At 44.7% G+C, this 72,089-nt stretch overlaps 3 protein-coding genes across 4 annotated transcripts; 1 reads left to right on the top strand and 2 right to left on the bottom strand.

The window, feature by feature from the left end:
• Positions 1-9,134: 9,134 nt before the first annotated feature.
• Positions 9,135-9,450, top strand: LOC149767790 (uncharacterized). Its single transcript, XM_089930386.1, has one exon. It carries the CDS (start codon positions 9,205-9,207, stop codon positions 9,448-9,450), a length of 246 nt encoding a protein of 81 aa, XP_089786512.1. The 5' UTR covers positions 9,135-9,204.
• Positions 9,451-21,878: 12,428 nt separating this feature from the next.
• On the bottom strand, positions 21,879-23,548 carry LOC148699681 (uncharacterized). Its single transcript, XM_089930119.1, has 2 exons — positions 22,503-23,548; positions 21,879-22,430 (listed from the first exon to the last, which is right to left on the bottom strand). Exons 1-2 carry the CDS (start codon positions 23,121-23,123, stop codon positions 21,882-21,884), a joined length of 1,170 nt encoding a protein of 389 aa, XP_089786245.1. The 5' UTR covers positions 23,124-23,548; the 3' UTR covers positions 21,879-21,881.
• Positions 23,549-27,852: 4,304 nt separating this feature from the next.
• LOC103695946 (uncharacterized) lies at positions 27,853-30,929 on the bottom strand. Of its 2 annotated transcripts, none has more exons than XM_008777401.6 (2): positions 30,100-30,929; positions 27,853-29,455 (listed from the first exon to the last, which is right to left on the bottom strand). In XM_008777401.6, the coding sequence occupies exons 1-2, from the start codon at positions 30,163-30,165 to the stop codon at positions 28,355-28,357; spliced, it is 1,167 nt and encodes a 388-aa protein (XP_008775623.4). In that variant the 5' UTR covers positions 30,166-30,929; the 3' UTR covers positions 27,853-28,354. The 2 variants fall into 2 exon arrangements, with proteins under 2 accessions (XP_008775623.4, XP_008775625.4); XM_008777403.6 differs by having other exon boundaries at positions 27,853-29,452; positions 30,100-30,898.
• Positions 30,930-72,089: the final 41,160 nt, after the last annotated feature.

A 72,089-nucleotide genomic window follows, 5' to 3' on the forward strand; every position in this document is an offset into this window, starting at 1 on the left:
CGAGACCACTCCCTCGTGGTCAACGGTGGCACAGGCTCCACCCTGGCAGCCGGCGTGGACCAACTACCGGATTTCGGAGGAGGAGCTCAAGATCCTCCTCCAATACCACTTCACAGAGGTGCTTGAGTTACCCTTAGAATGGGTGGAGAAGTCCAGGAGGGCATGGTTGACTATTGCGGTGATCGTCTGCAGCCTAGGATAGCAAGTCCCAACAAAGTGGGTGGCCCAGGAGCTACGGCTTAAGGGCAAGCTGGACTATGAGGTAGAGAAGCACCATATGTTTCATTTCAAGATCAAAGGTCACCGGAATTTCTGCGCTAGCCAATGGGCCATGGCTGGTGGCCAGCTAGTTACTTGCCATGAAAAGTAGATGCCAGTTTTGTTCTAGGCATCAACTCGGTAAATCGAGTGGTAGTATGGATTCGGCTCTCATGTCTCCCTCTAGAGTATTGGGAGCGGGACTCCATCCTCAACATTGTGGCAGTGGTTGGCCACCCGTTGGCCCTAAATGGCTTCATCGACCAGCTCCAGAAGCTGGGCTACGCCAGGGTCAAGGTGGAGATTAGCGCCCTCAAACCCCTCAAGCTTGGCATCTTTATCAAGGGGCAGATGTAGAGATTCTGGTAGGCCTTTGTCTATGAGAACCTGCCAGCTTTCTACTTTATTTGTGCCCGGATAGGCCATGTGGAGAGTGAGTGTCAGCACTCCCTCCCCCATGTCGGCTCCAAAGAAGGAAACAGGATCTAGGATTTCTCCGATGCCCATGGTCATGGAGACCCCCATAGAGTCACTGGTCAACCGAAGATGGAAGGGGCAGACCGGGACCATCGCCTAGTCTTCGATCTCTAGCTGGCCACTAACTGTATACAACAGCTGAGGGCTGCCGGCGCTGGGGTCAGGCCAAGGAAGACGATGACTTCCACCCTCGAGTCGGCCTCGAGGCCGGCCTCCTCTTAATCGGGGTCGAGCTCCCTTAGGAACAAATTGAACTCGCTTGAGTCGTCACCAAACTCCGACGGGTGGCAAAAGCCAACTAAGGTTGCTCAAAGAAGATCGTCGGAGAAGGGGGTCCTGGCCGGCGACTCAAGGACCTCATCCAATAAGGTGAGCCAGCTCCACCCAGACTTTGAGTCCAACTCAAGTCGTTTGAGTTTGGGCTGCAGTGTGGGCCAAGCCCAAAGGGAGATCCTGCAGGGTCGGGCTGAGAAGAGTTGAGCTGATACCATCATGGCGGAGGCCGGGTCCAGACTTGGCCCATTAAAGCGGGCCAAGAGCCCACCTAGCAGCCGAATGGAGAGCAAGCTGGCGGAGTTTGGGTCGGGCCTTCAGCGGCCTGTGTCCCCTGCTTCGAGCGAGGTGCGTCAAGCTCATAGGGGTGACTGCAATCACCAGCGGAGTAGAAGCCCCCTCCCTCTCCTCAAACGGCGGTCGCATGGACCTCCGAGGTTAAGGCAATGAGTGGTGGCGAGGCCAAGTAAGGCAGGGTCGGCTGCTCTACCCCATGGCCACCGAAGGCAGGTCCAGCGGCAGTGCATGACTGACGTCTCTTAGCTCTGGCCGATGGCATCGCCATTGCCATCATAGAGGGCCCGACGGCACCTTCTCTAGGCAGGGAAGGGGTGGATAGGAAGGTTTTCGGCCTTGGGGGGGGAGTCGGAAGTCGGGATGGCTTCGGTCGAGCGGGAGGGCAAGGATGAGGGCACAGTACCCTCTCAGGATGGATTGGGCCCAAACTGGGCTGACCATTGACAGGTGGTCCATCAGTTGAAGCGGGCATTACAAGGGCCTGACCGAAAGTGTGGATCAAAAGATGGAGAGGCTGAGGATGTGGTAGGGGTGAGGCTTTAGGAAGAGGGCCGGTGTCCCCCGCCAACCTATTGAATGAAGATCCAATTGTGGAAGTGTCGAGGGAACGGGAAGCCTTCCTTTAGCCTGCCTGGCCTTCCGTAGACTAGTGCACTTGCATGACCCAGAGTTTTGTGTGTTGTTTGAAACCCGGCTGTCGGAAAGAAGTCTCCAGCACGCGAGGCGGTCCCTACCTAGCTCCTAGGGGTTAATGAAGTAGAATCTCAAGGGTTGTCGTGTGGAATTATGGTGACTTGGAGACTAGAGAGTTGTAATTTTGACATTTTTCATAAGTATAACCAACAGGTTATTATGGTGCTTTCAGAAGGAAATGGGCTTCCATGGGTCATATTTGCAATCTATGCTAGCACGAACTAAAGAGAAAGGATGGTGCTATGGTGCGAGGTAGCCAATCTGATTCAGCAGGAATATTCAATAGTGGTCATCAGGGATTTTAATTGTATTGATGGCCTTTAGGAGAAGCAAGGGGGAAAGGCCTTCACGAACAAGATTAAAGTCAGAAAATTTTAGGATTTCATCATGGCCAATGGCTTGGTTGACCTTGTGTTCACGGGGCTGAGATTTACTTGGTGCAACAACAGGTTGGGCCGAGCGAGAGTATGAGAAAGGATTGATAAAGTGTTCTCCACAACTAGCTAGATTTAGAGATGCCCAGACTATCGGGTAAGCCATTTGCCCTGGATTGCATTGGATCACTTTTCTATCCTGGTCAGTACCTAGTCTTTTACCCCTTACCACAGTCCATTTTGATTTAAGATGATTTAGCTTTCATATCCTCAATCGTGGGATGTTGTGCAGGAGGCATTGCGGACGTCAGCGCGAGGGGATGAAATGTATATGGTGACCTGCAAACTGGAGATGACCAAGCGCCGACTGCGCAGGTGGAAACAGAAAGAGGTGGGGGACATATTTAGAAGGGTGGAGGCAGAAGCCTGTATAGCCAACTTCCAATCTTAAGAGGAGTAGAAGGGGCCTGACGAAAGAAGAATAGGGAGAGATCAAGGCGCAATTATCGATGCATCACTCGTTCCTCTGGTAGCAACAGATCCTATAGAGACAGAAATCAAGAATACAGTATGATGAGATCGGAGGGTATCCCCCCGAACCCCAGAGCTCAGTCCCTACGGAGCTCAGACAGCGGAAGTAACTGCTTCTCCTCAGAGGTATTGTCTGCTTTGAAGGAGGTTTCATAGTCTCTTCCCGACGCATAGTTTTACTCCACAAAAGGCGCGTCTGCAGTTAGAGATACATGCTGGCTTTCGTAGCTCAGTCGGTAGAGCTCGTTCCTGCTTTGGTATTGTCCGCATTGGGGGAGCACGCACGTGATTAACACTATGTGTGGTTCGTACACGACAATTTTTTCCTCATAGCTTTGTCCCTCCTCAGAGGGTACATCTGAAGAGAAAGGGATAGCCTCCCTCCATTTAAGGAACATACCTCTTCACTTTCTAGTCGATGTGGGACTAAGTTCGGACTTTTTATTCCCACAACATAGCCCCCCCAGCAGAGGGGTCTGTGCCGGGGTCAAAGACTCTCAACGAAAGCACCATTGATAAGGTCGGAGGGTATCCCCAGAACCCCAGAGCTCAGTCTCCACCGGGCTCAGACAGCGGAAGTGACTGCTTCTCCTCAGAGGTATTGTCCGCTTTGAAGTGGGTCTCATAGCCTCTTCCTGACACACGATTTTTCCCCACAAAAGGTGCCTCTGCAGTCAGAGATACACGCTGGCTTTCGTAGCTCAGTCGGTAGAGCTCGTCTCTGCTTTGGTATTGTCCACTTTGGGGGAGCACCCACGTGCTTAATACTATGCGCGGTTCATACACGATAATTTCTCTCTCACAGCTTTGTCCCTCCTCAGAGGGCGCCTCTGAAGAGAAAGGGGTACCTTCCTTCCATTTAAGGAACAAACCTTTCCGCTATCTAGTCGATGTGGGACTAAGTTCGGACCCTTTATTCCCATAGCTCAGTAAATTTTGGAGGAAGATACGGAATACCAGATTCTTCTACTAGTCAACAATCATTTGGAGACAGAGGAATAGAATCAGCAGTATCAGAAATAGCAGTGGGCAATGATAGATGACTCTGATACCATCAGGAGGGTGTTGAAGCAGTTCTTCATATACAAGTGGAGGGATCAGTCGGGCAGCAAAGGGTTGTCTAATGAGCCTGCACCATCGATGAGGGTCTTGGAGGAGGAAAATGCAGCTCTAGTTAGCTTGATCTTGGCCATGGAAGTCCAGGAGGCTCTCTAGTCTCTAGTCTAGGATAAGGCCCCAGGGCCGGATGGTTTCTCTCTAGTCTTCTTTAGGAGGTACTGGTATATCATTAGGCAGGATATGACCACGATTATCCAACAATTTTTCACAACTACAATGATACCTCGAGACTGGAAGCGGACCTTCGTCACTTTAATTTCAAAGAGGATGCCACAGAGCCGAGCCACTACCAACCGATTTGCCTATGCACTACCTTATATAAAGCCATTACGAAGATCCTGGTAAATAGGTTGCAGGGCATCTTGCCCAGGCTCATCAATCTTGAGTAGGGGGCCTTTGTTGGTGGACACAACATCATGTTCTTATAGCCCACGAGTTCATGTTCAACCTCCAGAGAGCTTCGGGTCAGAAGAGTCTGATGGGTGTCAAGCTTAACATAGAAAAGGCCTACGATAGAATAAGTTGGAGCTTTTTGACTCCCTTGTTAGAGAGTTTTGATTTTCATGAGATATGAATTAAAGAGATTTTGGGAGGCATTCGGACTCCTTCCTTTGCCATTCTAGTGAATAGTACTCCCATATAGTTTTTCGAGTCTTCCATCGGACTGTGGCAAGGCTGCTTTCGCCTCTACTCTTCATCATCTATGCGAACGCATTGCCTAGAGTACTTCGGTATGCTTCTAAGACTCAAATTGTGGAGGCCTATAGGCTAATATTGGATTCTATTCATATCTCGTATTTGTTATTTGTCGATGATTACATACTTCTGGCCCAAGCGATGAGGTAGTCTGCGCATGGGATTTGGAGGATCTTAGAGGAGTACTGTATGACTTTCGAGCAACAAGTAATATGGCCAAGTCAATTATTTGCTTTAACATGAGGATCAAGCCACGGTTGAAGGCCACCTCTAAGGAGATTCTAGGAGTGGGTGAGCAAAGGCACCATGAGATATCTTCGGATTTCTATCACTGGTCGTCACCTTCATAGAGGGGTGTGCTCCACTATTGAGCAAAGCATCAGGCATACGCTTGAGGATTGGCAGGCAAGCGCTCTATCTATGATGGGTAAAGTCATTTTTGTTCAATCAGTACTCAGCTCAATCCTGATTTATCTTATCCAACACCATCGTGCCTCTAGCATCGTTGAGGACTCTAGACCAAATGTTTCGAAGTTTTATCTGGGGCAGGTGAGAGGGAAGGTGTAGCATTTCACTTGTTGGCATGAAATGTGATCTATCAACCAACTAGCAGCGGCGGGCCAGGCGTTCACTCCTTGATTGCGAGGTGAGAGATTCTTGCAGCCAGGTACCTCCTAGAACCTGAGAGGTTGTAGTGCATTTTGATGAGGGCCAAGTATGGGACTCTGCCCCCTGTACCCGACTTCTACACTAGGCGCACAGTTCTTTCATCTGGAGGGAGATCTATGCTCGCGCCTTGACAGTGCTTCCTTCGATCAAATGGGTAATTGGGGATGGGCAGGCTATTGATGTGCTAGAGAACATATGGCTGATTGAGCAGCCACTCGATTGGTGGCCTACCATAATCGACCCGATGTGTCTAGCAGGATGCAGAGTCTGTGATCTGATCATACTAGAGGAGAGAAGATGGAATGAGGGCCTTATTTGAAGTGCCTTTGGGGAGCAGCTGGCCGAGAAAGTTCTGGAACTACTGATCCCCACAGGAGAGTCTAGAGAGTGACTAAGAGGTTAAAGATAACCACCCGAGACCTACATGATCTAGTTAGTGGGAGGACGACTCGACAGATTGGTGGAGGTTGGATCTAGAGGATGTGTATCCACCCCCATGTTGCCTTGTTCATCTGAAAGGTGACATGAGGATATTTGCCAAATAGGAGTGTGCTGGCCAGAAAGGGAGTGAGAGTCACTTCAGTTTGCGAGGGATGTCCTGACGTGGAGGAGTCTATCAGTCATGTTCTTTTTGGATGCCCATAGACAGCCTAGATCTGGAGGTGTACTATGGCTTCATCCAGTACGCAACAATTTATGTCATCGATAGAGGACTTCTTAGACCATAGGAGTTCTTGCGGAGATCTTGCACTGCGCAGTGGGGTTTCAAATATGCCTAAATGGCTTAGTATTTGCTTGAAAAAAATGCTTGGATCTTTGAGGACAGAATGGTGCATCCGAGGACAGTGGTGGATAGAGCATTAGTTCATGTTGCTGAGATCACTAGCACTACTACGATAATTTTACCTGGGATGGCTAGAGATATCTAGGACTCCCATTCAGCTTTTGCAGCGACCAGGATTGCTTTTATCTCCTGAGAGCCCCCACCTCCTAACTTTCTTAAGGTAAACTTTGCGTAGTATTTCTGAGGGTGGAGGTAGTGAAGGAGTGGGCTTTATGATCAAAGATCATGACTACAGACTCGTCGCAGCTGGAGGTCGTCGTATATTCGATGTGATTGTCATCGGAGTAGAGCTGAGAGCTGAAGGGGGGATCACCTATGCGAGGCTAATTTTGGGTGTAGACAACATTTACTTTGAAGAGAACTTGGCTATCGTAATTGAGTGGATTCAAGGCCAGCACAGCTATGGCGAGGGCAACTGCCGCTTTGAGATATACACATGCTCTCGAAAGGGTGTGGTTTCTTCCTGACCACTCATGTCTATCGGAAGGCAAATAGTGTTGTTGACTAGGATACCTCCTATGTTGCGCATCATTCAGGATGATTTCTTTGGAAGAATCACGAGTCTGTTCCTTTCTCTCTCTGTCAACTTCTTTTTTTTTTATCTTAATGGCTGTACTCATGCACGATCAGTGTGAGTCGCCATTGTATCAAAAAAAAGGATGACATATTTAGATGTATATCTCTGAATCCATGAAATATCTTTGTGTGTGTGGGAGTTTTTAAGTGGAGAGGGGTGGGAAAAATTAGCATAAGCTGTTGCTTCCTAAATTCCTAGTCCTTTAGGACAGTGAAATCCACCTAAAAAGGTAAATTTGTGGTATCCTAAAAAATTTGGATTGCAGGGAATATCATGGATTCACACAATACCTCAGACTTTTCCCATACTTCCATCACATCTTTTCACATCTTCACACTTGCATGGAAGATATCATGTGATTGAGCTGTTTGGTGTGCATAAAGACCCCTATAGAATTATTATTATAAGGTGTGCGAGCGAACACACATAATCTAAGATGTGGTAATCTTAATGATGACAGTGTAGGGGAATGCTTGAGTATTTTGGAATGAGAGAGGTATTAGTGATCTCATTGGATCTGTCAACAGAACTCATTCTACTAATGTGGTAGCCTACATTTCTCTTTAAGGACCAAAGTATTCTTCTTATTTTCAAAAATGCAAATTAATTTCAGAGGCAATCCATTCTGGTCAGTTTTATTGCATAAATTTTCTTGATTTATAGCTTACAAAAATACCAAAAAGCTGTCAGTGGACATCATCTGCAATCTCCTTATTTTAACATTTTTAGTTGAACCTTACATCACTTATTGAGATAGGAAACCATGATAAAGAGAAGGAATGTGGATTCTCATGCTGATAGCTGCCATATTGAATATTCACCTGGCTAATGCCATCAAGAAATCACGAAATCCTCAACTTTCTGGAGTGAAGCTGAAGGAAGCTAGATATAATTATGGCCTTTCTAATCATCCATCCTATACTTACCAATTTATTTATAAATTCCTTTGTATCCTCTTGCATGGAATATTAGAGATACTTATACCAGCTTTCTTTTTGCATGCATTAGTTAAATAGGAAAGCTCAAGGTGCCTTTTCTTGAGAACTTTAAGCAGCAAGTGTAAATAATCCATGCAACTTTCTTTTTGCATGCCTCTTCATGTATTTGATAGAAGCAAGCAATGGTAGTCGGTATAACTGTGCAATATACTTCATGCTTAGTTTTTAGCAGTAGACTTTGAGGTATGCACATGAAGAGGCATTTGTCTGCCAAGTTAATGTCTATTCAGCATGGAAGCATAGAACATGATATTCCAACAAACCAAAAAGCTTGGATGACTCTGGCATGATTGTGAACAAAAACTACTATGAAGATAATTATAGAACCAGAAGTTTTAAGGGACCAGATCACGAGCATAGCACATGTAATATACTAGTTCACGAACATGTAATATACTAGTTCACTATGTCATTAGGGTAGAAACATTGTAGCATCAAGGATAACTTCTTCGCATCTTATAGTATTGTCTAGCCTGGTATACTCACATGATTGTTTTGCATTTAAACATTGTCGTCGGTAACGAAGATCGAACATGCTAGGCACATTATTTTCATGCACAAATTAATCTTTCTATTATAGATATGACAACAAAAACCTAAAAGATAAAAAGAAGTGGTATAGATCAAATGAGATTCTTGCAAGATGAACTTTATTAAGTAATCTGACCATATGTCATGGTTTCATATTTATCATATTAGGGGTATATATTTGTATCGGTCTGAGAAGATCACACTGGTAGCAAGGTTAAATCAAGGTAAAGGGAAATTTAGAGGAAGAAGGAGGGAATTGTGGTTTCCTTTGAGGGGAAATGACCTTCAAATTCAAATTGAGTTCGATTTCCTAGATGCCTCCATTGCACCAGCCCTATTTATATATTCCTGGTTACCCAATTAAGATACACTAGTCATGGACCTCATAGGTTGAGCCTGGCCTAATAAATCTCCCAAGATATTATAATGAAATTCCCTTCCAAATATAGCCCAATCAAAAATCTCCTTAGTATTGTTAAGCATTCATAATACACCATAATCTCACTATAGTAAATGTAATAACTTCCTACTGAACTGAACTCAAGCAATAACTACCTACTGAGCTGAACTCAACTCAATTAAGCCTTAATACCAAAATAGTTGAGGTTAGCTAAGGCTTAGGCTGACAAGTGCAACAGTCTAAAGGCAGCTACTTTGTTGCGAAAAAAAAAAAAAAAAAAAACAAAGATTATGTTTGTCCCCAGCTTGTCCCTCTCAGGACACTGGATTGCCCGGACCATAACTAGATAATAGCATTCCATCAAAACAATGCAAGCATCCTAAGTTAACTAGAAAAATGTTCTTCACTGATTTTCTTCTAAAATAGGCGTATTAAGGTCAACGATAGAAGCAGGATAATCAATATTTATGTTTCTGGATGATTGCAGTGCACTTGGTACATGGTTCTTCTCAGTGGCTGGGGCTTTAATTGCCATCCCTGTGGGGATGCGGAAGAAGTCCTTAGCACCCTTGGTCTTTTCTGGTACGACTGGCACTATGCTTGATATTATCATGGGAATCAACCAGTGTGAACGAGAACATGAAGAATGCCAAATGAAGCTTTTGGAAGTGCAAAACCTTGCAGCAAATTCTTCAGTGGGTGCTGAATGCTAATTTTAAGCAAATTCCTTGCTTCACATCCATGCATCTTTACGCTTCTTTTGTTGAATAAGCTTTATATGATATTGGGGGGCTTTTATTTGAAGTGCTTATGCACTTTTTGTCTTGATTTATCTTTCCCCTTGCATAACTTGATCTTCGCCATGAGGCTGAGAAAGCTATCTTTTCCCTTGCTAACATAGTGAGAATGGGCATGGTACTTCATGTTCTTATAGATTTTAGGTGTTGTGTATCTCATACACCTGGTTTGGTGTTTCTCTTATCTAGTTCGCACTTCCCCAGCATTGGCTTGTTTCTCATCAGGTGCCTGCAGGGACAAGTAGGCTGGCATGATTTTAGCTCTCTGCTATAGTGGGGTTTTTTTTTTTTCCCTGAACGTAACCAGTTTTTGCTATGAAATTTAGGCATGTCATAAGCAATCATGTTCATTGTTTTCTTTGAACTTTCTGTATATCTGGGTTCACTTAGATCTACATGAAGAGCTCAATGCACCATGAAGTGAAGGAATGAGGAACAGCAGTTTCTACAGTTCTCTTGGAAGATAGAGGGATATTACATAATTAAATATTCTTTTGAGTAAAAAGAGGTAGTGCCATGTTGACTTATAACTGGAGCTCTGAGCCAAATAGGTCTCTCTCCTTTAAGCAGAAGCTAACCAGGGGTATGCATAGAACAGCTCATTGATAAATAGGTGGCAGAGTAAAATGGTGAATGGGCTACATCTTGCCATTTGGTTTTGAGAACTTTGCTTCAACCATGAAGTTCTTCCTGAAAAAACAGAATATCAGAAGTTATGTATGTATATCTTACATTATGCATTAGATGTCATCTCTTGAATTCTTCTTGAATATTGAAACTAGGATCCATTGGCCTTCATGAAAATCCCTGCATTGCCCTATTTAGACGAGGATCGGTCAATAAGAAAGTAGAAAACCATGTCTTTACAAGAATGATGATCTGGATTCTAACGGGTGCCCCAGTATTATCATCTGACCAACAGGATAGAGACATGATTCATGTTCATTTTCTATGCACTCATGCTTCTTTATTCATGTGGACCATTCCTTAATCCTTCTCCCCCCTTCCTTCTAGGTTTTAAAATGGGGATCACAGAAATAACGATCCTTTTCATAGAACCATTGGAAGAGTTACCCATGTCAAACAAACAGGAAAACACCTGTATGTAAACAGATGCTCCTAGTGAAAGTGGGTAGGACTATTACCTACCTTCATAAAAAACTAAAATACCATTGGACAACACTTTCACTTTTTTTATTTTCAAAGATAAAAATAAAATTTTATTTATTTATTTAAAATATCAATATCATTGATATAGTTAATTATTTTTAAAAATATAAATATGATGATGGCCAAAAATAGTGGTAGTGGTGGTGAAGATAATAGAGATGCCAATGGTAGCAATGAGAGTGTTATCAATGCAGTGGCAACAAATGGCTGTTTCGCGGAAGTAATAGTGGTGGTAGGGCATTGACAATATAGCGGTGGCAGCTATAATGGTGATGGTTGCGTAACAGAGGTAGTGGCAATGATCATGCTAGCATTTGATATACGGCGAAGGTGGTAGAAGTGGCAACTGCAGCAATTTTGACAGTGGTGACGGTGGCGTCGATGATAATGGTGAAAGCGATTTGCAGCAATGGTAGTGGTGATAGTGGTGGCGGAAAGATGGTGACAACAAATGCAATGATGACAACAAAAGCGGAAATGGTGGTGGCAAAAAATACAAGTTTCTAGTTTTTAAAAAGCATAAAAATAAACATTTTTTACTTTCCTTTTCTAGAAATAATAAAAATAATTTTCAAAAATAGAAATATAAATAATTGTATAAAATATATTTTTTGTCTCAATTTCTGTGATTTTGTTCTAAAAATAAAAAGAAGAAATAGAAGTGATTGTCAGGGGGGTTATCATGAAAACTCACCAAAACATCTTTTGATGCTAGAAAGCTTGGAATAAAGGCTGATCATTGCAAGTGACTTATGCTACCCTCATCCCAGCAAGCACATTTCTTATCTAACACAATGGGCAATCAAATGACAAGGATTAAACAAATGTGTGAGCACAGTCCCCATACCCTGTTTCAAATGTTCCTGGTTGTTCTTCAGACATTACTAGATCAAGACCAAGAAAATGATCTTCCAGGGAAAGGCATAGGACAGACAGCACCAGTTATCACACTACACCACACGTATCAACCAGAAAGAAACCAGGTATCTTGTCACTGGCAGAAGAGGGGGAAACAGGAAATTCCAGTACTAGCTTCTCTGCTTTCTCAGCGCATGCTTGAGCTTTCTAAGACACTTTTGTTTGGCCAATGCCACCAAGAAAGCAAGAAAGTGAAAGGTGGGGCATCCACCATTTTGTGGAACACTTTTTACCATTGGCATCTGACTCTCGCTCTGATGATATGTCCATGCCTTGACCTGCTCTCTTAATAAAGAGAGCATGCCACTGCCAATCAGATCAATTTAAAAGTTATGTGTTTACTAGAAAATTGTGACTATAGCTTTGCAAAGATAACAAATCAGATCGATTCTTTAGTCTAATTCTTCTTGCAGAGAAACTCAGGATCAGGCATCTTTAGCCCTCATTTTGATTGAAGCTGCCATGGAAAGGAATTCTACTCTCTCTATCAAAAAAAAAAAAAAAAAGAGAAAGAAAAGAAAAGAAAGAAATACTACTATAACTTTTTTCAAGGGCAACTCTCTCCTGTAATGACAGTGTCAATGTTAGCCCGTCTCATCTTTGTGTGAGGCTGGGGAGCTCATTTCATTCTGTTCGGGCCACTCAAAACCTAACAAAATTGAAGCCCCATTCTCACAACTAGCAGCAGCAGTAGCTATCCCTTTTTTTTTGCAGTAATAGTAAGTGTCCCAATAAATAACAGCTACCATTTCTTTAAAAAAGGAATAAATTGGATCATTAGATCTAGTCTTCGGGCATATAAAAGTATCTCTTAATGAACCTTATTCAGAGGAAATCCATTCCATTTTGATACACATACAAGTTGCATAACATGCAGTTTCTCCTTAAATTACAGAACTCATGCAGGCTAATTCAGAGACAAATGGAACTTAAGCAACCAAGGTGAGGACTAATTTCTCTAATTCTAATGACAAAAACCCAAAGTTATTTTTTCTGAATTGATGAGAGTAGCTGCAATCTGTTGGCAATATGGCAGGAATAAACCATGATGACTCTATAGAGATGACTGCTTGCATTTAAGCTTGAGGAACACAAGAATGGTTTCAGTCCAGAAGAGGTCAATGATTTAAAGCAGGCTCTAAACTTGTTAAAAACCCTCCATGCTCACAAACAGATCAGTGAAAAAAAACAAGCTCTTATGCCTAGCATTCTCCAGAGATATACTCCCTCAAAGTTCAACCCACTAAAAAGTTCTGAAAGTAATAACCACCACCACATGCTCACAAAAACCAAAAAAAGGAAATAGAAAAAACAAACAAAACAGAAAGATGTTTATTGCCATCTGTTGGGGGAAAAACCCCAAGTCATACCGCCACGGAGGCGCTCGGCTAGAGAGCGCCGACCGGAAAGGCGCTCGGCCAAACAGCGCCGACCAGAAAGCTGCTCGGCCAAAGGATGCCGACCAGGAAGGCGCTCGACTAGAAGGCGCCGACCAGAGTGCGCGCCAAGAGGTGCCCAACCAAAATAAGCTGCTCAGTTAGAAAGTGCCGACCAAAGACAGCGCCGAGGCGCTCTGCTAGAAGGTGCTCGCCTAAAGGGCGCCGACCAGGAATACTCAAAGCAGCCCCGCCACAGGGCGCCCCATTGGGCGATCAGCTCGGCTCGGCACCCTCGCCGAGCCGATGCCTTAACCAAATGTTCAACCTCCGCCTAAAGTCCAAGGGACTTGACAACTCCTACGGCTTGCGACCTGCCACTATCTCCAAGCCATCAAGGCATAAGATCTCCTTAGGCGTTCGGCACGACCTGCCATTAATGCATGAGACTCCCTCAAGTCTCCGATGCACTCAGGCATTTAATGAACACGGCCCAAGACGATCTCCGGATCACTGAATCATCAGAACGTATGGCTCTCCCTGACCGCCGGTTCATTCGGTAATAAATGCACTTACCATCTACGGACCCCAGGCCCACCGCAGCCGGCGGTTCAACCACTCCAACAGGTCCGATCGACCGTGACAACTCCCTGATTCCGGTCTGATCCGGTCCCATTCTCCATTACGCCATTAATGGGCCACATGGTGCCCAATTATTACAAAACAGGACAAACCTCCTGTCACCTCCCAGGTAACAAAAATCCTCCTATAAAAGGAAACCTGGAGGGAAAAGGGAGAGGGGACCAAAACGGGAGGAAAAACCCGAAGCTCTCTCTGTCTTCTCCACATACTCTCCTCCCTGCTCTCTCCACATACTTGCCCCCTCTGACTTAGGCTTCGGAGGGCCGGCGCCGGGGAGCCCGGCCACCGGCTTTTTTGCAGGACAGGACAGGACTGGACGCCCACCCCTCTTCGGACTCGCACACCCCCCGCGGCGGAGGACGCAGCCGGCCGGCGCACCGCCGTCCGCCCCCTGCAGCAGCGGAGCTCCTCCTTCCCCGGCTTCGCGGCGGCCCCCGGGTCCAATTTCCAGCAACAGTTGGCGCTAGAGGAAGGGCCCGAGTTCGCTACCATGAAGCTAAGAAGCAAAGGGGCTTCCAACGCCTCTCGACGTCCTCCACCAAGCCCAGAATGTTCCGTTCGGAACTCACCACCCCCGGTTGAGCCAGCACCTCAAGTTCAACCGGAACAATTTGATGCCCTGGTGCAGCAAGTGCAGGCGTTGGCTACCGCCGTCCAAAGTTTGCAACCCAGGGGCATCCCAGCAGCACCGCCTCCCCCGGCTCCAGTTCAACCGGAGCCCCCTACAAGCGGGCTTCCTCTTCGAGGTCAGGACTTTCAAGTCCAGGCCTCCCTCTGGAGAGAGCACCCAGTCAGAAATCACGGAGGCTGGCCACAGCCTTCAGAAGCTGAGTCGGTTCCAGGGCAACCTGCACCCGGAGGAACCGCTGTAGCGATCCTCCAGAATGATGAACTCGACAAGAAGGTCGAAAAGCTGGAGCGCCAAATCCAGGCACTCCACGGGAGAAAATCGGGACGTAACGGCGACTTCGAGTTCAATACGAAGTCGTCCTTCTCCCAGAAGATTGAAGATGAACCGGTTCCCCTCCGGTTCAAGATGCCCCAGGTGGAGCCTTACAACGGCAAGGCAGATCCCTTTGACCACCTGGAGAGTTACCGGGTCTTAATGGCCCTACAAGGAGCCTCGGAAGCCATGATGTGCAAGGCTTTCCCGGCGACACTCCGAGGACCAGCCCGGCTTTGGTTTACCGGGCTGAAGCCGAGTACTGTCTCTTCCTTTGAGCAGCTCAGCAGACAATTTGCTGGCAACTTTGCCGCCAGCCAGCCCCAGCGGCGGACATCTGACTCCCTCCTTGACATCAAACAAAAGGAGGGAGAATCCTTCAAGGAGTACTTGGACCGGTTCACCGCCGCAACATGAGAAGTCCGGGAGCTTGACCAGTCAATCGCCATGTCGGCGCTGAAGACTGGAGCCCGGTCCTACAGATTCCTCTTCTCGATTGAGAAGAATTTCCCAGCGGACCTTACAGAAATGTTCGCTCGAGCCCGGAAATATGCCAAGGCTGAGGAAGCCGTGGCCGTCAGGCGGGGCGGGACCGAGCAGAACCCCAAGAAGAGGCGCCGTGAGGAACGCAGCCGACCCAGAAGCCCGTCTCCACGACGAGCTAAGAATCCGCCCCGCCCGAAAAGTCCACCCCGGTTGAGAGGACCGCCGCAGCAGAGGTCACTCCGCCCGAGGTTCCCACTGCAGGCCCGTGCACCTGAAGGGAGGTATGAAGAGTATACTCCCCTCAATGCTCCTCGGGCTGAAATCCTCATGGAGATTGAGAGTCGGGATTGCATCCGGCTCCCCCCTCCAAAGCCAGACACCAGAATCCGGCGTGATCTCCGGAAGTATTGCCGTTTTCACCGGGATCACGGCCATGATACCGAGGATTGTTATCAGCTCCGAAATGAGATCGAAGCACTCATTCGCCGAGGGGTGCTCGATCGGTTTGTACAAGGCCGGCGTGAAGGAAAGAAGCCAGCCGAAGGAGCAGCACAGCCTGAAGGTTCTAATGCCAACAGGCCCATCGCCGGCGTCATCAACACTATCCGAGGAGGGACCTCGGCTGGGGAAGCCTCAGGGGAAGGAGCCTCCTCGAAGCGCCCGCGCACCTCTGAAGCCATCTCCTTCTCAGATGACGATCTAGAGGGAGTCGAAACTCCCCATGATGATGCCATGGTCATCTCCATGATCATAAATAAATTTGATGTAAAACGCATCCTGGTTGATAATGGAAGCTCGGCGAATGTTTTGTATTTTGATGCTTATTGTAAAATGGGGATGACAAAAGAACAGCTACGGAGGATGAATGCTCCGCTAGTTGGATTCACTGGGGATTCAGTCCCAGTAGAGGGCGAGATCGACCTTCTGGTCACAGCCGGGCTCGCCCCTCGTGAAAGTACCGTGGGTATGAGCTTCCTTGTGATACGCCTGCCCTCGGTTTACAACGCCATCCTTGGAAGGCCAGGACTCAACGCCCTCCGAGCAGCGGTCTCAACTCACCACCTGCTGATGCGATTCCCCACCAGCCAGGGAGTCGGTGAAGTCCGAGGGGACCAAATGGTGGCAAGGCGATGCTACCTAGCGACCCACGAGGCAAGACGACCAGCCGAGGTGCCCGCCCCAACGACTGACCAGCCCTCAACTGAAGTTATGGAGGCACGGGTCAACCCCCAGAAAGAGCGGGTAGAGCCTGGTGAGTTGTTAATTCAAGTTCCCTTACGAGAGAACTTTCCCGAGCTAACCGTGCAGATCGGCTCTGGCCTTGGCGAAAACGAGAGGAGTCGCCTCGTCGACTTCCTACGGGACAATATGGATGTCTTCGCCTGGTCGCCTGTAGATATGCCGGGGATAGACCCGGAGGTCATGGTCCACCGGCTTCAGGTGAAGCCGACCTGCAAGCCCGTGCGGCAAAAGAAGCGAGGCGCCGCCCCTGAACGACAACGAGCAGCAGCCGAGGAGGTCGGCAAGCTCCTTGAAGCCGGTTTCATCCGGGAGATATCCTACCCGGAATGGCTCGCCAATGTAGTCCTCGTCAAAAAAGCTAGCGGAAAGTGGCGTATGTGCGTGGACTACACCGACCTGAATAAAGCCTGCCCGAAGGACAGCTTTCCACTTCCCAGCATTGACCAGCTCGTGGACTCCACCTCGGGTCACGAGCTGCTGGCATTCATGGACGCCTTTTCCGGATATAACCAGATCCGCATGGCGCCAGAAGACGAGGAAAAAACAGCCTTCATCACCGACGGGGGAACCTACTGCTACAAAGTGATGCCATTCGGTCTAAAAAATGCCGGGGCGACTTATCAAAGGCTGGTCAGCCGGATCTTCAAAGACCAAATAGGCCGAAACATGGAGGTCTACGTGGATGATATGCTGGTGAAAAGCAAGGCGGCGCAAGACCACATAGCCGACCTCAATGAAGCATTCTCCACACTCCGAAAGTACCAGATGAAGCTCAACCCAGCTAAATGTGCATTCGGGGTCGCCTCCGGCAAATTCCTCGGCTTCATCATTACACAACGAGGAATCGAGGCCAATCCAGAGAAGATCCGAGCCCTCCAAAGGATGACGCCTCCCAGGACGGTCAAGGAGGTACAGCGGCTCACGGGCCGAGTGGCAGCCCTCGGGAGGTTTATCTCCCGCTCAGCCGAGCGCTGCCTTCCATTCTTTGCAGCCCTCAAGAAGCCGAAGAACTTTTTGTGGTCGGACGAGTGCCAGCAATCTTTTGAAGAGCTCAAGCACTTGCTGGCTTCCCCTCCCCTACTCACGAAGCCTCAACAGGGTGAGCTCCTCTACTTGTATTTAGCTGTCTCCCCTGTAGCAGTAAGCTCGGTCCTGGTCCGAGAGGAGGGGAAACTTCAGAAACCGGTGTACTACACCAGCCGGGTCTTAAGGGATGCTGAGACCCGATACTCCAAGCTTGAGAAGACCGCCTACACTTTGGTCATCTCAGCTCGGAGGCTCCGACCCTACTTCCAAGCTCACACAGTAGCTGTGCTGACTGACCAGCCGATCAAGCAGATCCTGCAGAGATCAGATCGTGCGGGTCGGATCACTAAATGGGCCATTGAGCTTGGGGAATTCGACATTGAGTACCGGCCCAGACCGGCGATCAAAGCACAAGCACTCGCAGACTTTATAGCCGAGTGCACCATACCAGACGAGGTCGAGCCTGAACCTGAGCCACCGTTGGAATAGACCCCAAGTTTGACATGGACTCTACATATCGATGGCTCTTCAAACTCGGGGGGTAGTGGAGCAGGATTTATTCTCACCAGCCCGGAGGGGGTGGTCGCCGAGCAGGCCCTGCGCCTCGAGTTTTCTGCTTCCAATAATATGGCGGAGTATGAAGCGCTCGTCGCCGGGCTTAAGCTAGCCAAAGAGCTAGGAGTGAAGGACTTGAAGGCCTTCAGTGATTCTCAGCTCGTCGTCAACCAAATTGTGGGCGACTTCGAAGCTAGAGACCCGACCATGCAGAAGTATCTCCAGAAGGTACGGGATCTCGCCTCGACCTTGGACTCTTTCCACATTCAACATATTGCCAGGTCGGAGAATCTCAGGGCCGACCAGCTATCAAAGCTGGCGTCCTCTCGCATGAGCGAGCTTCCCAAAGAGGCAGTCCTGGAATATCTCCAAAAGCCCAGCACAGACGAGCCCGAGCAGACCCTCTGCACCGAGCTCGAGCCAAGCTGGATGGATGAACTCATCAGCTATCTGCAAGACGAAACCCTCCCTGCTGATGTACGAGAGGCTCACCGAATCAAGCGCCTCGCCACCCGATACATACTATACGAGGAAAAGCTCTATCGGAAATCCTTCACCTCTCCCTTTCTCAGATGCCTTCGCCCAACGGAAGCTAATTATGCCCTGCGCGAAGTCCACGAAGGAATTTGTGGAAACCATCTGGGAGGACGAGCCTTGGCCCATAAAATTCTGCGCCAAGGATATTATTGGCCGACACTCCAGAAGGATGCTATGGATTTCGTCCAAAGATGCGACCGGTGCCAAAGGAACGCCAATGTTCAGCGCCGGCCCTCGGCTCCTTTGACTTCTATCAGCTCCCCTTGGCCTTTTGCCCAGTGGGGAATTGACATCCTTGGGCCATTTCCTCTGGCCACCGGGCAAAGGAAGTTCCTGGTCGTCTCCATCGACTACTTCACTAAGTGGGTGGAAGCTGAGCCCCTCGCCCGGATCACCGAGCAGAAGATGCGGGATTTCGTTTGGAAATCCATCATTTGCAGATTTGGGCTCCCCCGCATCCTTATCTCTGACAACGGTCGCCAGTTCGACAACATCCATTTCAGAGAGTTCTGCTCCGAGCTTGGCATTGACCACCGCTTCACCTCGGTCGCGCATCCTCAGACGAACGGAGAAACCGAGGTAACAAATCGTACTATTTTGCAGGGTCTCAAAACCAGGCTCGACAAATCCAAAGGACAATGGGTCGAAGACCTATACAATGTCCTGTGGGCTTACCGGACTACGTTCCGCGTCCCCACCGGCGAGACTCCCTTCAACCTGACATATGGGACGGAGGCCGTCATTCCACTAGAGATTGGGCTCCCCTCTCCAAGAGTCGAGCACCACGATGCTAGCTCCAACTCTTCGCAGCTCAGAGGCAACCTCGACCTGATCGAGGAAACAAGGGAGGTCGCCCGAGTGCGTATGGCGAGGTACCAACAAAAGACAGCTCAGTACTACAACGCCAGGGTCAAAGTCAAATCTTTCAGACCAGGGGACCTTGTCCTAAGAAGAGCTGAAACCTCCCGACCAACTGAGCGAGGGAAGCTGGCCCCGAATTGGGAGGGACCATACCGAGTCACGCGCATTCGCCGACCCGGAACTTATCAATTGGAGTCTCTAAATGGGACTCCCATTCCGCGGAGCTGGAGCTCTGAAAATCTCCGCGTGTACCACCAGTAGAACCCTAAGGGGTCCCTCATTATTCAACCATTAAATTCCATTCTATGAATTTCACTCTATGAATTTCATTTCACGATAAACTGATGGTTTGCGGACTTATTCCGAGCTCACCAATTTTCTTGATTATCCCATGGCATCAGGTTTATTCTTCTTCCCTAACCACGATTGGGATGCCCTGATACCTCGGGATGGAGTACCTGCGTGGACTCCCTGAAGATGTCCATGAGTTTATGGTGCGCTCTCCATCAGCGAGCTCGGCTCGTTCTCCTACCCTGGCCACGGTCAGGATGCCCCGAGACGTCGGGACGCCCCGGTTACCGGGAAGCTCGAGGCGTCGAGACATGAGTAGCGGTCCTCTCTGACCGGACGAGCTCGGCTCGTGCTCCATCGACTATTGAGTAGCGGTCCTCTCTGACCGGACGAGCTCGGCTCGTGCTCCATGGACTATTGAGTAGCGGCCCTCTCTGACCGGACGAGCTCGGCTCGTGCTCCATCGACTATTGAGTAGCGGTCCTCTCTGACCGGACGAGCTCGGCTCGTGCTCCATCGACTATTGAGTAGCGGTCCTCTCTGACCGGACGAGCTCGGCTCGTGCTCCATCGATTATTGAGTAGCGGTCCTCTCTGACCGGACGAGCTCGGCTCGTGCTCCATCGATTATTGAGTAGCGGTCCTCTCTGACCGGACGAGCTCGGCTCGTGCTCCATCGACTATTGAGTAGCGGTCCTCTCTGACCGGACGAGCTCGGCTCGTGCTCCATCGATTGTTGAGCTCGGCTCGTGCTCCTACCCCGACCTCGGCCGGGATGCCTCGAGACGTCGAGACGCCCCGGTTCATCGGGATGCCCCGATATGTTGGGATGTTGTCTTTATTGGCCAAACGAGCACGGCTCATTCTTTACCAGCTTCAACCAATGAGCTCGGCTCGTCCCTTCATCGATGGATTTCTCTGTCGACGACCTCCAAAAACGGAGTCCGAGCAGAGAAGCGTCTTCAGTCGCCTCGGCGCAAGGACGCATACGGTACAAGGTACCCATTTATTTAATGTTTTTACATTACGCATTATTGGATTTCTCTGCTGACGTCCTCGAAGAACGGAGTCCGAGCAGAGAAGCGTCTTCAGTCGCCTCGGCGCAAGGACGCATATGGTACAAGGTACCCATTTATTTAATGTTTTTACATTACGCATTATTGGATTTCTCTGCCGACGTCCTCGAAGAACGGAGTCCGAGCAGAGAAGCGTCTTCAGTCGCCTCGGCGCAAGGACGCATACGGTACAAGGTACCCATTTATTTAATGTTTTTACATTACCCATTATTGGATTTCTCTGCCGACGTCCTCGAAGAACAGAGTCCGAGCAGAGAAGCGTCTTCAGTCGCCTCGGCGCAAGGACGCATGCGGTACAAGGTACCCATTTATTTAATGTTTTTACATTACCCATTATTGGATTTCTCTGCCGACGTCCTCGAAGAACGGAGTCCGAGCAGAGAAGCGTCTTCAGTCGCCTCGACGCAAGGACGCATACGGTACAAGGTACCCATTTATTTAATGTTTTTACATTACCCATTATTGGATGCTCATGACACCGACACATTGTTGCAAGTCCGGTGAATCCCCGTCACGGGCTGACGGGTATGCAGTCCATTTGTAAGAAAAGAATCCGGTTCGCCCCGGCAACCCGAGGCTCGGATTCGAAATTCGTCGCATTAAGAAGTCCCAAGTCCTAACGACCGCCCTAAGGCTTAGTCGAATTCTGGACTAGGCTCGGAAAAACGTTCCGAGCCCAAACCCTTGGTATAAGCACAAGCGTTGCTACACCATTAGTCGAAGAACCGAGCAATGGAGCTCGGCAAGCCAAACTCTAACTCAAAACCCTGTGGCGGGAAAAGCTCAGGCCCTAGAGCCCATATCCTCGGAACCTAAAACAGATCCGAGCAGAGAAACTTGTTTAAACTATAATAGACGAATTTCCACACAAATGAATATTCATTTCAAAAAGCCCGGAGGCCTAGTACAAGAGCTCGGACCCGGCCTTAACAAAGTATAGAGGCCGCTCCGGCTTACAAAAAAGAAAAAGAAGATAGGAAAAAGGGGAAAACTACACCAAGGGCTCAGGCCCGGCGACTTCAGGAATAGTTGGCTCTTCTGCGGCCGAGGCCCCCACGGTGGCTTTGGGAGCTGCCTCGGTGACCTCGAGAGCGATCTCGCCTTCTTCAGCTTGACCCTCCTGGTCGGTCCCGCCAGAGGTTGGAACCTCTACCTCCGCCTCCGCTTCTGGGTTTTCGACCCCAGCGCCTGGTTGAAGCAGGCTAAGGTCGAAATCTGGGAGAAGTCACCGCAACTGATTACGGAAGTCCTTGAAGCCCTGGATGAGACCATTGACGCCTTCCTCTTCCATCAAGTCGCGAAACTCTTCCGATTCGCGGAAGAGCTTGACGGCGTCCTGGGCCTGCTCCCGGGCCTCCTTCTCTCGAACCTCGTGGTAGGCGGCCTTCCGCTCCAAAATCTTTATTTCTCTCTCGCGATCCGCGAGCAGAGATTGCACGTCAAGTAGACGGATCTCGAGATCTCGGACCTTTATTCGAGCCTCCCCCACCTCCTGCTCGCGTATAGCGAGCGACGATTCGGCCTCCGTCTGGCGGGCCTCCGCGGCGCGCACTTCAGACATAGTCAAAGAGTGCGCGCCCTTCTCCTCTTCAAGTTCGGCGACCAGAGTCCGAACCTCGTCTTCGGCCGCCCCTAGCTTCGCTTGAAGCACTTTCTGCTCGGCCTCAGACGCGAGGAACTTTGTTTCGGCCTCCTCGCGCCCCCTTTGATGCCTTCGGGCCCGGTCCCGATAGTCCTGGATGATGTGAATCATCGTCTCGGTCTCGTGGAGGCGCTGCAAGAGGGACATGTGAGAAACAGTTTTAAGCCGAAACACAAATTTGCACAGAGATAAAAGCTGACTTACTCGGATGGAAGAGCAAATAGCGGAGTCCATGAACTCGCCGTAGTTCATGGACCGAATTTTGGCCTGGTCGGCCGGGAGCAGCGCGACCCGAAGAACTTCGCGCGCCACTTGTGCATTATCGAGGGCCGAGTCGCCCTCGAAAACAGCCCATCCAGGAGCGTAAGGCACCCGCTCCTGAGGACCCGAAGAACCCGCCAGACCGGCCTCAGCTGGCCTGGGTGCGGCCAACCCCGTTCCTTCTTGGCTATTCCCCGGCTCAGAGCTGGGGAATTGGGGTCGAGTAGACGGCTGACCGGACCGCTGCGTGGTAGAGGTGGGGCGTGCGAGTGCCAGATCTGTTGAGGTCCTCCCTCCCTGGTCAGAATTTGGAGCTTCCCGCCGACCAGGGACTTGCGAAATCGGCACCGGACATGGAAGTGCCGTCGTGGCTCCGCCAGAGCCCACGCCCTCTCCCCGACCAGCCTCAGGGCGCACGGGGCGAGAAGCGCGCGCCTCAACTGTTGTGGTCGTCGAGGTCTTCGCCGAGGTCTTTGCTTTCTTCCTCGGCTCGGTCGGTTCTCCTGAGAGTTCGGCCGCCCTCTTCTGGAAGCGGGCGAAAAGGACTTCGCTCTTGGTCACCATTTTTGCGATGTCTGCAAAGATAAGCAAAATTAGAACATTAGAACAATAAGGAAATAAGAAGTTGCTGTAACTATCCTTACCCTGAGGACGTGCCGAGCTCAAGCCCACGTTCACCAGGGCGTCCTCGCTAATGAGGCCGTTCAGCCAAATCCCGTCCCCAAGGCTGCGGATGGTATCGAAGATCTCCTGTTCACGCGGAGAAAGCTGGGGGAGCCTGTTGATGGATTTAAGTTGGGCCGGCCTCCACCTGGGGTCAAACCCCCAGGACCGTTCAGAACCCAGGAAGAAGAATTTCTCCTTCCAACCATGAATGGATGAGGGGGCACCATGAAAAAGTGGCCGACCCACCCGGAGGGCGATGTAGAGCCACTCCCCGTCTCCCGGGTTCGACTTGAAAATAAAAAGTCGCCGGAAGACGTTGACAGAGGTAGAAATCCCCTGTAGTAAACACAGTGACAGGAAACCCATCACTGCCCTCCAAGCGTTTGGAGTGAGTTGCGCCGGAACCAACTGGCATACCGCCAGCAACTCATTCACAAAGCCGTGAAGAGGAAATCGGAGGCCGGCCCAGAGTGACTCCGAGTGCACTCCGATCCAGCCTACCGGAGGATCGGTTACCCGATCCCTTCGCCTGGCGGGTTCCAAACGGAACCCGTGAAGAGGGAAAAACCACTCTTCGGTCATCTCGACCTCCAGGACACTCATGGTGGATACTACTTCGCTAGGCAACGAACCCATTACAAGAGAGGGAAATCAAAAAGAAGGGGGACCTGGGAAAGATGCCGGAGAAAAGGGACTTCGGTCTGAGGAAGACTGGAAGAATAGGAAGCTGGAAGCAGAAAGCAATAGAAAGAGGACAGGGGGCCGGGGGAGAGTTTATATAGACCTCCCCAACGGCCCGGATCAGCGAAGAAAACGCTGCGTCCCGGTTAGATGATAACACGTGGTGGATACTACTTCGCTAGGCAACGAACCCATTACAAGAGAGGGAAATCAAAAAGAAGGGGGACCTGGGAAAGATGCCGGAGAAAAGGGACTTCGGTCTGAGGAAGACTGGAAGAATAGGAAGCTGGAAGCAGAAAGCAATAGAAAGAGGACAGGGGGCCGGGGGAGAGTTTATATAGACCTCCCCAACGGCCCGGATCAGCGAAGAAAACGCTGCGTCCCGGTTAGATGATAACACGTGTCGGTCTAAAAGACAGAACGACGCATTTAATTAGGGCTAGCGCTTCGAACATCGAAGCGCCCCATCGGATCGTGCGGAAAGGCGTCCGCAATCGAAGATCGTGCGGCCCCATCATGAGCCCACGACGCGAGGACGCTTCGCAAAAAGTGCCCCAATAATGAGACTCTTCGGGAAAAGAGAGACGCCGCCTATTAAAGGCACCTCAAAGCGCTCGATAATTCAAAACGCGCAACAAATTAAAATTTTCGGAATCCGTAATGCCCCAACTAAAGCTACTTCCCACGCTCCAGCTGGTAGCCAACTGGAACTCGAAAGTCGGGGGGTAGTGTTGGGGGAAAAACCCCAAGTCATACCGCCACGGAGGCGCTCGGCTAGAGAGCGCCGACCGGAAAGGCGCTCGGCCAAAGAGCGCCGACCAGAAAGCTGCTCGGCCAAAGAATGCCGACCAGGAAGGCGCTCGACTAGAAGGCGCCGACCAGAGTGCGCGCCAAGAGGTGCCCAACCAAAATAAGCTGCTCAGTTAGAAAGTGCCGACCAAAGACAGCGCCGAGGCGCTCTGCTAGAAGGTGCTCGCCTAAAGGGCGCCGACCAGGAGTACTCAAAGCAGCCCCGCCACAGGGCGCCCCATTGGGCGATCAGCTCGGCTCGGCACCCTCGCCGAGCCGATGCCTTAACCAAATGTTCAACCTCCGCCTAAAGTCCAAGGGACTTGACAACTCCTACGGCTTGCGACCTGCCACTATCTCCAAGCCATCAAGGCATAAGATCTCCTCAGGCGTTCGGCACGACCTGCCATTAATGCATGAGACTCCCTCAAGTCTCCGATGCACTCAGGCATTTAATGAACACGACCCAAGACGATCTCCGGATCACTGAACCATCAGAACGTATGGCTCTCCCTGACCGCCGGTTCATTCGGTAATAAATGCACTTACCATCTACGGACCCCAGGCCCACCGCAGCCGGCGGTTCAACCACTCCAACAGGTCCGATCGACCGTGACAACTCCCTGATTCCGGTCTGATCCGGTCCCATTCTCCATTACGCCATTAATGGGCCACATGGTGCCCAATTATTACAAAACAGGACAAACCTCCTGTCACCTCCCAGGTAACAAAAATCCTCCTATAAAAGGAAACCTGGAGGGAAAAGGGAGAGAGGACCAAAACGGGAGGAAAAATCCGAAGCTCTCTCTGTCTTCTCCACATACTTTCCTCCCTGCTCTCTCCACATACTTGCCCCCTCTGACTTAGGCTTCGGAGGGCCGGCGCCGGGGAGCCCGGCCACCGGCTTTTTTGCAGGACAGGACAGGACTGGACGCCCACCCCTCTTCGGACTCGCACACCCCCCGCGGCGGAGGACGCAGCCGGCCGGCGCACCGCCGTCCGCCCCCTGCAGCAGCGGAGCTCCTCCTTCCCCGGCTTCGCGGCGGCCCCCGGGTCCAATTTCCAGCAACACCATCAAATTCTATTCTAATGGACAACTTGTCGTTTGGCTGCTCCAAGTATGATTTGCAAAGATAGCAAATCAGAGCATCCATAGCACACCTAAAAGCATCACTAGATAGAACAGAGATTTGCAATTATTTTAATCATCCTTTCCTTAACTCTGCTTCTCCAATGTAATACCGTTCGTGAAAATGAAAGAAGATATTCACAAACACGAAAAAATTAGATGAATATAATCACTATACTGTGATCATCAACCCAGTTTTATGAGTTCTACGAGAAACATGCCACCTATTTGTGAAGAGTACCTGACACTCCTTGAAAAAAAAAAGAAATCAATCTAATCGCCATTCTGTAATCATCCTAACTGTTTCCGCATGATGAACCAACAATTCAATTCAATGTTTCCAATATACAACCATAAGAATTACTCAAAGAGGAGAGTCAGGACTGAGGAGAGTCAGGACTCAGCAGCTATGGAATTATCTCTCTTAGTTTCTAAATGAGAGTTGACATCCCTATCTCTGCAGCTCATTGTTGATATTAGGAACTAAAGGAAGAGAGAATTTAGAAAATCATAAATTTAAGGTATGGGAAATTCTTTTCCTGCCTTCAGCCTCCCCCATCAAATCTTTCTCCTATTTCTTCATAAAAATGATCTTTCAGTAGGAAACTAGATATCTCAATTCATCGGCTGAAGTCTTTCCATACAGCCCCTGAGAGCTTCCAGATTTGAAAAACCTCATTTGGAAATTTACCCCGAGGTTTGATCAGATGTCCACAAATATGTGTCTTAGAAACTAGAGACTACTAAATTGAACATAAAGTTGGCATAAGTTCAGCAAAACTTACTTGGTCCAACTTATTTTTATCTTTGAACTGATTCGACCTTTTGGATGAATTGACTGTCGCTCTGGCTTCCACATTGCAATTAGCATATGCTAAAACTGAGACTTTAATGCATATGTTTATAGTTTACTACATCTGTGTTGTCAGTATTTATCTGCTAAACCAAAAATAAATGCATTATGATGCCGTGAAATCTAGGAAGGCCCTAACAAGGAGAAAGGGCTCTGATTCACTTAGAAGAATTAGTAAAAAGAAGACCTAACAGAACCTGAATGAAGACTTAAAGAAAGGGTGTGGCAAGTTCTGAAAGAAAATTCAGACCTTATTATGAACCAATGATCCATACAAACTGACAACAAATATAGGCAAGGCTCGTTGTCTACAATTATAATTACTTTAATCGGTCTAAAGTAAGGGTCGTCGTCTCGGTACCAGACCCCATACCGGTGCCACATTAACACAGTATCGGAACGGTACGGTCCAGAATTTTTTTAGCATACTGAGTGTTGATACACCATCCGTACCGAATACCGGTACCGAACCGGTATGGTACGGTATGCCCCATACCATCCGGTTTGGGCCGATACAGCATTCCGTGATCGCAACTTACATGTTGTAATGCAACCTATAGAAATCTGACCAGATAATGCCCTTCAATGCAGCCTTTGAAAATCCCATCAAAATGATGAATACCAGGAAAGCCAAGGAAAGATAATGCGAATTATTCAACCAAAATTCCGGTTACTGGCAGCACAAGCCTGTGGGCTATTGAGATGCCTGAAAGGATAATGTCAACAAAGGTGACCGCTAGTAAGGAAAAAAGTGAGTCATCACTAAATCTTTTCTACAAAGAAGAGAGGCGACCAGTCCTCTATTCCATGACTCATTGCGAACAAAATCTTATTGCAAAAGACAAAAATGTAATTCTACAGAGAAAAAGGTTTTAATAAAATGGTATCAAGATAATAGCACAATTTCCTTGTGGTGTACCTTGATGTGCTTTCTGACCCTTGCACATAGATGTAAGCATCAATTATTTCATGTCTTATTTTATATGCAAATCATCCATAAAGTTGCATGAAATGCTCAAGTTCATTGAAGTCACAAAGACTCTCCAGCATAGATTCCAAATAGATCATTAATTTCTTTTCCCCAGATTCCATAAATTTTACCGATGCATTTCCTCATATATGGGCAGTAACCATTGTTTGAATTGTCATAGCAGTAATCATAACAATAATTATAATTGGACTGCTAAAAAGTGTATCCCATCATTTAATCAGAACTGTCATCATATGGAGAGCTTAAATAAATCAGGTGGTACAAACTCAAAGTCAATAGAACATCAAGGCAGGTTGGATGAAGAATACACGAATAAATTAGTTCTAGCAGAAAACAAATTCCCAGAACGTAAGAGTTTGAAAACTTCACTCAATTTGCACTCTACAACCACCTGTGTGATATCGCATACCGAGAAGGGAAGAAGAGATGAATAATCTCTGATGTAGTTACAATCCACTGAGCTCCTTCAGCAAATAAATGGGCCCCAGGGAAGCATGTGTTGATACTATTAAGCCTTCAAACTATTGCACATATTAACACAAAGGTCAACCCATATTTGCCCATTTCCATAGAAGAATTATCCAACTAAGTGAGATACTTATCCCCAATATAAAGCCACAGATCAATTTTTGAAGTGTACCTTCTCCGTAGCATTTGCAAGCAACCTATAATGCCGCCGACAAAACTTAGCCACTCTCGCGCTTACAGTTTCCTGGCAGGAGATATCTGTACCGGTCAACATTCCGAAGTAAGTGTCCGGGAAGATTGACAGCAGAATATGAACTTGGTATCGGACCCAACTTGGCAATGATTTCCTGGAACGTGTACTCCTCTGGAAGCATATCAAATAGGTCTGCTCCTCGGCATATCACATCCTGAATCCTTGATGGATTTAGGTAATATGGGAATCTCACACGATCCACATGGCTGTATGCTTTCATTTTGAATATAAACTCGCTGATGTGGCGGAAGCAGAAGCTGCAGTGCCACCCTGAATCGGCCAATAGGTCATCAGTCTGGCGGAAATGAGCGTATCTGGTCTTCCCAGCTCGATACCTGTGAACCGAAGCCCTCCAGCTTTTGTCATCAAGGTAGAACTCAAATGAGTATAGATAGTTCCGAAGCTGGAGATGGAGTTTCTCAGGAATATCATCACACCACCTCAAAAGGTTGATTGTGTGGCCGCTTGGGATCTCATCAACATCAGACATGATCAATAAGTCATCGTCAGTAATGCGCGCTATCCTGATAAGCTGATCCAATGCCACTCGCTGGTAAGACTCCTCCACGAAAGGGTTTTCTCCCTTCACAAATCTCCCTCCAACAGTCCCATATGTTAGCCTGGACTCAGCAAACTTGAAGCGGTGCCGGTTTTTTTCAAAGTAGAGGGGCTTCTTCAAGCCAGTGAATGTAGAATTCGACTCAAGTAGAACAAACTCTGAAACATACGGACTCAACTCGTGCCATCGAATTTCAAGAATATCAAGTTCATTACTAAACAGCACCGCATCAAAGACACGCCTTGGCTTTTCCCGAACCCCCCATCCATGGAACTTGCAAAGGTTCTCCATGGAGACATTCTCATGGTAGTAGTGAGGAATAGTATTGAAGGGTTTAGGGGGAGATTCCCACAGGGGCCTCAGAAAGTAGGAGATCTTCTGGCCATGTACATAGATGATGAAGATAAGAATCGGAACACCCACAAAGAGAAGCAACAATGCCTTCAAATCGAAGCCGCGGAGAGCACATCGGAGCCTTGACATGCTCAAAGCTGCTCTTGAGTTCTGCTGCAAATTTAGATATAATTGGAGTAAATCTATATTTATCATCACCAAAGTGATTGAACAAGCACCACAGCATATTCGTAACTTTTTTCTTTTTTTGGTGGACAGCAACTCTCTATCCATATAACCGTTTTGGTTTCAAAATCACAACTAAATTAAGACGCTACGAATCCAGATGCCCCAAAAATAAAAATTAGGCAACAAAAAGAGCTTCCCGATGCCTGGAAAATAGCACGCAAATAGGAAAAAAAAGGTATTATCTTGACATAGATTCCCCAAAATCATAACTTTTGAATCCATTCTTTTTAAATTTAAAATCCCCCAAATAAACCCAGAAAAGAAGGGACAAAACCTTTTTTTTCCACGGAAACTGATAGGCAAAGCCCCGACCAGAATGAAACAATGAAAGGGGACAAACACCATTAAAGCATAAAAAAATCGGAATTTTAATGAAGAGAATCCAACTTTACAGGGATTCAGAGGAGAAATTTACAGAAGAGAATCCAACATTACAGGGATTCAGAGGAGAAATGAAATAAATAACACACAAACCGATAGAATTCAAACCAGCCACTCCCTAAAAGAATTAACCACGAATAGATCTATAATCCCAAAAAAGTAAGAAAAAAAAATAAATCGAAGATTACCTCGCCGCAGATATCTTCGCAGATGTCGTCCGTCTTCTTGGAGCTGTAGTACCCTCCTTCCGGCATGATGGACGGATCAAAATCCAAACTTTCCCAAGATTCCTCCTCTTCCGCTTCAAATCCCTCTCAATCGAGCGGCTTTCTCCTCGAAATCCCGCCGCTAATTCCCCCGGCAGCGATCCCCGGCGCCGGATCAGAACACCCAGCGACGCGGCTGCTTGCCGGAAGCCCAGTTGATCCTCCGATCAGCCCGCCCGGCGGCGATCTCCGGCTTCTCTCCTCCCTCCCTCTCCCTCCGTCTCTCTCTACACTATATATTTATCGTTTTGTTTTCTAATCTCTCTTTCTTTTCCCCTTTTCTCTTCACCCTCCGCGTCTATTGCCCTTTTTATTTTTCCCCTCCGCTATATCCTCTCTCTCTCTCTCTCTCTCTCTCTCTCTCAAACCGCCTTATTATAGCCGTTTACAAGATAGGGCCTCCTCCGATCTCCCCTGCTAAAAGGTCTCTTGGCCTCTTATCCAGCCGGATATCACCACCACCCCAAATATTAAAATAACGTGAATAACTCCTACCTCTTATACTTTCCTCCAAATTCCAACCCCTTTTAAGGGGTCTAGGATTCCATAAATATACTCCTTTTATCCTCTTTCTTAACTCGTAACTCCCCTGGAAAAGAGTCCAATAAAGTTTAGGAGTTTGGAAAGGCTGGCTGGCTTTTGGGTAAGTAGGTGGAATAGAGGGAATAGAGGTGGAATAGAAGGTGGGAACTTAGTGGGGAAAAGGTGGTGGTGGTGTTGTGGGGGACTCGATTCTCTCCCTCTCCTTTTATACCAAGGAATTGGAGACGCGGAGGGAGATTTGAAGCCGTGGGGTGGTAATGTCAAGGGGGCAGCGTCAGCCCTTTCCTGCCATGTTCCGAGGCCCAAGTGTATAAAATTATTATGATATTGGCCTTTGGCTGTGTCTGTGTCTATGGACCAAAGCGTCCCTCTTGCTGGCTTTCTACAGGGACATCCACTGAAGCATTTTGTTGCATTAGTATAAACTTTTGAACAGTAGTGATTATTTAGCTACTTATCTTGTCATCATCGTCATTATTTAGATTTGTTATTTTTAATTATCATTATTATATATGTTATCCTTTTAAAGCCTCTTATTATATTATGAAATGTTGGAGCTTTTTATGGTCCTTCTTATGTATAAAAAAAATTTATAATGTCAAGCACCAACAGTGACATAAGTGAGCTCTCTATCAATCTTCTATGAACTACTTGATTCATAAAAAATATAGTGAAAGTTTGATTGGGAAAATGACAGCTATTAACTAAAGAATATGGTTTCAGAGAGTATCAATCACATGGAAGTGTCGGCATGAGTAAAACTGCATTTGGAGACTAAGTTAAAATAATAATTCAAGTGTTATAAGAAAACAACTAAAAATGGCTTTAACGGTTTTTGTTTCATCACCACCACCATCATCATATTTTTTATTATTATTGTAGCTGATATTAGAAAAGAGAGGTAAGATCCTACGTAAAATTTATTGGGAAAAAAAAAAAAGGCAATACAAGTAGTTACTACTAACTAGAAAAGATTAACATCATCTATCACTATCAAGGATTTTCTATAACAAAAATGCTTTCAATATGCTAGACATGTATACAAGCATTTGGATAAAACCCATTATATAGTAGGAAAATAATCCTTACTAGATCCCCTCCTATTTAGACAATAAACTACAACTTTGTTCTTTTATATATATATATATATATATATATATATATATATATGGATGGCACACATATATAGATAAGTATAAATAACAATGTGATTTCATAATTAACATTCATTATTTTTGTCACGCCCCCACCAACGCGGGGCACATGAGGCACCCAGTGCCCATGTGGGAGCTACATGAGGGGGGAACACGGGGCTCTCCAACCAGATATTGCTCGATTCTTGGGCCTGCACGCACACGCGCTGCTCAGACCCCTTCCGGTTTTGTTTTCCACCCAAAACGCATTTGCAGGATTTAGAGACATCCGCCTCATATGTTCAGGCTCTGGAACGAGTCTTATACTAAATGTCACGTCCCCACCAATGCGGAGCACGTGAGACACCCAGTGCCCACGTGGGAGCCACATGAAGAGGGAACACCGAGCTCTCTTGCCACATATTGTCTGGTTCCTTCGTTATAATAATTAATAATAGATGTTATAACTCTTTTCAAAAAAATTAAAGACCATAGCAGATGATCTCTTGTGAGAGAGAAAAGATCGGATTGGGCGGTTGCTCGGAAGATAAGATGTGATGCGTCGGTTAAGGGATATGGATAGGGGTGCGTTGGTCACGGTCTAGGAAACGAGTACATCACACGCCGAAAGGACGAAGTCCATCCGGCTGGGAGTCTTCAATGATAAAGCTGGCAAAAACGAAGCGGTGCGGCTCTGGATTTGGAGTCTCTGGACGGCCATGGCCGTAGTTTTTGGACGCCGAATTGACGAAGTCCGTCCAACTTGGAGTCTTCAATGATAAGGTTGGCACAAACGAAGAGGTGCGGCTCAGGATTTGGAGTCTCTGGACGGCCATGGCCGTAGTTTTTGGACTGTGAGTCTTGAGACCTCGTCGCTTGCTTCATCTTTGGACCGCGCAAGCTTTGGCCTAACCATTCACCCAAGAGAGACTACTATCATTCGTCTAACTTGGACTTGATCTTTATCTCTTGCTGTACGTTAAATTCTAATCAAGTTTGGAATATTTGAATAGTCATCAAGTTCCATGAAATGAGTGGGAGGGAAGCAGAATTTTTAGTCGACATGGCTTTGCCACAAAGTATAGCCGACCTCCAAGTCGTAGGGAAAATTCAATGGGTAAGGTCTGCAAGTTCGATGGATCCTGGTATCTTTGGTTAGGACGGCAAGATTTAGTGTAGAGGAAGGTGGGACGAAGTTGTCTTTATATGATGGCTTGATTTGAAAAAATCACTCTGAGCGAGCACTTGATGACTTAGCTTGGGGAGTTGGGGTCAATCTTGATGAGATGGCTTTAGTAACGTAGCATAGGTCACAAGCGAAATGCCAAGATGAAAAAGAAATCTAGCAAAAAAATGTGGTGAAAGTGGACTGGATAATATCCGTCCATATCGATTTTCATATCCGAATTTATCCGGATATAGATAGAAATTTGGGCAAAGACTGATAATATTATTCATATTTGTATCCGTTAAAAAAAAATGATATGGATATAGATAGAGAACTATCTAATCCATATCTGAATATTTGATTTTATTTGTAATCCTATTTAATTTTATATAGCACTCATAAATTTCCAACGAAAATATATAACTATATTAATATGCTATTAATTTGATTAACTATCCACTTAGTAATATTTTTGATTCTATGATCGTAAAATTTAATTATCTAACTCATATCTAATGTAAAAAAATTAGTGATCTTTGAACTAAGAATCAGCAAATTATCTATAGTCCTGTGGTGCACCTCTTCCCCATGGGAGATAGAGGTTTTGAGTTTAGGCTATTAGTTCCAAGTATTTAATTTAGGCCATTTGAATGGGAGGTGCTTTCTAATCTCATCATTTTTTTAAAAAAAGAAGGAAAAAGAAAAGAGTGTTAGGGTAAGCAAAAAAATAGTTATTCACTATTTTCAAGCATCAACATAAGTAATCCATATTTCAAATCAATCAATCTTTTAATTGAAACTATAGATAGGAATGATTTGGATTTGGATTGTATCAAGCCTATTTGAATTAGTTTCACTTGCTAGCCTAATGAAGTATATCCTTAACCCAACCCAGCTTATTCAAATAGTTCTACACAGCATCGGCGGAACCATACTGAGCACCGTACCGGTTGCCCGGCGGGACGAGTTGGTACGGGCCGCACAGTGCCGTGTCAGGCCCGTACCGATATAGTATAAGAGATGGGGAAGAGAAAGAACGAGAGAGGAAAAGAGAGAGGGAGGGAGGGAGGGAAAAAGAAAAGAAGGAAAAGAGAGGCCAGCCAATGAAGGCTGGAAAGCCTCCACACGGAGGAGGCGGAGGCCGAGGAGATGTGAAGGCAAGGCCCAGTCCACTTGACCGACGCAGTCACTTTGGCCCAACAAAAAAAATAAAAAAAAATTTGGCACGTGCCTGGAGAGAAGAGGACTCCCGATGGGAGTCTTCTTCCTCCTCGAGATAGTCGGACAAAATTCAACTCCAGGTCAGATTTCGGTTACGGCCGAGCTCTATTTAGAGCTCCGCCCTTCCCCCGCAACCCTCTTCCACTTCACCAGAGAACCCGACTGTCGCCGAATTCCTCTTCAATTTCTTCTGCGGCTATCGACCGTGTCAACGTTGTTGCCGTGGCCAACCATCGTCGGAAACCAGGTAAGGACCTAGACTCCCTTGAGCTACTCGATCTTTCTCTTTTTCTTCCAGGGTCGTTGAGAGCCCCAATTAGGCCGATGATCGCTGGATTTTTGGTGGAAAAGGTGATGCCCTGTTTTCCCTATTTTGGTGGAACGATCACTTTTTCTCTTGATTTTGGCTTATTTCGTCGTCGGCACTTGTCGTCGGGGTCCCCCTCCGGCTCTCCATGTTGGCTTATGGCCTTGGCCAGAGTTCCAACCATCGGGATGCCTCGATTTCGTAATTTAAGGGGGTTGAAACTCCTATTTTGATTTGATGCCACCGGTCACCGCTGCCTGTTGCCATCGGCTACCATCGATCTCCATCTATAATGGGCAGCGGTGAGTCCCTTGACTTGAGACACCACCACAACCACCCTCTCCATCTCCCTTCTTCTTCCTTTGGCTAAAGAGAGACTTTATTCCCTCTTCCTCTCTCCTTTCTCTCTCTTTCCAATCTCTCTCTTATTTCTCTCTCTACAAAGTTTCTCTTTCTTCATTTATGGCCAGACAGGTTAATTGATCTAGGTTGACTGTGCATTGACAACCAAAGCCAAACATCTAATTGAATTCAGACTAGATTCTCTTTCTTGTTGGATTTTCTCTCTCTCTACTGGACTTTCTCTCTCTATCTTGACCTCTTCTTTCTACTCTCTCTAGGGTAGTTGGATCCAGCAGAGATTCTTCACAGTGATTTTGAATTAACCCTGGTGAAGGATCTTGATCTAGGATCATCGGGCGGCGTGTTAGCCCCCATCCTAGCCACTGCCAAATACTGTTAGATTTGATCACCTCCGATCTCTATTGAAGCATTTGCGCCCTAGTTCGATCATGATTCGATGAAATCACCTTGATTGGACCGATATGGATGTCAGGCTCTCCTGCTTAGTCAGCCTTGTGAGGGTGTTGGAATTTAGAATTTTTATTTTTAAATATTATGATGAAATTCTAATAAAAAGTATATTTTGGAATTTTAGGCTCTAAGAAGAATTTTCGGGGTTAATTGGATCTATTAGTTAGATTGCATTTGCAAGGTAAGAAATGTAATCCTTTTTCTAGATTTATCAACAATTTATAAATATTTTTTGAGTCAAATTATTCTTGATTTATGAACTTAAAGCATGGTGTTTTATTGTTGTATATGCCTCTTTCTAGAATATTATATGATTCTTAATTGAATGCATTGATTTTAATATGGATTATGTTCGATTGATTTCGATGTCGTATAATGTTATATATCTTATGATTTGGAACACTGAATATGAAAAAACGAGTTTTGTTTCGAAATGGACTTAGACTCATAGCCAAACTATGTTTTGATACATTGTCAATAAGAATTGTACATTGGCACTTCGATACCTTGCTAGTGGGAGCTGTACGTTAGCATTTCGATACCCTACCAGTGGAGATTGTACATTAGCATTTTGATACTCTACCATTAGGGGTTATGTGGTGGCATTTTGATGTGATCATAGTTCTGGATTGTTGAATTGAATTTGATGATTTGAAAAAAATTAATTCATAAACGACATTTAAATTTTAAGAAAAATTAAATTTGGCATGAGTAATGTTTCGATAACGCTGCATATCTGGATTTGTCTTTAAATTGATAAAATTCATATGCTTATTTTCTGTACATGATTATTTAATTTATAGTCTGATTTATCTAGCTAAAATGTTCATTACTTACTGGATTGTCTACCTCATTATACAATTTCTTCTAATTTTACATATTTGAAGAATTAGTTTGACTCGGAGATTTATCATGAAAGAGTGATTAGAGACAAGATTTTGACATCTTTATTTAAACTATATTTTTTTAGAGTTGATGCAAGATTTTGAGATATTATGGTTTTGTAAGACTTTTAATTTTGTTATTTAATGAGAACTTGAATGTTATTATTTAAATTATTTCCATTGCCTAATTATGTTATCATGATGAGATGCCTTGCATGCTCGTGGGAAGAGTTCTTTATGAGTGTACAGCGGTTGCCACGACCCCGGCTCGCGATCTCAGGTCTAGGGCGTGACAATATATATATATATATATATATATATATATATATATATATATATATATATATATATATATATATATATATATATATATATATATATATATATATATATATATATATATATATATATATATATATATATATATGTATATGTATATGTGTGTGTGTGTGTGTGTGTGTGTGTGTATCCATATATATACATGTATATATATGTATGTACATATATACATACATACATACATATATATATATGCACACGTACATAGATAAGTATAAATAACAATGTTATTTCATAACTAACATTCATTATTTCCTTCGTTATAATAGTTAATAATAGATGCTATAACTTTTTTCGAAAAAATTAAGGACCATAACAGATGATCGCTTATGAGAAAGAAAAGATTGGTTTAGGCAGTTGCTAGTAAGATAAGATGTTAAGCGTTGGTTAAGGGATATGGATACGGGTGCGTTGGTCACGGTCTTGTGAATGAGTATGGGCAGCATCACATGCCAAATTGACGAAGTCCATCTAGGGGTGCAAATGCGTCGGGTCATATCAAGTCTTGAGTGACCCCAACCCAACTCGATTTCTTATTGAGGTCCTAATTTTGGACCCAAACCCAACCTAATAGAAGATCCGGTCAGTTCGGGTCCACAGCTATAATTTTTGACCCAACGGATCATTCAGATTAGGTCATGTCTATGTATAACCCGAACCCAACCCAAAAAATTTAGATCTGGGTTGGGTTTGGTTCGGGTTCAGTATAGTCTTAGGAAAGTCAGCCCACGTCAAATGGAACTGAGGCTAATTTTCAAAGTGGATGTCACCCTGCAATGCATGGCCTGTGATCTAGCCGGCCACTTGGTTTCCTTTGCGATAGATGTTGATAGTCTAAACAGCAAATAAAACATGCTACCGATGGATGATATCAAGCATCAATAGGTGAGTAGCATACCTGCAAGTGAATGGAGGATTAATCCACAACTAATAACTATAGGTAAATACCCTTCAAGCTAAACTAGTTGTGCTTGAAATTGAAGTATGGTTGTGCCAAGACTTGCCCAGCAGCTACTAGCTCTGCATATGAGACTGTAGCGGTTGCAAGCCTTTTCCCATGAGCACATAGCAACCTTCCCATCAATAGGTTAACAGGCTTGCTTGAAACAACCTCTCATTTCTTGCTTTTCATAATAACCACATGGTATAAGCCATGATGGACCTAATCCCCCTCTCTATTAGGCATCACAAGATCGAACAATACCGGCAAAATAGTGGGGAAAGCCCCATAATGAAAACAGAAAAATAAGAGCTGCTAGCACTGTTTTACAAACGAACAGTGGCTAATTACATGAGCATCATCCTCATTATGGTTGGGTCGATTTCAGAACTCACTAATAGAGTGAATGACTGATAGTGAATTAGTGATAAGAATCTCAGATCGGGCCGAAGCTCTGGTCAGGCCTTAAGCCCTAACTCTAGGCCGAGCCGGATCACTGCCTTATCTAGTAAGGGTGTAAGACTAAGATAGTAAGTTCAGTTGTTTGGTTTCTAATTATGCGGCGGGTGGTTCTATATACACCCCCCCTATTGCTAAGGACACCCCCCAAAAACCAAAAAAAAATACCCAAACTAACCTTTAGTGTAATTACCATATTGCCCTTGAAATTTTCTCAGTACACCCCCCCTTCCTCCTCACTGCCGCCTCCTCCTCCTCCTCCTCCGCCTCACTGCCGCCTCCTCCCCTCCCCCTCCTCCTCACTGCCGCCTCCTCCTCCTCCTCCTCCGCCTCCCCCATCACCCCTCCTCCTCCTCTTCCTCCCCCCCCCTCCCCCCTGCGCCCGCTTCCTCCTCCTCCCCATCCCCCACCTCCCCGTCCTCCTCCTCCGCCTCCCCCCTCCTACCCCTCCTGATTCCCCGCCTCCCCCATCACCCCTCCCCCTCCTCCTCCTCCTCCCCATCCCCCACCTCCCCGTCCTCCTCCTCCGCCTCCTCCTCCTCCTCCTCCGCCTCCCCCATCACCCCTCCGCCTCGTCTTCCTCCCCCCCTCCCCCCTGCGCCCGCTTCCTCCTCCTCCCCATCCCCCACCTCCCCGTCCTCCTTCCTCCTCCTCCCCATCCCCCACCTCCCCGTCCTCCCCTCCACCTCCCCGTCCTCCCCCTCCACCTCCCCCTCCACCTCCCCTCCACCTCCCCGTCCTCCTCCTCCGCCTCCCCCCTCCTCCTCCGCCACCTCCTCTCACTCCTCTTCCCCCACCTCCCCGTCCTCCTTCCTCCTCCTCCCCATCCCCCACCTCCCCCTCCGCCTCCCCCCGCCTCCCCGTCCTCCTCCTCCGCCTCCCCCCTCCTCCTCCGCTGGCGAGGTGCTCGTTGCTCGGGAGATGGCCGGGGAGGTGCTTGAGGCGAGGTTTTTTGGGCGGAAAGGAGAAGCCGGCGGGTGTTTTGGAGGGGAAGAGCGGGGTGGGGGGGGGGTTTGGGGGGTGTAGAGAGCAATTTAGGTGAGGGGGTGGGAAGGGTGGGGGGTAATTTAGGAATTTTTAATTTTTTAGGGGTGTCCTTAGCAAATGGGGGGGTGTAGAGAGTATTTAATTTTTTTTTAATTTTTGGGGGGTGTCCTGAGCAATAGGGGGGGTGTATATAGAACCAGCGGCCTACGGGCCTAAAGAATTTTACAGATTTGGATCAAATTGGGGCGAGTCGTAGGATTGGAAATCCAAAATTATTCAAAATTCAAATGGGTTGGGCGAGTCGAGTCTGAATTCAGTTAATTCAGATCTGACCCAAAAAATGTGACGAGTCCAATTTTAAAATCCGACCCTACCCCATGGGTCCTCCAAAATGGGTCGAGTCGGGCCCAAGTGTGTCTTTGTCGAGTCTAAACGAGTCAGTTTGGGTTTAAGCAGGTCATGTCGGGTCTAAGTGGGTCAAGTTGGTTCAGATCCGATCCAAAAAATAGAACAGATCCAATTTTAGAATTCGATCTAGCTCCACAAATTTTTCAAAATGGATTGGGTGGGATCTAAGCGAGTCAATCCGATCCATTTGCAGCTTTGAGTACATCCAACCTGAGTCTAAAATGGTAAGTTGACAGAAAGGAAGTGGTGCGGCTTTCGATTTGGAGTCTCTGGACGGCCACGGCCGTAGTTTTTGGACTGGAGTCCACGTGGAATCCTTCGATCTGGAGACCCCGTCGCTTGCTTCATCTTTGGACCGCGCAAGTTTTGGCCTAACCATTCACCCAAGAGAGACTGCTATCATTCGTCTAACGTGGACTTGATCTTTATCTCTTGCTGTACGTTAAATTCTAATCAAGTTTGAAATATTTGAATAGTCATCAAGCTCCATGAAATGAGTTGGAAGGAAGCAAAATTTTGAGTTGATTTGCCACAAAGTATAGCCAACTTCAATGGGTAAGTTATGCAAGTTACTTCGATGGATCTTTGTATCTTTGGTTGGGAAGCTAGATTTAGGGTAGAGGAAGGTGGGACAAAGTTGTCTTTATAACTTGATGACATATCATCGGTCAATCTTGATGAGTTGGCTTTAGGGCACAAGAGAAATGCAAAGATAAAAAAGAAAATCTAGCGAAAAAATATGGTAAAAGTGGATTGGATAATATCTGTCCATATCAGTTTGCATATCCGAATCTATCTGAATATAAATAGAAATTTGAGCATCAGACTAATATTCATATTCATATATATATCTATCAAAAAAAAAAGAATATGGATAGACAACTATCTAATTCATATCTAAATATTTGATTTTATTTGTAACTCTATTTCATTTTATATATCACTCATGAATTTCCAACGAAAATATATGATCATATTAGTATGATATTAATTTGATTTACTATCCACATAATAATATTTTTGATTCTATAATCATAAATTTAATTATCTAACTTATATTTAATATAATAAATTAGTAATCTTTGAACTAAGAATCAGCAAATTGGGCTATAATCCAGCGGTGCACCCCTTCCCCATGAGAGATGACGTTTTGAGTTTGGGCTATTAGTTTCAAATATTTAATTTAGGCCAATTGAATGGGAGGTGCTTTCTAATCTCGTCAATTTTTCAAAAAAGAAGGAAAAAGGAAGGAGTGCTAGGGTGAGAAGAAAATAGTTATTCACTATTTTTCAGCATAAACATAAGTAATCCATATTTCAAATCAATCAAACTTTTAATCAAAACTGTAAATAGAAATGATTTGGATTTGGATTGTATCAAGTCTATTTGAATTGGTTTCACTTACTAGCCTAATGAAGTATATCCTTAACCCAACCCAACGGAATAGGTATCGGACACCGTACCGGTTTTCCGACGGGACAAGTTGATACGGGCCCGCACCATGTCGTACCGAGCCCATACTGACACAGTAAAAGAGACGGGGAAGAGGAAGAACAAGAGAGGGAGAGAGAAAGAGCGGGAGAGAGAGAAAGAAGAAGAGGAAGGAAAAGAGAGGCCGGCCGGTGGAGGCCGGGGAGCCTCCGTGCAGAGGAGGCGGAGGCTAGGGAGACATAGAGGCGGTGCTCCACCTCTAGGCCCTGTCTCCCCAGCCTTCGCCTCCTCCACGCGAAGGCTCTCCGGTCGCCAACTGGCCTCTCTTTTCTTTCCTCTCCCTCCTCGCCCTCTCTCGCGCTCTCTCTCTTCCTCTTTTTTCTTCTCCTTCGGCGAAGACATCTTGATTTCAGTGCCAAAACCGTCTCAGTCTACCATCGGTACGGCCCGAGATGCTTCAAATCAGGCAGTCTGTGACTGTTCCACAGATATTGGTCCTACATATCGCATGCCCAAGTGCTACTTTACATATTCATCATGATTTTATTTGAAAAAACTATAGCATCCAATTTATTGAGATAATCCTGTAGAAATCTAAATATCATAGGCTAGTGGTTCACATCCTAGCTCCCAATTTTTTTTGGGGGAAAAGAAAAATATATGAAAAAATAATGGTCAAATTGATTTACTTAGTTTAGTCAATCTGACCTAAATCTACAATAAGAATGGTTGTGCCTGTCTGTTATCAATATTTCCCTAATTTCTCGATCCTTTTTATTTCCTCTGATTGTGCATACAAGGTAAACAATTATGTGTGATCACATAGGAAAATAATGCATAAATGAAAAATCTTTAGAGAAAATAAGAAGGCAAGGCTTAGAGAATCAATCAAACTTGAAAATATGCTTTCCATGTATGCCATGAACCCAATGCAAAAGATGAAAAGAACAAGTTAAACTATATTTCTGCTATTAAATCTTGTTTTGGGTGGTACAACTAAATATAGATATTATATATTCTACATGATGAATCTAATATGTATAACTCTTTCCAAACCTATTGCATGGTAAATATTCTAACACCTCGTATCCTCCTTTTAATTAGTCTTGGAGTGGTCTAGAGTTTTGTCTTATGATAGTGAAGAGTGCATATTCAGCTTCAATCTTATTATAACATAATTGCTAATACATTAGTGAATTCTTCTTCATCCTTAACGATTTTTGGGCATTTCTCCATCCATTGATCCGTGTACCCCTCTGGACATTTGGCATAAGAGTGTTAGAGTTTTCAGAGCCACCATCTAGTCTATTTTTAAGAAAAACTAAGAAAATTTAAGGTGTATAATAAAGAGATAAGCTTAGTAGAATTAAATAGAGTTTGAAAACTGCAAAGAGTGCTACCACGGACACAGGCAATCTCTAGGAATAGCCTCAAGATCTCTTAAGGCTAGAGCTGCCACCTAATATAGAAACTCGAGGACGGATGCCTACTAAGTAGGTCTTTAGATGCTATCCTTGTGCTTAATTTGGGTCAAAACTATAGCCAAGTTTGCTATCTCAACATTTAGGGCTCGTTTGGTTCGCGGGAAAAGACGGAGGGGAAAGTATGGTCAATGGAAAAGTAATGAGATGCCCCTTGTTTGGTTTTTCAAAGGAGAGAGATTGAAAAGTTATATTTCCATGGGAATATGATTCCCACATTTCATGTAAAAGTCTTTCCCATGAAAAACATGGGAAAGTTACTTTCCCATGAGGCGGAAATCACTCTATCTTTATTTTTTTCCAAAAAAGCCCTTCAACATTAAAGAAACATTAAAGACCTAATTTTTATTAAGGATATAATAGAAATTACACATAACTTTTTCAGGAAAGTGAATGGTCAACCAAGCATAAGCACTCTGAAAATCTGCCATTTTTTCATGGTTAACCAAATATGCCAAAAGTACTTTCCCAGGCATCCTCTTTCTAGGAATCTGCTTCCTATGAATCATATTCTCATGAGAGAAAATGCTTCCCGCGAACCAAACGAGCCCTTAGGGTATGTTCTAGGATTCTTTGGAAGGTAGTTCAATTATAGGGACTCAAAATATTCAAGGATCTAAGCTAAAAATAGATCATGCAAGCCAGACTAAATACCAAGAAAGTTCAAAAAATATAAGAAGTTAAAAAGTGAAGGAAAGAAGGCTAAAGCAAATATAGGCAATGGGAGAATTGATTGCAACTAAAATGAAATCATTTGTTAAGCAAGGAATGTTTTGGTCATACATTAATTTGTAAGAATGTAAAGCAATGCAAAAGTAAATTGAAGATAGGGAAAGAATAGCTTTTCAACTCTTTGAAGATGTTTGAGGGCTCCTATGTGCTAAAAGGTCCCCTTCGGGCTCTAAAGGTAAGCCTCCATTTTTCAATTAATGGGTTATTTATGGTTCAGGGTAGGTGTTAGTTAAGGGTTTGGGTTAGTCATTTTCGACAAGTTTCCAATTAGCTAAGATTTCTCCAAGTGTCAGGCTACAATTGGCTTTAGGCTATTCACAAGGATTGAGGTCATAAAGGGCTAGGATTAGTTCTCAAGTGTCTTAATCTAAAATCCAATATAAGTTTAAGATGATGAGAATGATTAAAGCTTAAGTGAGTCATTTTTGGTGTTTCCCAAACTAAGGGCAAAAATTGATCGAGTACTGGAACTCTTCCAATTCACCACTTTAGGCCATTGGAAAAGTGGGTAGGATGCTCAGATTGAGCTGAAACTTTGCAAGTTTAATGTAGGTAAGTAGAAGAGAATTGACCAAGATTTTGACCCAAATGGAGTTGGTTTAACCTAGTTTGACTAGGGTCAAAACAGGTAATTAATAGATCTAAATTTGACGAGTGTCAAAAAATTTTGCTTGTAGATTTGTTGTTTTGTCACGCAATTTGAAAAGCGCCTGCTCTATGGAGTAATCCAAGTTAGATATGATGTTTTAGGAGAATTTTCCTAGGATTTGACATAGTGGTGACCTTGGGTCAGCCTAAGATTTGGGTGGAAGTACGTATCATTTTTAGGAGTTTTGTCATGATCTATTAAGCAAATTAAATACAGAAAGCTAAGAGAGGATGCCTAGAGGTGTCTATTACATTAATGTATTTCTTATAAAATTTAGTATAACAAATTATAGGGTCATATAGCCAGAAAAAAAGGGATTTCAAGCCTGCATCAAATAATTATCTTGAAATAAAAATAATTAAAACAATCTTATATGGGTTAATGGGGCAAATGGGTCTTAAATGGGTTATTTTTGATAGATAAGTCTCAAATGGATTAGGTCATAGTGGTATCCGCTCCACTAAATTAGTCAAGACATATTACATGCTTAAAGACTCTAAACTTGAATCTGATTCATTTTGTCACCCCTAGCTATCACTTTCATTAAGAGATTGTTTTGCAATTCAAGTTTTAAAATAAGATGCCACCTTTTATTGGATTATCTAGTGGTTAAGGCAGAAAATTAAAGGTGCACTAGGTTCTTTGAAATCTGGTTGGCATAATTGGAAAAAACCAATTGGATCATCTAGTGGTTAAGGCAGGAGATCAAAGGTGCACCAAGTTCTTTGAAATCTTGTTGGCATAATTGGAGAAACCCAAGGGTCAAAGAAAAATCTAAGGAAGGATGGATTTGTTGGCTCTAGCCATAGGATGGAAAGTAGGGTTGATATGAATATGAGAACGATAGAGCTTTTTTTATCTCAATTCAAAAGCATCTTAAGAGCACTGAGTCAACATAGTTGGAGTGGGCTTCTTTTCTAACTTTGCTCAAGATCTTCTATGCTTCCAAGGTATTGAATGAATCTGAATATTTTCCTCTACACTTGTTTTGATCTCACCTTCTTAATGAAATGAAACAATAGAGAAACTCTTTTTCTTCAAAAGGCCACTTAGTAAATTATTCAAAAAATCTAAAGAATATCATAAAGATAGAAAAAACCCTTACACTACAACATGGTCAATCATAATTATTTCAACCATTAATTTCTTTATGTGAAATTTAAATCATTGTCATATGGCAAGCAATGAATTGTGCACCACATTTAATAAGATCAAAGCATAAACATAATTATGTGCTAGTAATTAGATTCCTTCTCTTCTATTTGAGAGCTCTCCATTTACATGAGCTTCTCAAAATTACTACTTGCCACACAAAAAATCAGTGTTAACATAAAGGAGATCCATACGGGTTGTGGTTTATGCCGCCAACATAATGCTTTGTAAGTTTTCCTCCAGCCTAGAAATTTTTCTGGCTTTTGTAGCAACACTTCTTGAGCAGCTCCATATATGTTGGATCACTCCATCATCATATTCTGGAGCCTAGAGGCCAGTGTTTGTGCATTTTTTTTTTCCAAGATAATGTTATGTTACCTGCATTTCAAGAGTCTCATGAGTTTTATAACTTTTTTCCTTGAAGACAAACTAGTTTTCGACAAAGTTGGACAAACCTTCTTGTGTCTGTTTGTGTTACTCTTCCAGAAAACTTCTTCTAAAATAATTGTAAAAAAGAATCAGTAATAAAATAAAAGAATAAGTGTGTGTGTGTGTGAGAGAGAGGGGGAGTAAATAAAGTCACTGCTCCCAGTTATCCAGAAAATTCTTTGCTACCTTGTGACCAAAGTCCAAGGTTCTACATGGCTGGAAATCTCTCTCATACAAGAGAAAAGCAGCATATTCCCATTGACAGGTAGTGAGGTAGATTAAGGTGGGAGAAGTCCCCACGCGTTGGGCTACGTTGACATCGAAACGCTGCCCATAGAGAGTGGTGCTATGTGCTCATCACCCACCACCACAAGCAGACGCTTGGTGGACACCACTCGCCTTGCAATAACAGGACCATCCACTTACTGTCGTTTTCCTTGGATTTAAGTGTTTTATTATTCATTTTTCCAGTGCATGGAGGGGATCTGCATTCCCTCTCCACAAGGACAAGTTACTGGTTTAATAGGTTAAGATTTAAGATTGTGGGGTGTCAACTGGTTTTACAAAGAAAGTTGATGGGGATAATAATTAAGTAGAGACTTGTTTACTTTGGAAAATGATCAAAGATCCAAAAATTGATTAAGACCATGCTCTCCACAATATTGCTGTATTAGCCTATTACTTCCAAGTATAGCCAGAAGGTTATATGAGAGAGATTGATCCGATCGGGAGAGAACGGAGATTTTTCTTAACTCGAATCTCTAAAAAAAAATTAGAAGAAGATTAAAAAATTATGAAAGTAGAGTTTAAGTCCCATTTTCATTCATTGATGATTAAAAAAAAAAAAAAGAGATACACAACCTCTATCATAATGATGAGATTCACCCTTGCAAGATTCAGGTCAAATTCTTTTTCCTAATTCTAATAGAACTTCATTTTCTAAAATATACATCACTAATAGAAATAAGCTTGAAAAGGTTAAAAAATTTTAAAAAATAGATCTCGGCTTCTAAATCAATTCTGCCTTCTGTTGCTCTGCTTGATTCTGTTCAAAGTCTGATCCAAAAAAGAAACTTTCGATTTGACTAGCACATTTGAGACCCCAAATGATAGAATTTGGGCTCGATTGCTAGGGGTGTTGTCCCCTAAAGGGCGCAGTGTCACAGCATAGATCTCGAAAAATTGCTAGATTTTTTTCAAAAAAAAATATCATCTCAATCCGATGTTGTATGATCAAGTTATATCCTCTGGAAGTTTGGTTTGCGACTTCGTTTTCAGATATGATGGATCTCGATCCTGGATCCTATCTAGTTGTACTCGTAGTGGCTAAAGTGGTCCACATCGAGTCCAGTAATCCTCTTGGATCATATATATATATATATATGTATATGTATATGTATGTATGTATGTATATCTTAATCAGAAATATTGGGGATACCCATCAATTCATTGCTTAACCAACGTCCATATATTGCACTGATGCGCAAAGTCACATGAATCCCTACATGCCACATTGGAGGGGAATTTTTGCAACCTTGTTATGATGATCATGATTAGCTTTCATAGTGGTAGATTGCCATCATATCATGGGAATGTAAAGATGATATGAATGTTTGTATCATTAGATATGTAGTTGCATTTGCCACGGATACTTCAAAGTTAAGATCAAATCAAACATCTTGGAATCCATTCTTTACCATTGTATGCTGCAAAAATAAAACAAACTCAACTACCACGAAAAATATCACAATTCTAATAATAAAATCTTCAGTGAGTAATAAAATTGATACTAGAATATTAATTATAATAGTCATTATGGGAAAATATATAATAAAAAGTATCACAACATTAATTATTTCGCTTATCTATATAATTCACAAAATGACAATTATATTATTGGTCAATAAAATACAAATCCTGTTGGATACATATATAGTGGTACTTACTTAATTAATTAGTTGTGCATGTCAATAACGTAAAGGAGATCCGTGTAGCTTCTGTGACATATCTTGAAATATAATTTTGTTTCATTACGTTTCAATTGTGCTATTACCTAGTGTTTCCCCTCTCTGTGGGGAGAAATTTCTACGTTTGATTTTTTTTTCTCCCCTTAAAAATTTTTAAGATTGCTGCAATTCAGGTTTAAATCTATCACCTTGTGAGTCACAATGGTTGAGATGAGGTGTCCCCACTATTCTAATGCAACTAGTCCTTTGAATTTAATGAGGTGTTTCTTCATGAATAACTTTTAATATTTTACAAAAAACTTGATGGTGCTTTTACTCTCAAGAAAAAAAGAAGGCACTCAATATGTCCCATGATGGTTAAACTTTTTCAAGGTCCAAAAAGATCTGAATCATGCTCTTCTATTACAAATTCTTTATCAAATAGTTTAATTTTTATCTTTTGGATTGCAGCATTAAATCATAATATCTCATCTCTTATGGATCGCTTTGCCAAGGGACATGATCTTGACGTTTTGTTTCACATGGCGTGCTAATTGGGTTAAGATGACACGAAGGTTATCTTCAAGACTCCAAGGTCTTTGTACATCAATGAAGGATGTATCTTATTGACTTCTTTAACCATATGAATGTTGTTCCAAGCCTTTCTAATTCGTTTTATGTGATGGTTTTGTTTGCTGGCAACAAAATTATTGTCTTGGTTCGACTTTGCATTCAAGTGTCCTCCACGTTCCATGTCCTTCTTGTTTTCCCTCTCATTCTTCCAACCCTTTCTTGTTGTCTTCTTTTTTGTGTTTTTGGGTAAATTGGATGATTTAAAAATCTATCTGTGAGAGTTAGAAAATAAAATATTATAAAACTGGAGAGGAAAATCAATCACGGATGCCCACAAAGTAGATCATGTATGATTTACCGCATATGCTGCCATCCAATTAGCAATAATGTTTGCTTCCTTAAAAATATACAAGATCTCAAAAGATTGTAATGATTGCAATAGTCTCCACTAATTCTGTAAAATAGGATGACGCCTATACTTAGAATGAGTTGGATCAGAAAGACATCTAATAACTATCATAGGGCCACCCTCTAAATGAATCTGTAAAGCCCGTAAAGTATGTACAAAATAATTGAGATCCTTCCATGCGGCGCTCAACTCAACCATCGGCACCATAGTATCGAAAGTTATAACACCACCTACAGCTATAAAAGAACCACTATTGCTTCAGATAGCAAAACCTGCTCTACTTAAGTCATCTTTCTCCAGTACACTATTATCAAAATTAATTTTGAGAAAATACAGGGGTGGCGGCTTAAGAGAAACAAATTATTTTGGAAGATGCAGAGACTGCAAAAGGAAAGCCATAGATTGCTCCTGCAATCAAAGATCTTTCAACAATTATTGTCTGAAGAAAATTAAGAGCTTGAGTGGAGACTTTTGGAAGAATAAATCTAGCACTTTGTTGCATACTGTGGAAGATGCGCTCATTTCTTACCAACCAAGGTCCAAATATGATGTGCAATGTATCAAGCCAGAATTGCTTCCCCCTTCTTATCATTATTGAAACATCCCTCTGCATAAAGTCCTCCACTAATAAAGATGAAAAGGCACATAAGTTTTGTATTGGAGCATGTCTTGAAACCTGAGATGCAAGATATAAAGACTAGTCAACATCTGAGCAATGTAAACAGCGAGATTCGGGGACAAACTTCTAGCTTCTATATCCAAGCAATGTTCCCAATTGGCCGGGTTTAAAAAGAAAGAAACGATAGAAATGAGATATTTTGGCGCTTAGACCAGAAAATGGACCCCAACCTAGTCTGCTGCCACTATCTCCAATTGGTTTAGGGATCGACATAATTCTATTTAATAACTCCTCTGAGAAATATTAGCAATAAGCTATTGTTTCCATTTCCTTTTTATTAGGGATTATCAGATCTTTAACCAGAATATCCTTTAGTGCCGAAGTAACAACAAAAGTCGGCCACCATGCTAGAGGCAAAGATGACAATTAGGTATCCTAAAGCACATTAATAGATACAACATCTCCTACATACCATTTAATGATAGAGTACATAATTGGATCATTGGAACAAATCTTCTTCCATGTCAGAGAGGCATTATGAGTACAGGTCGAATAAGATACCAATGACCACAAGCTTATTTCGTCCTCATACAAGATCTCCAAAAACCATCCTACGTCAAAAAATACCTAGCTGCATGTTTGGCCATAAGAGCTTCATTTCTAGTAACCAAAGAGGGAATACCTAAACAACCATCCCGAACAGGTTAATACACATAATTGTAAAAAGTCACACCTTCATGAGATTTCCATAGAAAATTTCTAATAATACTCTCCAACATGGAAAGAACTCCTTTAGGAATAATAGTATTTGATATTAAATAATTAGGAAGAGCAAAATGTACTAACTTTATAAGGGTAACTCTACCCATCATAGACAACACCCTCCACTTCCACCCCTCCAATCAATTGTTGATAACTACTTCCCAATGAACTTCCAAATATTGCCATGTGCCCTCAGACCCTGATGTGCAAGAGATTCTTTATGTGTTGCATAGTAAGAGTATTTACCTTTGGGCTAAATTTTACTATAGATTTCTTCAAATTTATTCTCTGACTTGAAACTATACATTAATTATGTAGAATGGTAGATAGAATCCTCGCATTAGATAGGATAGCCCTAGCAAACAAGATGCAATTATCCACAAATAGAAGATGTGAAACTTTCACCATCAAATGGCTAGGCTAATACATAGACAATGAATAAATTTTTATCGCAACCTTTTAACATCCTAGATAGTGCATCTACATAGATAATAAATAAGTAGGATGATAAAGAACAACCTTGTTGCACACGGATAAAGAATGAAAAGAAACAAAAGGTATGCCATTAATCAAGATAGCAAATAATGGCAATACAACACAATCCCAAATCCAAAAATAGAAGGTGCTATTGGACTTTATCATACGCTTGATCCATACCTATTTTGATCTCCATGTAGGTGCAACTAATTGGGCATGCTGTAAATCATACATAATCTCCTGGGCCATTAAAATATTATCAAAAATACTTCTACCCTTAATAAATGCACCCTGCTCTAGATTCATAGTGGGTTAGCACATTTTGCATTATATTCCCCATCACCTAGAAATAATTTATATAATATAGTATATAAAGTGATAGGATGTAATGAGATAAAAGCAATGCATCTAACCTCTTAGGTATTAGAGTGATGAAAGTATGCTTCCATGATACTAGCATAGAACATAAAATAAAAATTTCTTTCACTGCAAGACACACATTTGTATGGATGATTAGCCAATAGTACTTGAAGACGAATGGTGAAAAGCTATCTAGACGAGGAGCTTTATCATCCGCCATAGATTGTATTATAGCTACAATCTCCGCATCTGAAACAGCTCTCCCTGTCAGACTCAAAAAAGATGATATTGGGTGCTAGAACAATAAGTGGATCAAACTCCTCCTCCTCCAAGCTCCATCTGCTCCTAAAGAAGGTAAATAATTCATTCTGAATTGCATCCGCATCTTCTAAATTATTTCTCTTACTATCCTTTAAGAACTGAATACCATTCCTTTTCCTTCTAAGTATGGTGGCTTGATGAAAAAAAATTTGTATTCCTGTCACCCTCCATAAACCATTTAACTCTCGATTTTTCTCTCCACATAGTTTCTTGCTAACATAAGAGAATGATGCTGAGCAAGGTTTGATCGAAGAATAGCCAATCCTTATTAGCAAGGCCTCTTTCATTACATTCTTTCTCCTGAAGATCCATAATCACTTTTTCAACTTCCTATAATCTTCTAAAGTATTTCCAACAATAATTCTATTCCATGAACACAATCTCCTTTTTGTAAGCTCCATTCTTCTAATTATAGTATCCCCTCTAACAAGAGTCTTCCGGACGCTTTGCACAATATCCCCCGATTGAGGGTAAAACAACCAGAACTTTTCAAATCTAAAATAAGATTTACATATAATTTCAATTGCAGTTTCAATAAGGATAGGATAATGATCAAAATCTATACAGTGTAAATGATGCATCTGATAATCCGAAAATCTCTGAATCCAGTCACCACTAGCAAAGGCTCTATCACTTCTCTCCCCCACCCTCGCCTAGTCATTGTGATTATTGCACCAGATAAAATGGACACCTGAATAACCCAGGTTAGAAAGACTATTTGAGGAGATAAACGAGCGGAACTCCTTAACACCAATTTCCTCGATGAATAGCTTTCCACCCATCTTCTCGAAAGGCCTATCAACCAACAATTAAAGCTAGCAGTTCTTAATCGACAATAGCAGAAGCTTGCCTATAGAAAGGGTCTATCATGATAATCCAAATCCGTATATACAGCTAACAAAATCCATGTCTTTTATCTAGCTCTGTAATAACAAAAATAATTTGTTGTAAACTAGTTTTGAAAGAATCAATTTTTATATTACCCTATTGCCACATAGCAATAATACCACTCTTAAGCCCTTGTGACTCTACAGCATGAAAACATCAATTAGCTGGAAGGTCTTCCAGCCCCCTCAACATGTTTCTACCAGACAATCTAGTTTCAAAGAACACACAGATATACGGATTAAGTAATTCAATTAGTCTTCTAATAGTAGGTATAACAAAACTCTCATTGTGTATGATCTGGCATAAATGCCTCGGCCTCATCTTTTCTAATGGACTCCCCAGTTTGAGTGGCACAGTGGTCCCCTTCAATTGCCTTGGGCATAGGAATCGACACCAAGGCATCCTTGACCAAAGAAAGGGCCTTGTCATGTTCTCTGTAAGTTGATGGCTGACTTCATTATGAGATGCTCCTTCACATGCCATAAGCTGCATAGCTAATATGTTATACTTCCCTCGAGAAGTAGATGCCTCAGAAAAACCTAAAGGAAGTTGCTGAGAAGATGAACATAACAATCTATATATGCTTGTCGTGTTTGATCGAAGGCCACGCTAATTGTAGCGCTTCAAATGAGTCAAGTGTCAACTCAAAAACTAAGACTGACAGGAACCTAATCTCGTGACAAGAGCTTCCCAGTTGACTCCTCAGAAGAAATTAAAGGATCCGGCCTAATTTAATAAACTTATATGGTACCTTTTTTATTAGTCAATATAAGACTATGACATAAGTCACTCTCGATATCTGATTCAAGGCTAATATAACAAGAATGCACGTGGTGCAACCTAATTAGATATTTAGACTGATCCAAACATGGAGACATTTTTAAATTAGGACAAAATATTGGCCGTCCACAATGTGACTGAGTTGACCAGAATATTAACTAAATGAATTTGTGCATGTTCTATGTTTCAAGAATGTATAAGATTATTTCATGTCACTGGAACAAGGTTCCTCTCTAAATTTCGTAGAGGGATTTTCTGGGATAAAAAATTTATTTCGAACACTAACTGGTCTCCATGCAAATGTTGGAGATAAATATACCATTTGAAATAGGAATAAAGTTAACATAGATTCTTATTTGAATCTACAATTAGGTTTGAGCTATATTTGAGTGATCACACAAAATTATAAGTGATTACACCTTGTGTCAGATCTTGATACTACTTTCTTTTGAAATGGAAGGGTGGACAACTTGTGTATTTTACTAGTGAAAGATGAAAGAATACAAGAACTTCCTGGAGAAGAGGTTAAGAAAGAATAAGCAAACCAAATTTGGAAAAGCTTAGCTATAATATTGTAGATGACTAGTCCTTCTCCAAAGATTATCAAAACATTCCCATAGCCTTCCTGTCGATCATTTTGATTAAGGAAGATATATGTCCCTCTATTTTTCTCCAAATACACCAGAAAACCACAGTCACTAATTGATCCCACGCTAACCTAAAAGACTTTGGAGTTCTCTCTCTCTCTCTTTTGACAAGGTGAGGGAACGGGTCGTATCTTTCGCATGGAAGAGGATTCATCTTTCTTCTCACAAATCTACCGTTGGATCACCTTTTCCAATATTCACTGCTTCTAGGTCTTAATTCTTTTGTTCATATTTACAACATGTTTTTCTAATTAGCCCAAGCATGAGAAGCTAGACTCAATGCTTTAACCTTTATAGGAGAATGCTTTTTATAATTATCATTCACTTTATTTATCCAAATGAGAAGTTCAAAGATTGACATGGAGGTACAAAGGTAGTGCTCAAAGAATCAAATTGTTTCAGAAGAATTAGACTGCATGTCAAGTTAGATTTGATGGCTTATTTTTCCATCTAATAATTTTTATTTTATTCTTCAAGTCGTACAACAAAAACTTCAAGAATTATTGAGGACTAATTAAACCAAAAATGAAAATGAAAATGAAAATGCTTTCTTTCCTCTAGATGGTCCTAGAAAAGCCTATTGATGCGCATTCAGGTCGGCCACAGCTTATCAGAAGGACCAACCAATCAGGGTTCACCACGATGTCAACACATGGTTGATCAAGAGCGGCCACTTGGCGGGCTCGATGCCACTCGGTCGAATTCACATATCATGGTCGCTCCACAGTTGTTCGCATCCTAGATGGAGGCCCCAATGATCACCGAAATCCTCCCGATGTGACAGACAGGACGTCATTCGCGTGCGAGATCTTCACGCCTGATGTGCAGGCTATACCTAGGCCAATCATTTCTGGTCGGCCCACATGCTCTAATTCTTTGGTGGTATGTAAGCTCCTTCACCCTTACAATCAAAAAAAGAGAGAAACCCTGGAGGTAAGTGCAGGTGACGCCCTAACAGACTATGAGAGAACCTCCTTCTATTTTCCGAGCACCATTCTGACTTAGGCATCGGAGGGTCCCCCGTCGGATATGCTCCAACCAAAGGAATTCTTAGTTTGTGCTATTTCAGGTCAGAGTGCGGCCACCCAATGTGGACCCTGGTAGCAGTCGTATGCAGCACACCCTTTTCGATCTCGATCGAAGCAATCGACAGCCCAAGCTCTCTAGCGTTGTCGCACCTTTCATCGCGGTGCCTAAGACGGGCTAGTTCTCAGTAGCTACAACCATATATTCTCATTTTTCAAGAATCATCCAGAGCAAAATTAGTTTAAAAAAAACATCAAGAGGCAAACTAGCACTTGATGGAATGATTAATCATGATAAACCATAAATCATACCTTGGTTCGCCAAATCCATCTTGAATTAAATTCTGAGATGCGGGTGCAGCCGTGATCAACCGAGATTTGCTGTGCTCTGAATAGAAATTAGCGAGAGATCTTCTGGAGAGAGAGCTCTTAATGCGTGTATTAGAGAAGGGGTCTGACAGGCTATTTATAGCCCTCTCTAGGGACCAAACGCCGTGATTAGTTACACCCGTGAAGAGTCACCCCTCATCAAGGCAACTCTTCACTAAGATGGAATTACCTTAATGCCCTTAAGTTTATCAGAATTTACGAAATCCAAGGGACACTTGTCAAATGTGGGTTCATATTAAATGGGATCAGGGTTTAATTAAAACGGGATCCAACATTCTCCCACTTGGACCATATTGACGCCATTTGTCAATGTGGGCCACAACTTGACGGGATCCCAACATTCTCCTACTTAGATCATATTGACAAGTGAAATATCCTTAGCACTTGAATTTTATAATCTTTATACGCGTGTTCTTTCTATTCTGATATCAATTTTGGGCAAACTTTATGTTTGACTACTTTGAGAATAATAATACGAACCATGGCGGAAATAACACATATTTGATTGGCGTATAACCTTCCATGATCACTATATTACTAAACCATCATAACCAAACCCTTATGAATGAACTTCTCATATAATCCATTCTTGTCACAATTTCTGCTACCATAGTATGCATAAACCATATGAATTCATTAAAGCAGAAAATACAATAAATGTGATTTACAACCATCTAAAATGTGCATAATAATACATCAATTAATTTTTACAGAAAATGCCCATTTGACCAACATGCTCCTTATGCAATCCCGAAGCTATTGCTTTGGTCAAAGGATCTGCCAACATAAGCACAGTATTGATGTATTGAACTGAAACTTTATAGTCATCACATTTTTTCTTTATAACAAGATATTTCACCTCCATGTGCTTATTTCCATTGGATATCTTGTTATTCTTTATTGAGAAAACTGCGGCTAAATTATCACAATATAATTTTATGGGCCTTGAAATAGTGTCCACGATCTGTAGGCCTGCGATAAAGTTTCTCAACCAAATAGCCTGTGTAACTGCATCATAGCATGCTAATAACTCAGCTTCCATTGTTGAAGCAGCTGTCATCTTTTGCTTCGAACTCTTCCACGAGACTGCACCACCAGCTAGTAGAAAGATATAACCTGATGTTGATTTTCTACTATCTGGATATCCCGCAAAGTCTGAGTCTGAGTATCCAACTATCTCCAAAAGATCGGATTTGTTGTATGTGAGCATATGATCTTGAGTTCCTTGAAGATATCTCAATACTTTCTTTGCAGCACTCCAATGTTCCATTCCTGGATTAGCTTGAAATCTCCCCAGTAATCCCACAACATATGCTATATCAGGTCTGGTACAGACTTGAGCATACATTAAAGTCCCAATTAGTGAAGCATATGGAAATGCTTTCATATGCTCCCTTTCAATTTCATTCCTCGGAGATTGTGATTGGCTCAACTTTTCACCTTTAGTAATAGGCACTGGGCTTGGTTTGGAATTTCCATACCAAATCTCTCCAACATTTTCTTAATGTAGGCTTTTTGAGATAGACAAACTTTTTCCTTAGATCTATCTCTATGAACCTCAATGCTGATGACATATGAGGCTTCACCCATATCCTTCATATCAAAATTACTGGAGAGAAATTGCTTAGTCTCCCTAAGCAATGCCAAATCACTAGTAGCAAGCAAAATGTTATCTACATATAGGACTAGAAAAATAAATCGACTCCCACTGATCTTAAGATAGATACATCTATCAACAACGTTTTCTACAAAGCCAAATGTAGAAATGACGCTATTGAACTTAAGATACCACTGTCAGGATGATTGCTTGAGTCCATATATAGACTTATTTAGCTTGCAAACTTTTTGACTCTGACCTTCTGAAACAAAATCTTCAGGTTGTTTCATGTAAACTTCTTCCTCTAAATCTTCATTAAGAAATGCAGTTCTCACATCCATTTGGTGCAGCTCTAAGTCAAAATGAGCCACCAAAGCCATAATTATTCTTAAAGAGTCCTTCTTTGAAACTGAAGAAAAGGTCTCATGATAATCAATACCCTCCTTTTGAGTAAATCTTTTGGCAACAAGTCTGGCCTTATGTCGCTCTACCTTGCCCTTGGAGTCTCTTTTGGTTTTAAAAACCCATTTGCAGCGTACTGCAGTAGCTCCAGGAGGTAGTTCAACTAGATTCCAAACATTGTTTTTAGCTATAGAATCTATCTCATCTTTCATAGCATCTAGCCATTTGGAGGAATTTACTGAATTTATGGCTTGTGAGAAATTTATTGGATCATCTATATTCCCTATGTCATAATCGCTTTCTTGAAGGTATACTATATAATCTGGTGGGATTGGAGATCTCCTTACCCTTGATGACCTTCTTAAAGTTGCTTCTTGATCCACTGGTTCTATAGGTGGAGGAGCAACATTCTTAGTGATAATTGGCACAGATTCAAGTGGAACATTAATAGTAGACTCATCCTCCTCTAAATCATTATCAATGATAGGTAGATGAATCATTGGCTGCTTATTTGAATCTTGCACACCATACGGAGTTTGCTTTTCCTCAAAATTAATTTTTTGAGGTTTTATACTCCCACTGATTTGGCCATTTTCAAGAAATCTAGCATTTTTTGTCTCCACAATCCTCAAAGTATGATTAGGACAGTAAAATCTGTATCCCTTGGACTTTTCTGGATAACCAATAAAATAACAACTAATGGTTCTAAAATCCAACTTTTTCTCTTGTGGGTTGTACACTCCTACATATCCAAACTTCATAGGGTGTTTTGGGACATCTTTAGTAGGAACCCTGTTTAGAATATACGCAGCGGTTTTTAAGGCATCACCCCACAGAGAAATTGGGAGAGTTGAGTGACTAATCATACTTCTTACCATCTCCATTAATGTTCGGTTTCTTCTTTCCGCAACTCCATTTTGATCAGGAGTACCAGGCATAGTGTATTGTGCAACTATACCTTGCTCTTGAAGAAATCGAGCAAATGGACCTAAATGTTGTCCAGTTTCAGTATACCTACCGTAGTATTCACCACCTCTATCTGATCTCACAACTTTAATCTTTTTATCAAGTTGTAACTCTACCTCTGTTTTGAAAAGTTTAAAGGCATTTAATGCCTCAGCCTTATCATACAACAAGTAGAGATACCCATAGCGTGAGTAATCATCAATAAAGGTGATAAAATACTTATGACTAGTAAAACATGGGGTCGAAAAAGGCTCACATATATCTATCTGTATGTATGAGATCCAATAAATTTGTGCTTCTTGTGGCACCTTTCTTAAACTTGTTAGTCTGCTTTTCCTTGATGCAGTCTAAACAAGTTTCAAAATCACCATAGTCAAGAGTTGGTAAAATTTCATCATTTACTAATCTCTTGATTCTTTTTATGGAGATATGACCTAATCTTCGGTGCCATAACATAGATGAATTTTCGTTTATCATGCTACGTTTTAATCCATAATGTTCTTTATTTTGCAGGGATAAAAGGGATAGCTCAAAGGATGTATCAAGGTCTAATTTGAATAAACCATCCTCTAACAAGCAATTACCAACAATAACATTATTCAAGGAAAGGTTTACAAAAGACCGTCCAAATGAAACGGTATATCCAAAGGAAGTAAGTTTAGAAACAGATATCAAGTTTCTTAAAAATCCAGGTACATAGAAGGTATTTTCTAGGTACAAAATATGACCAGTCTTTAAGGTCAATTTGAACGTTCCAACAACTTCCACATGTGAACGCATCTTATTTCCCATTATGATGCTTCGCTCACTTTCCGTTGGAATTCTTTTGTTCAATAATCCCTGCAAAGTTTTACATATATGGATAGTAGCACCAGAGTCAATCCACCATGTGTTATGAGGTACATCAATAAAATTTGATTCATAACACACTAAGGAAAGAGAAGTACCTTTCTTTTCGAGCCATTTCTTGTACTTGGTGCAGTCCTTTTTCAAATGTGCCTGTTTCCTACAGAAGAAGCACTTTATTTGCCTTTTGTCAGTCACTTTGGCTGACACTTTCATTTTCTTCTTCTTAACAGGTATATGATGATTGGTACCGCCGACCTCTTTATGTCCTTTTTCCTTATGAGAGGTGAGATAAACACTCTCTTGCCTCTCTTATTTTATTCTCTACTCCTCATCAACACACATGGCTAGAAGTTGATTCATAGTCCACTTTTCTGTATGTGTGTTGTATGAGATCTTAAATGGTGCATATTCCATAGGCAGAGAATTAAGAACAAAGTGTACAAGAAAAGTCTCTGACATGTCTACTTCCAATGATTTTAATTGGACAGCGATGTCACGTAATTCCATAATGTGCTCGTGTATGCCACCATTATCATTATACTTTAAGGAAGCAAACCTTGATATTAAGGTGCTGGCTAGGGCTTTCTTTGAACTCACAAATTGCTCTTCTACTGCTGTTAAGAATTCTTTTGCAGTTTTGCAATCAGGAATTGAACCCCTTATCTTTCTGGAGATATGATTTTGTATGAGTAAAAGACTTAAGCGGTTTGACCGCTCCCACCTCTCATACAACTTTTTCTCCTCTGGCGTAGTTTCCTCTGTGGGGACAGGTGGCATGTCCTCACGAAGTGCCAGATCAATATCCATACACCCTAAAGTAAATGTCAGTCTTTCTTTCCATTCCGAGAAATTTGAACCATTAAGTATTGGGATGCATGATGTAGATTGTGAAAAAACTGTCGAAAACAAAGCTGCAAAACATATGCTTACTATGAATATGCATGCTATAATTACGCTAAAACCTTATCTAAATCACTAACCCATATTAGCAATTTAGTTAGTAAATCAAAATTAACTTTATATGATTTACCCCTTTACGATAAAACTAATGCATAAGTATGACATTTAATGAACTTTATATATCTAGTTGGAAAAATCCAAAGAATAACAGCCAGATCAGCTCCAGATCGGTGATGGAGCACTAGGCTCACTTAAGTACCAGCCTTTCTTAGGCACGTATGCCTTTTTGACAAGCTTTTCTTAGACACCGTTATTCAATGGATAAAATTTTACTAAATATTTGTTCAATATTAATGAAGAATTCAAGGCCTTTGGGCAACAAGATTTCATCATAAATATCATACTAATAACATTATTTCATCCCATCATTAACTTTGTATAATGACTTTCCTTTGGGGCCGGTTCATTATATATGATGCAACTATTCAATTTCATGAGATGGTGATAAAAGACTCTTTATTGATTAAATTAAATTAAAGCATTCTAAAATTTATGGGATGCTTTGGCTCGTCACCACAAATATGCAAAATTTTAATCGTTTTTATGTCTTTTCCTACATAAGATGCTTTGGCTCGTCTCATGCATACATCACCCTTTTATCATGAAAATATGAATAATATAAACAATCATTTATCATCATAAAAAAGCATATAAATTGATCATTTATGTAATAAATTCATTACAGGGACCAATATGTAATATTAGTGTACCATTTTGTGATGAATCCTAAGTACAGGATCAAATAAATATACTTTAGGACCTTTCTGTAATTTAACTTCCGGCTGGGGACCATAGATGAATTTCGGAATCCCCTTGGTTAGAATAACATATTGTCAGGGGTTTCTTTGCAAAACTCACAGTTTAGTCAAAAGGATTCGGGTTTCAGGTTGCGGGTCGAAACCCAATAACCCGAAACCTGTTAATCCCTTCACCCCTTATATATATATATCTTTAAATGGATTCGGATTTCGGGTTGGAACCCAAAACCCGAAACCCGATCCACTTACTTCATCTTCCCCAAACGAGATAATCGAAAGAAGAGGAGGAGGCGGTCAAAACCGGTGATCTCCTCCCATTCTTTCGGTGGCGCAACCGCCGCCGCCGGCCGCACGGAAGCCGGGAAAATGGCCGCAGGCCGCGGGAGCTGCCGCAGGGCAGGGCCGGAGGCCGGTCGGCCGCGGGTTTTGGCCGCAAGGTGCGGCCGCAGCCCGCGGTGACGGGTTGCAGGGGCGTCGGCCAAAGGCGCCGTGGGAGGCGCGGCTGGCGCCGCTGGCAACGGCCGGGGCGGCTTAGCGGCGGGCCGCAGGCCATGGCGGCCGAGTCTTCTTTCCCCTTTTTTTTTATTTCCTTTCCTCTGCCCATGGTGGCCATGGCGGCCACGGGGAGTCGTAGCCGCTGCGGGCGCGCCGGTGCGGCGGGCCGCAGGGGCTACCGGGGAGTCGGGCCTTGGACGGTGGCCCTGTTGGCCACCGGTTAGGACGGGGAGGGCCGCGACCGAGACCCGCCGCAGCGGCGGCCATGGCAGCGGCTCTCCCTTCCTTATTTTTTCAAACAGAGGTGAAAGGAGGGAAATAGGAGATGAAGGATTTAGTCCCACATCGGTCAGAAAAAAATCTTTCATATGTGTAAATAACATCGGGGTCTCTAATGTCTTCAACCAACGGGTCAAATAGGGGTAATTTATTTTGGAATCCAATTCACCCGCTCTGATACCATTCTGAGATGCGGGTGCAGCCATGATCAACCGAGATTTGCTGTGCTCTGAATAGAAATTAGCGAGAGATCTTCTGGAGAGAGAGCTCTTAATGCGTGTATTAGAGAAGGGGTCTGACAGGCTATTTATAGCCCTCTCTAGGGACCAAACACCGTGATTAGTTACACCCATGAAGAGTCACCCCCCATCAAGGCAACTCTTCACTAAGATGGAATTACCTTAATGTTCTTAAGTTTATCAGAATTTACGAAATCCAAGGGACACTTATCAAATATGGGTTCATATTAAACGGGATCAGGGTTTAATTAAAACGGGATCCAACAGCACTTTGGTCCCAAATTAATATCCAGACTTTCTAAGTATGGTAAAAAGATTAGGTTCACACTCTACCGAGGGATGTTGTTAGACAAATCTCTACCTCCATCTCACTTCCCCTCTTTCTTTAGAACCAGAATGAATAGAGACTATGGGTGCTAGAGTGGGAGCAGGATCTCTTTTTTTCTCCAGAAAATTAAATGCATTAATTTCAACTAAACATGAATAGATATATCTGTGGAAATCAGAAAATCAAATATTTGAAAACTGAGATCGGGCAAAGAAGCCTATAATGTTGATCCCATGTCTTTAGCCATGTAAGATGTCATCCAATTAGCAGTACTATTAGCCTCTCTGTAAACATGTGGACGTCAATAGAGAATAATGAGTGCATCATTCTCCACAATCATGTAATAGTGGATGCAAACCACTACGACCAAGAGGTGGATCAAAAAGCTATTTGATAACACTCAGAGTCACTCTCTAAATAAATTTGTGAAGCCCCCAATATATATATAGCATAATTTAGTCCCTTTCAGGCCGCATGCAATTGTGCCATTGGAACTTTCATATTAAAAATCCTAATACCATCTGCTACAATAAATATACCAGTAGCACTACAGATAACAAAGCCTGATCTACCAGCAGATTAGAAGCTTGATCGCTTGCAGTGAACTAAAGGAACTTTATCGCTTGCAGTGAAACTATCTCCAACCGTCAATTAGCCCTTATGTAGGATTTAGGACATGTTTGGTGTTGTTCTTACATTCAAAAAGGAAAAATAAAAATTGGAAGCTAGCTTTTACAAGATTTTTATAAAAAAAAAATCTTTTTATAGAAGCACCATTAGATAATACTACTAACTGTTTGGCACCACTATTAGAGAAGCCAAAAGTACTTCCTAAAGTCCAAAAAATATTTTTGGCCCACATTTGAGCTTAGAGCAGCCTGGAAGGGTATAACCTATGCCAGGCGAATTCTGGGTGTGGATCGCATTCTTCTGGAGAGGGATTCGGCTACGGTCATCTAGTAGATCCGCGGTCGAGGACGTGCAGGAGAGGAGCAACCGCTGCTCCACGATATTTGCAGATTCCTAAGGAAGTGCGGCTCTCACCAGGCCACGAACGTCTACAGGGAGGCAAATGATGCTGCCGTTTAGGTTGCTTTCTATGCGGCTCACCATGCTAGAGGTTTCGTTTGGTCATATTATAGCTCAGTGTCGGAGACCTTATGTAGTATCTTGTTTTCTGATTTTATTGGCCATATTTACACCCGGGTGTGAGCCGCCATTGTACCAATATATAGAGTATCTTTTTGGGAAAGTGCACTATTGATTGAAAATCACAAAACCATCCCCTTAAGCAATGCCAAATGTGTGGGATATTATGGCGTTGAGCTTGGGGAGCTATTAAATGTGGATAGGAGCCTCCTCATGGTTCCCTTCCAACTCTTCTCTAGTCTCTATCCTTTCTTATCCTAATTCAATCTTAGGCCAGCTTGACTGAGCTATTAGGAACTATGAGCATATGGCAAGGCACCCCTAGATTCAGCTTATGCCAGCTATTTTCAATTGATGCAACAACAATTAACATAGTAAACCATGCACGTAACCAATGAATGAAAGGAAATTATGCGCTTTTTATATGCCCTTTGTGCTATATAATGTACTCTTTTAAATTATTTGATAGTGATGGCTATGTCAATGTTATCGACATGGCAAGATACTCCATAGGAAGGGATCATTACCTATTTCTATGCTCTTTCTTTGAATATTTTGTGGAATTGGACCTCTCCGCCAAAGGTTTGAGTCTACTTGTTGGACTTTGGATTGGTAGGAGACGTAGTCAAAAAACACACCACCACATTTGCCATGGAGCTTGTGACTTTGCCACCCAGCATTGAGAAAATCTCAATGAGGTGCTCAATGAAGTTGGCCAACCATCTGGCCAACTTGCATCCACTCCGGTCCATGTCGGGCTTCGCCGACCAATTACAAGTCGGTCAGCACCAGTCCTAATGATTATTAATGCAATTGCTTGATAAATATTTGTGATATACGACTTATTTAAGTCAAGGATAGATCAAGTTTTGAACATGACATCAATGTGACTACTAGCCTAGCTACCTTCTCAATAGTCCATTGTGCACCAGACAAGGACCAACTCTACCAAATTGTCCTGATTTGCTCAGGCTGATTCAATTATATCTGGACTGGACCAATAAAATGGAATGTGCCAACTCAGTTAACCTACTTAACCACTATTAGCAACAAAAGAAGCTAGTAGTTGATGCATGATTTATTGCAATAACTGGCAGGGTGCCATGCAAGATAACAACACCTAAGTCTTATAACTAAGACAATTAAGAATTACTAAATGGTGTCCTTGAACCAAGCTTCTTTAATGGTGATTGGAAAGAGATTGTTGTTAACTAGTTTTTGTAGTTGTAACTGTAAGATTGGCCTTGCCAGCACCTAAAAGGTTGGCAGTTGGCTTCTCTTGAAGTAGGGTCATGCCTTTTAATAATTAATATAGTGTCCATGATTATAAGAAAAGGTTATAAACCAACTCATTCCCCAAAACGAAAAGCAAAAATCAGCTTAAGTATTGAGCTTGGACTTAGAAAACAAGAAATCATTGGGCTATTTTTTGTTAAGTCTGTCCCAAAAAAATCATTGTTAATTACTTCAGAAGGAAATCAAGGTCAGAAGGAAGCCCATGGGTTGATATTTCAAAATTTGTTTGGCCATGCAATTTTCCAAGCGTTTAGGTAAAAAGGAATTAATTGTCATTGGGAACATGTTCTTCCCATGATCACCATTGCTTAAGATTTGGAACATTTTTCTCATTCTTTTGTTTCTTCTTGTTGTATAGTCGAGCTTTTTTTCTTATGAAATATAAAAGCCAATCCAAATATATGAAGAAACAAAGTTATTCAAAGAAGAGAGAGGGATTCGTACCCTTGGCAGATTGTTCTTGTAATCTGTACTGGTTACAAATATTGGTTGAGGTGATATCTTCTTAAAAATATTTCCGAAGAATATATATAGCTTGGGTGAGAGCTGAGAGCCATTTTTTTCTCTTGAAATGCTATCGTTATTGATTAAGCCACATGACCAAGATCTAAATTACATTAACTCAAGTTCCTTACTCACATAGCTGATGAGATGCAGAATGGAAGCACAACACTAATCCTAGTTACTATCAGTTTGTTATGTCATATGCTGTTAAGCTCATATATATGATGCAGTTGATGGTTAATTAGAAATCAGTACCCAACTATACTAACTGTTGCTGGAAATTGGACCCGGGGGCAGTCTTCGGTCGAAGAGAGGGAGCGGCGATGAGTTCTCACGGTGGGGCGGCGGTCCGTCGGCGAGCGGCGTCCTCCGTCTGGGACAGTCGGAGAGAAGGGGCGGCAGGTCCTCCTGGCGAAGCGGCGATCCGTCAGTTGGCGGCGTCCTCCGTCCGGGTGCCTGCACACAAACCGGTGGCCGGGTTTTCCGGCGCCGGCCCTCCGACGCTCAAGTCAGGGAGGGGGCAAATAGTGTAGAAAGGGAGATAAATAATATCTGTAGAGTGTATCAATCTTTCAACCCCCTCCTGAGAGGCCACGGCTCCCTTTTATAGGCGGGGGTCGGTTTACCTGCGATGTAACAGGGCGAGGCCGTAGTACGGCTCGGCATGTTGTTCAGGTCGGCGCATGGTCAGGCGAATCATTGCTCTGATGTCGGCGGTGAGGGCGTCGTATAACCAGAACTAGCACGCTGTCAGACGAATTATTGCATTGGTGTCGGAGGTATGGCCGAGATCGGAGACTTATCATAGTTGACTAGACTCTGCTGGGCTGATTTGCCGTGGAGAGCTGAGAGTCCGTAGATGACAGGAGCCATGCGCATTTATGGTGGAGTAAGCCGGAGATCCGCATTTATTATGGAGTAAGCCGGAGATCCGCATTTATTGTGGAGTAAGCCGGAGATCCGCATTTATTGTGGAGTAAGCCGGAGATCCGCATTTATTGTGGAGTAAGCCGGAGATCCGCATTTATTGTGGAGTAAGCCGGAGATCCGCATTTATTGTGGAGTAAGCCGGAGGGTTACAGCGACCATGCGCAATAAATGTCAGGGTACGGTCCTCGGCCGGACCTCTGAGGCGCACGGCCGTAGTAGGTGGCTGACAAGAGTAGACCTCGAACATCGGGGTTTTTCTTAGGTCGGAGGTCTCGAGGTCGGGCGTTCCGAAGTCGGACGCCGACTTCGGCCGTCCGGGGTCGGAAGTTATACGGCTTCTTAGGGGTATTTATGTCATTTTGGGAAAAAATCTTATTCCCCCCAACACTACCCCCCGACTTCCGAGTTCAAGCGACTTGTGGGCTCGGACGAGGGAAGTAAAGTCTGTCACTGAGGTTGGGGGGCGAGTCTCGTCCGCCCCCTTGCGCTTCTCGGAGCTTTCATGGTGAAACCTGCGCCCTTTGGCGTCTCGAGGCTGCTTTATTCAGTGAGCTTATGATGAAGCTCGTATCATTATGCTTCTTGAAGCGGAGGTGGCGTCTCTTGAATCGCCAGGATCGCCTTACGGCAGATTAATGATGGGGGTCCTCGGGCTCGTCGAGGCGGTGCCTCAATCCCGTAATCGAGGCTTCTCGCTCATTAATGAGTGTGCCGTTACAAACGGACACGCGGCGTGACCCAAGGTCGGACGCTTCCGATTTCGTGTTACTGGATCATAATTCCGGAGAGGTGGAGGCCACATCGAGGCTCCACGTGTCCCAGATCTTATTAAATGAGGGGAGCGGGGCGGCGTCCGTTCGTTCCTCAAGACGATTTGATTTTGCAGACCCATGATGAGGCCCTGAGATCCGACGGGACAACGCTTCGATTTCGTACCCGATTTATTAATCCGGAGTGAATACGGTGCCTCGGCTTACGAGGACGACGCGTGGCGCAACCCGATCGGGGGATGGGAACCGACCCCATCGATCTGGGCCGTCAGGGGGGTCTATATAAACCCCTCGAGGTTGCCCTAAAGGTCTTATTTGGCTGCTTCTTATTTTCGTTGCCTTTCTCCCTTGCTTCTTTTCTTAACCGAACCTTGCCGTCGGTGCCCGGAGCGATTTCCGGCAATGTCCAGTAGGTTTTCACCCTGTTTTCACTAGGGTTTCCTCTTTTTTTCTCCTCCCCAGCTTCCATTTTCCGCTTTTTTTTAACTTTTATTTCGCTCTTCTGTGGGAATGGGTTTGGGTCCTGAGGAAGTGGGATCGAGCCTGTCGAGGGAGGAGTTGGAGCTGATCCGCTCCCGGTTCTTCTTCCAGCCCGGGTTTCGTCTTGAAACTGCGGGGCCGGAGGACAGGGTGACGCAGCCGCCCCCAGGTCGGATCGCGGTCTACCGCAAGACACTTTGGGCTGGCCTGCGTTTTCCCGTCCACGAGTTCGTGAGCCAGCTGTTGGCCGAGTACCAGCTCGTCCCGGCGCAGTTGGCTCCGAACTCGTGGAGGACCATAATCGGGTTCTTGTCCCTGTGCCTTGGGCACGGGATCCCGATCTCGGTAGGCCTCTTCCGCCGGTGTTTTCTATTAAAGAAGAACCCGGCGGATGCAGGGTGGCTATACTTCGCCTTTCGGGGCGGTATGTCACTCTTCCAGGGTGCCCCTTCCTCGATTCATGAGTGGAAGGGGAAGTTTTTCTTCCTGGCGTCCGAGGCGCCTTGGGGGTTCGACCCGAGGTGGGGGAACCCTCGGTTGAAGACCCTCAATAAGCTCTCCGAGCCCTCGAGGAGGGAGCTGAGGACCCTGGACTCCGTGCGAGCCCTCGGGAGGGGCAACGACCTGACCGAGCTCCTGCGGGAGGACGCCTTGGCGAGCGTAGGTCTGAGCTCGGCGCGCCCCGAGGGTAAGGGTGGTTACATTATTTTATTTTTTCTTCGTTCTTTGCTTTTACTGTCACTGGCCTGATACTTAACGAAATTTTGATTTCAGATATTCCCCGCCTGCCGACCAGCAACACATCACTTTTCTCTCGCCTGAGGAGGCGAGAGGCCGAGGTCGGGGGAGCTAGGCCCCAGCCCCGGAAGAGGGCGAGGTCGGACGGCGCCTCCAGTTCAGCCGGCACGAGTGGCCCCGAGGCGGGGGCCCCTGCAGCCGACCCGAGGCGGGAGCGGGTCGTTAGTGATGCGGGCCCGTCGGCCCCTCCTTGCCCTGCCCCCCTTGCCCAGCGGGGGGAGTCGTCCATGGCCCCGCAGCGGCCAGAACCCGGGCTTGCTCGAGGCCCCAAAGCGAGCGGCTCCGGGACCTCGGGCCCGGTCGTGCCGAACTCTTCCCGGGCTTTCCGAGAAGAGTCGGTTGAGCCGGACTCTCCTATTCCTGAGGGGAGCTCGGCCTTTCAGGATGCCGAGGTCGCGCGCTCCATGTTGCGGCGTGCGGTACTTCCAGCGGACCGGGCCGTGTTCCGGGATGTTTCGCTGGAGGAGATCGTTGGCAGCGCTCACTGCAACACTGCCCGGGTAAGCTTCCTTCTTAATTTCCTTGAGTCACTAGTGTACTTGTGTGCTTTTCAACTCACAATACCCTCGTCTCTTCCTTTTCAGCATATTCTCGAGCTCGACACCTTGGCGTTCATCGCACACGGGTGTCGGAAAGAGGTCCGACAGCTCGGCCGACAGCTAGAGCCGGCCAAGAAAAGAGTCGCCGAGCTGGAGGCGGCGTTAGCCGCGGCCGAGGCTCGGTGGGCGGCCACCGAGGCTGAGCGCCTCGCCATGGCGGAGGGGCTCGAGGAGGAGAAGGCCGCCCATGCCCTAACCAGGTCGGCCTTGCGCGGCACGGAGGCGCGCTTAGGGGAGGTCCAGGCCGAGGTCGCGGCCCTCAGGCATGAGGACGGGGTCTCCCGCCTCCGAATCGAGCAACTTGAGGCCCGGGAGAGGAGGGCACTCGAGCGAGCCGAACATGCCGTGGAGCTCTTCAAGGAGTCGCAGGAGTTCCGCGACATGTTGGAGGAGGAGACAGTGGACGGGTTCCTCCGAGGTTTCGAGAACTTTCGGGCTCAGATGCGCCGGTACTGCCCTCAGTACGACCTCTCGACGGTCCGTCCGAGGGAGGACCTGGGCCTAGGGTCCGACGTGGAAGCCCTCCCCACCATTTTGACATCCGAGGCGGGGATATACGAAGAAGACCCCGCCGAGCCTTCGACGGGGGCGGCCGAGGCGATTGGCACCATAGAGGTGGCTCCGGCGGCCGAGACGGACGCCGTCCCGGAGGCGGTACTCGAGGCCCCTGCCCCCGACCCCGAGCCTGTGCCGGCTGAAAACCTCGAGATCATCAATGTGCCGGACGACCCCCCGGACGTTGCTCCCGCCGCTTAGGACTTAGCGTATTTTTCCTTTCTTTTTCATTGTATCCGAGGTCGGCTCTTAAATGGTCGACCTCCAATTTTGTAATCGGCCTTCGGTCTTCTGTTAATCAAAAACACTTTCATCATCATGTGTTTGCCTTTCTTTTTTGTTGCGAACGAGGCTAGAGCCTTAGCTAACTGCCTCGACGACCTCTAACTTCACATCTTAGTTTTCGGTTTGCTTAACGAAGTTGTTCCCTTTTCCCGGGCTATGTCTTAGCCTTCTCGGGTTCTAGTCATTCCGACCAAAAGGAGCTCCAAGTCTTAGGTTTTTTAGAAAATTCCTCCAAGTCCCATAGCTCGGATCTAAGGATCGTGGAAGTCATCACGTTTAGCCTTTAGGGAAATCCCAAGGCATCGAGGTCGGGCCTTAGCCCTTCAAGTAAGACCGGGCTAGGTCTATGCCTGCTGCTATTCGGAGATTTCAGTCGGGTTTCCGAACTTAACTCCGAACCCCTCGTAGGGAGCGCGGGCTAATAAGTAAGTCATCGTCGAAGGTTTTCGTAGTTATCGTTCTCGGACTCTGCCGAGGTCTCGGTGAACAAGGCTGGGATTTCCAAAAATTGCCTTGGTATCGATGTTTGGCTGATACACTCGTGGTCGGGACCACTTTCTCAGCTAGATGTCGGAGTTTACGTAGAAGAGCCGAGTTGGGCCCTAATTTATGAAGCCTTCGTACAGATTGCGGAGACTTGACGAACGGAGCCTGCATAATGTAGTTAGGGGGTCGATCTTAAGCCGACCCATTGGAGAGGCCCGACTTTGGGGCGAGATAAGACTCCAACGTTGGGATTCCGCTCAGCAATATGTAGATAAAATTTAACAAGGAGGGCGTCTAGCTGGATGTACCTCTTGCATTCTCCGAGTCACGCTTCGCATGGTGGAGCAGGTTGCCTCCTTTCCTCGTTGACCTCCGGAGTCATTTTGACTTGAAGGGGGGCTCGGGTTTCTCACGGACCCAACAGCGCCCACCGAGGTTGAGAGGATTTGGCGAGGCTTTATTGAATTGTAGCTCTCTGCGAGGTCGAGGGAGTTTCAGACCCCATGGTAGGACCTCGGGCGCCTCAACCTTGGTCGAGGGATCTTGCGTCGGGTCGGCGAGTCCGTGGACGCTTTGCTGACCTGTGGTGCCTCCCGTGATCGAGGGAGTTTGGAACTCTACGGTCGACCCTCGGGGCATCCCGACCTTAGTCGAGGGATCGTTCGTCAGGCCGGCGGGTCTGGGCACGCTCTACCGACCTGCGACGCTTCTCGAGGTCGAGGGAGTCTGGTTCTCTACGGTCGACCCTCGGGGCATCCCGACCTTAGTCCGGGAATAGCTCGCTTCGGGGATCGGGGATCGTCGACCACTCCCGGGGGTCCACTTCGTGGCGCCCCGCGTGGAGCCACCCTTTCCACCCCTTACGGCTTCTTCCCGAGGTCGAGGGAGTCTGGTTCTCTACGGTCGACCCTCGGGGCATCCCGACCTTAGTCGAGGGATCGTTCGTCAAGTCGGCGGGTCTGGGCACGCTCTACCGACCTGCGACGCTTCCCGAGGTCGAGGGAGTCTGGTTCTCTACGGTCGACCCTCGGGGCATCCCGACCTTAGTCGAGGGATCGCTCGCTTCGGGGATCGGGGATCGTCGACCGCTCCCGGGGGTCCACTTCGTGGCGCCCCAAGTGGAGCCACCCTTTCCACCCCTCACGGCGCCTTCCCGAGGTCGAGGGAGTCTGGTTCTCTACGGTCGACCCTCGGGGCATCCCGACCTTAGTCGAGGTAGGAGAACGAGCCGAGCTCGTCTGGTCAGAGAGGACCGTGCTCATAGATGGAAGTTGATGGAGAACGAGCCGAGCTCGTCTGGTCAGAGAGGACCGTGCTCATAGATGGAAGTTGACGGAGAACGAGCCGAGCTCGTCTGGTCAGAGAGGACCGTGCTCATATCTTGACGTCTCGAGTATCCCTATAGCCGCGGCATCCCGACGAACCGGGGCATTCTGACCTTAGTCGAGGGAATTTCGCGCCAAGTCGATATTTCGTCGTCCTGCGATTCTTTCCGAGGTCGAGGGAGTTTGGGACTCTACGGTCGAGCCTCGAGGCATCCCGATTTTGGCCGGAGAATCTGAGGATCACAGACGACCCAATATTAGAAGAGAATTACAGCCATCAAGATAAGAGAATTGTTTGCGAAAAGGAAGCTGAGTCCATTGTCCTGATTGTCTTGAACCCCTAGGGGTTTTACTGGTAGTACATTCGCAAATTCTCGGAGTTCCAGCTTCGCGGGATCAGGGTCCCCTCTAGGGACTTTAATTTATACGCCCCTGGTCGTTGTACCCGGGCGATCTGATACGGCCCCTCCCAATTTGGGGCGAGCTTTCCTTGCTCAGTTGGTTGAGAAGCCTCGGCTCTCCTGAGGACGAGGTCCCCCACTTTGAAGAGCTTGGGCTTGACTCTAGAGTTGTAGTATTGGGCCGTTCGCTGTTGGTATCTCGCCATGCGGACCCGGGCAACCTCTCTTGTCTCTTCGACGAGGTCCAAGTTGCTCCTGAGCTGGAAAGAATTGGTGTCGGGGTCGTAATGCTCCACCCTTGGAGAAGGCAGGCCGATCTCCAACGGGATGACGGCCTCAGTGCCGTATGCTAGGTTGAAGGGGGTCTCTCCCGTGGGCAGTCGGAACGTGGTCCGGTACGCCCAAAGAACATTGTACAAGTTCTCGACCCACTGTCCTTTGGACCGATCAAGCCTAGCCTTGAGCCCCTGCAAAATAGTGCGGTTAGTTACCTCAGTTTTCCCGTTTGTCTGGGGGTGAGCGACTGAGGTGAAACGGTGATCAATGCCGAGCTCAGAGCAAAATTCCCTGAAATGAACATTGTCAAATTGTCGACCATTGTCAGATATAAGGATACGGGGTAGTCCGAATCTGCAGATTATGGACTTCCACACGAAGTCTCGCATCTTTTGCTCGGTGATCCGGGCGACGGGTTCGGCCTCGACCCATTTGGTGAAGTAGTCGATGGAGACGACCAGGAGCTTTCTCTGTCCGGTGGCCAGGGGAAAGGGCCCCAGGATGTCGATCCCCCATTGGGCAAACGGCCAGGGGGCGATGATGGAGGTCAGCAGAGCTGAAGGTCGGCGCTGGACATTGGCGTTTCGCTGGCACCGATCGCACTTCCGGACGAAATCCGCTGCATCCTTCTGGAGTGTGGGCCAATAATATCCTTGTCGCAGGACCTTATGGGCTAATGCCCGACCCCCCAGGTGATTTCCGCAGATCCCTTCATGGACCTCTCGGAGGGCATAGTCCGTCTCGGAGGGGCGGAGGCATCTAAGGAGGGGAGAAGTAAATGATCGCCGGTAGAGTCTATTCTCGTATAAGACATACCGGGGGGCCTGGCGCTTGATTCGGCGAGCTTCCGTCTCGTCGTGAGGTAGGGTTCCGTCCTGAAGGTAGCAGACGAGCCCATCGATCCAGCTTGGC

This window comes from Phoenix dactylifera, chromosome 4, assembly GCF_051530095.1.
Source record: "Phoenix dactylifera cultivar Ajwa chromosome 4, Ajwa_hap1_PhDact_Kaust_v1.1, whole genome shotgun sequence".
NCBI classification, from domain to species: domain Eukaryota; kingdom Viridiplantae; phylum Streptophyta; class Magnoliopsida; order Arecales; family Arecaceae; genus Phoenix; species Phoenix dactylifera.

What these genes read in the sequence shown, in the direction of transcription:
- LOC149767790 (XM_089930386.1), top strand. Translation starts at nt 9,205, where the DNA reads ATGTTTCTGGATGATTGCAGTGCACTTGGTACATGGTTCTTCTCAGTG.
- LOC148699681 (XM_089930119.1), bottom strand. Translation starts at nt 23,123, where the DNA reads ATGGTGACCAAGAGCGAAGTCCTTTTCGCCCGCTTCCAGAAGAGGGCG. An exon ending in CTATTTGCTCTTCCATCCGA is followed by an intron (nt 22,431 to 22,502) that starts GTAAGTCAGCTT and finishes TCCCTCTTGCAG; the next exon opens with CGCCTCCACGAGACCGAGAC.
- LOC103695946 (XM_008777401.6), bottom strand. Translation starts at nt 30,165, where the DNA reads ATGCCGGAAGGAGGGTACTACAGCTCCAAGAAGACGGACGACATCTGC. An exon ending in GCGAAGATATCTGCGGCGAG is followed by an intron (nt 29,456 to 30,099) that starts GTAATCTTCGAT and finishes CTAAATTTGCAG; the next exon opens with CAGAACTCAAGAGCAGCTTT.